This window comes from Scleropages formosus, chromosome 16 (assembly GCF_900964775.1).
Source record: "Scleropages formosus chromosome 16, fSclFor1.1, whole genome shotgun sequence".
NCBI lineage: Eukaryota > Metazoa > Chordata > Actinopteri > Osteoglossiformes > Osteoglossidae > Scleropages > Scleropages formosus.
Window position 1 is genome coordinate 15,281,690 of NC_041821.1, and position 60,948 is coordinate 15,342,637.

General features: G+C 41.2%; 1 protein-coding gene across 3 annotated transcripts; it reads left to right on the forward strand.

Annotated features, from left to right (window-relative positions):
* The first annotated feature begins 29,359 nt into the window (after nt 1–29,359).
* On the forward strand, nt 29,360–54,146 carry LOC108933749 (immunoglobulin-like and fibronectin type III domain-containing protein 1). Of its 3 annotated transcripts, XM_029258927.1 has the most exons (25): nt 29,360–29,475; nt 33,316–33,417; nt 35,335–35,379; nt 37,084–37,203; nt 38,080–38,219; nt 38,643–38,742; nt 38,910–38,948; nt 39,043–39,088; nt 39,255–39,435; nt 40,782–40,895; nt 41,395–41,563; nt 41,751–42,023; nt 42,546–44,234; nt 45,246–45,370; nt 45,573–45,714; nt 46,893–47,186; nt 48,006–48,305; nt 50,364–50,543; nt 51,091–51,219; nt 51,431–51,739; nt 51,859–51,944; nt 52,277–52,469; nt 52,640–52,936; nt 53,579–53,905; nt 54,043–54,146. In XM_029258927.1, the coding sequence occupies exons 2-25, from the start codon at nt 33,372–33,374 to the stop codon at nt 54,045–54,047; spliced, it is 5,349 nt and encodes a 1,782-aa protein (XP_029114760.1). In that variant the 5' UTR covers nt 29,360–29,475; nt 33,316–33,371; the 3' UTR covers nt 54,048–54,146. The 3 variants fall into 3 exon arrangements, with proteins under 3 accessions (XP_029114760.1, XP_029114761.1, XP_029114762.1); XM_029258928.1 differs by lacking the exon at nt 35,335–35,379; XM_029258929.1 differs by lacking the exons at nt 29,360–29,475; nt 33,316–33,417; nt 35,335–35,379; nt 37,084–37,203; nt 38,643–38,742 and having other exon boundaries at nt 38,141–38,219.
* The last annotated feature ends 6,802 nt before the right edge of the window (nt 54,147–60,948 follow it).

Sequence of the window (60,948 nt, forward strand, 5' to 3'; positions counted from 1 at the left end):
ATAGCCCAGGCTCCGGCCTTAACCCGACCTCCAGCCCCAACCCTAGCTCCCAGCTGAAATCCGGCTGCTGCGCAAGCCACAGCGCCGGCCCCGCAATAAGCCGAAACCCTTAGCCGGGCTCCAGCACTTACCATTCTCTAACCCTAACCCTAGCTCCAGCCTTAAACCTATCTCCAGCCATAGCCCAGGCTGCGGCATTAACCCGACCTCCAGCCCCAACCCTAGCTCCCAGCTGAAATCCGGCTGCTGCGCAAGCCACAGCGCCGGCCCCGCAATAAGCCGAAACCCTTAGCCGGGCTCCAGCACTTACCATTCTCTAACCCTAACCCTAGCTCCAGCCTTAACCCTATCTCCAGCCATAGCCCAGGCTGCGGCCTTAACCCGACCTCCAGACTTAACCCTAGCTCCCAGCTGAAATCCGGCTGCTGCGCAAGTCACAGCGCCGGCCCCGCAATAAGCCGAAACCCTTAGCCGGGCTCCAGCACTTACCATTCTCTAACCCTAACCCTAGCTCCAGCCTTAACCCTATCTCCAGCCATAGCCCAGGCTGCGGCCTTAACCCTATCTCCAGACTTAACCCTAGCTCCCAGCTGAAATCCGGCTGCTGCGCAAGCCACAGCGCCGGCCCCGCAATAAGCCGAAACCCTTAGCCGGGCTCCAGCACTTGCCCCGGCCCGAACCCTAACCCTAGCTCCAGCCTTAACCCTATCTCCAGCCATAGCCCAGGCTGCGGCCTTAACCCTATTTCCAGACTGTGGTGTCCGAAAAGGAAGGTACACAGTTCTTTGGAGGTTTCCCTGAAACAAAGCACTGGAACACTTGAAGTGTGCAAACAAAGAGTTTATTAAGAACAGTAGCTCGCGTCACAAACTCACTTCACACCGCGGAACCTCGTCTGCGTTCGCGTGAAAAAGCCCCCGTTATATATAGTGCTCCCAATAACGGTTCCCGCTTCTTTTGGGAACTAACCAATAACAATTTTCCTTTGTCAACTTAAACCCTACAGGCCAGCAGGAACCTTTCTTTTACAACACTCTCGAGGATTCGTTCTTGGTGTAAAACACCACAGCTCCTCCCCTGTAACTTCCAATCTCTTACTACCCTTAAGAGAACAAAATATTTACAATCTTTATCAACCACCAACAGAACAACCAACACACAATTTTGTTTTTTTCTCTCTTTCTGTTGGTTACAGGTTGAAATTTCCATTATAACCGTGGTTCCATTATTACTCTTCACAAATTCAACCTTTGGGGAGCACGCCTGCTACGAACAGGACGAGCTTTCACAAAAACACTTTCAGTGGGGATGGACGGGGATGAGGATGCTGCTGATGAGAGCGGCACTGCTTCAGGTGTTGACTGTGTCTCTGAATCAGTCGCAGCGCTTTCTGATATGACAATTTCACTGCCCCCCTTAACATCCATGTCAATCTCATCATAAACCCAGTTCCTTCCCTTGTCAGGAACATGACCATGTTCAACATTACCCCTGTCACACCTAGATTTACTACTCAGCATGTGATTCACATGTCTCTTTACACAGTTTCCATTCACATCAACCATGTAAGTGACTGGACCCAGCACTTTTGAAATGACACCATGCAACCATTTATCCCCTCCCCTGTAATTTCTTACCAAAACGTGTTGCCCAACAGTAAAGGTCCTGACTCTACAGGGTTCCTCAGTTTTAGCAGGGCTCGCACAATTCAGAGCCTGTGAAAAGTGTGGCCTGATCAGAGACAATCGCGTACGAACTGATCTCTTGAGGAATAACTCTGCTGGTGTCTTGTGAGTAGCACTATGAGGCGTGTTGCGGTAATTATACAAAAAATTAGCAACACAGTGTTGAAGTGTTTTACCCCCAACCGCTCTATTCTTTGCAAGTGCTCTTTTTAAATTCTGCACCAACCGTTCAGCCAACCCATTTGAGGCAGGATGATACGCAGGAGATTTAGTATGTTTGACCCCATTCAGCAGTAAGAATTGTTCAAATTCTCGGGACGTAAACTGGGGTCCATTATCAGTGACTACTTCCTGAGGAAGACCGTAAGCCGCAAATAAATGTCTCAGCACTTCGATCGTCTTTGCTGAAGTAGTTGATTGCATAGGAACAATCTCAGGCCATCTAGCATAAGCATCCATTACTACCAAAAACAACTGCTGGTGATCCTCAGCAAAATCTAAGTGAATTCGCTCCCAGGGTCCCGATGACCATTTCCATGTATGTACAGGAACAGGAGCAGGCATGCTACGCTGTTGCTGACACACGTCACACTGACTAACTACATTTTCAATGTCCATATCAAGCGCAGGCCACCAAAAAATACTTCTAGCCAACGACTTCATCTTTATCATACCCCAATGACTGTCATGAAGTTCTGCCAGTAATCTGTCATGCAATTTTTCAGGTATTATTACACGATACCCCCAAAGAAGACAACCATTTTCCACGGAAAGTTCAAATTTCTTGGAAAAGTATGGCTTTAGTACTTCTTCAGATATATGCTTTGGCCACCCACACATTACATGTTCCTTAACCCTTTTGAGCACAGGGTCAGCCTCTGTTTCTTGTGCTATTTCGTTCGCAGTGACAGGTAATTCTTCGAGATAAGACACCCTATACACTGGATTAGACCTAATAGCATTATCATCGTTCATGGGTAACCTCGACAAGGCATCAGCATTTCCATGCTGTTTTGATCTCTTGTACTGGATTTCATACTTGTATGCAGACAAGATCAAAGACCATCTTTGCATTCTAGCTGCAGCGAGAGTAGGTATCCCTGTTTTTGGACCTAGAATTTTCAGCAGGGGCTTATGATCTGTTACTAAGGTAAACTGTCTTCCAAACAGATAATCATGGAATTTCATTACTCCAAATACCAATCCTAAAGCCTCTTTTTCGATTTGCGAGTAGTTGCGCTCAGTTTTTGTCAGCATCCTTGAAGCAAATGCAATAGGCCTCTCACCACCATCACGCATTCTGTGGGAGAGTACTGCACCCACTCCTACAGGAGATGCATCACACGCTAAGACTAAAGGTAACTCAGCGTTGAAATGAATCAGAACTTGATGGGACATTAAATGTCTTTTTGCATTCTCAAAAGCTGCCTGACATTTCTTTGACCATTCCCAGTTCACATCTTTATGCAACAACTCTGTCATGGGCTGTATGATGGTGGAAAGATTAGGAATGAACTTGCCATAATAATTTAACAACGCTAAGAAAGACCTGAGTTCTGTCACATTTGTGGGAACAGCAGCCCTTTCTATGGCATCAGTCTTTTCTTTCATGGGGTGAATACCCTCCATATCAATGACATGCCCTAAGTAGGATACGCTGCTTTGGAAAAAAGAGCATTTCTCTCGTCTGACTCTGAGATTATATGCTTGCAATCTCTTTAAAACTCCTTCTAAAGCTGTCATGTGCTTTTCCGTATCACTTCCTGTGATCAAGATATCATCAAGATAACATATTACACCATCCATGCCCTGTAGTACTTGATCCATAATTTTCTGAAAAATGGCTGGAGCACTAGCAACCCCATAAGGTAGCCTATTATAGGTATACAGCCCTTTTGGTGTATTTATGGTAAGGTACCTTTTGGAACTTTCCTCTAGTGGTACTTGTTGATAAGCCTGAGACAAATCTAATTTAGTGAATCTCTGACCTCCTGACAACTTAGCAAACAAATCCTGTGTTCGAGGTAAAGGATACTGCTCTACTTCCAACCAAGGGTTAATAGTAACCTTGTAGTCTCCACATATCCTTACACTATTGTCCTTTTTGGGAATACACACAATGGGTGCAGCCCATTCACTGTAACTGACAGGAGAGATGACACCTTCTGCTTCTAGCTTACATAACTCCTGTTCAACGCTATCCCGCAAAGCATAGGGCACAGTGCGTGGCTTGCAAAATTTTGGCATCGCCTCTTTCACTACATGGAGTTTAGCACTGATTCCCTTAAGCATCCCTAAATTTGGTTGAAACACAGACGAATATCTGTCACACAACTGCTCCACGGTCTCACTAGTCATGTTGTTTATGCGTGACCAATCTAGATTCAGGTGACTAATCCAGTCTCTACCCATTAGAGAAGGCCCATTACCTTTTACAACCATCAAGTCTAGCATGTGTGTTTGGTCCTTACTTTTCACCCTCACTGTGATTTTACCCTTAAGCTCTAAGGACTCTTTACTGTATGTTTTCAAAACACAGTTAGCTGGAGCTAGTTTTACCTTGTAAAATCTACGGTGGTACAATTTCTCCGAAATGACAGAAACAGCTGCCCCCGTATCTACCTCCATTTTCACTCGCACATTATTAATTCGGACATAAACACAGTAAGGCTTGTTTACTTTGTGCACATTCGTGTCAATAGCAAACAATTCTGTCCCTTGTATGTCACTTTCTTTGGGACTATCACGGACTCGTGACTCCGTAGTAGTGGTGCGGGCAAGTCCGGCTTCCTGTAGCTGGAGTGCGTGGTAATCTCCTCCTCCGTGTCCGCGCTCGTGTGCGATGCAATCCGATGCACAGAGTTCGTTGCTCCTCGCGGTTAGCGGCGATTTCGGATACGGCGAAACGTGGTCCTGCAACGTGGCGGCATCCAGGTGCTTCGTCCACTTCAACTTGGCTTGCTTGGCCGCGTCATCTTGCCCTTCCGAACGCGTTCGGCAGGCTCGCGCAACATGTCCCCTTTTTCCACACACGTGGCAATTAACATCTTTGAACCTGCAAGCATCGGGCTTGTGCCCCTTACCGTTACATCTGTAGCACAGTTTTACAATGGCATCGACTTTTGCCTTCGTGGAACCCTTCTTTTTCACTAGTCCGTGTGTTTTAAAAGTCTTTTGGGAAAACTGTTGCGAACTCTTTACAGTCACTTCAAACGCCAGCCCCATTTCTATTGCAAGTGCAAGGGGTACGTCTTTAGAATGTGCTGCATTTAACAGACGGTCTCTGAGCTCAGCACTTTTCACGCCACACACGAATCTATCGCGTAAAGCCTCATCTAAAAACTGTCCGAACTTGCACGTCGCTGACAATTTTCTCAAATTCGCAACGTACTCACTTATCGATTCGCCATCCAGTTGATTCCTGGAGTGAAACTTGCACCTCTCCGCGATGAAATTTGTCCGGGGGACATAGTGGTTTTTCAGCAGCGCAATCAGCTCCGTTAAAGTCTTTTGCGCTGGTTTTAAGGGTGTGCATAAGTCCATTAGCAGACTATGAGTCCTCTTCCCCACAATCGTCAGAAATACCGCTTTTGTCTTTTCTTCGGTGTCTCCCAATCCATTTGCCGCAAAATACTGCTCGAGCCTTTCCAAATAAGCATCGAATTGTTCCTCACTTTCGTCGAAGTGGAAATCCTCGGTCTTCCCAAAAGCCATTTTCGACCAGCTCTGTCCGTCGTCACTCTTCTTCCACACTACTAGTATCTCTGTTCCAGGCTTCACCGGAGTTACTCATAACTCTGTTTCTTTATGGTAAAACATCCCATCCTCGTCGCCAAAACTGTGGTGTCCGAAAAGGAAGGTACACAGTTCTTTGGAGGTTTCCCTGAAACAAAGCACTGGAACACTTGAAGTGTGCAAACAAAGAGTTTATTAAGAACAGTAGCTCGCGTCACAAACTCACTTCACACCGCGGAACCTCGTCTGCGTTCGCGTGAAAAAGCCCCCGTTATATATAGTGCTCCCAATAACGGTTCCCGCTTCTTTTAGGAACTAACCAATAACAATTTTCCTTTGTCAACTTAAACCCTACAGGCCAGCAGGAACCTTTCTTTTACAACACTCTCGAGGATTCGTTCTTGGTGTAAAACACCACACAGACTTAACCCTAGCTCCCAGCTGAAATCCGGCTGCTGCGCAAGCCACAGCGCCGGCCCCGCAATAAGCCGAAACCCTTAGCCGGGCTCCAGCACTTACCATTCTCTAACCCTAACCCTAGCTCCAGCCTTAACCCTATCTCCAGCCATAGCCCAGGCTGCGGCCTTAACCCGACCTCCAGACTTAACCCTAGCTCCCAGCTGAAATCCGGCTGCTGCGCAAGCCACAGCGCCGGCCCCGCAATAAGCCGAAACCCTTAGCCGGGCTCCAGCACTTACCATTCTCTAACCCTAACCCTAGCTCCAGCCTTAACCCAATCTCCAGCCATAGCCCAGGCTCTCGCCTTAACCCGACCTCCAGCCCTAATCCTAGCTCCCAGTGCTTCCCTTGTCTTCTGTTTGACGAAAACCCGATGCACCTCCTCTTCACAGATCAACGGTGCAGGAGGGGTGAAGGTGGGGGTTACTGGAGGTGTTTATTGATTCGTGGAGAGAGGGTCTGAATGGGTGTGGGGTGTGAGACAGGGTTTATCAGACCTGCAATAAAACTCATTCAAATCGTCGGCCAGTTGTTGAGTTGACACGGTGCTGGGGGATTGTGTCTTGTAATTTGTGATGTCTTTCATGCCTTTCCACACTGATGCAGGATCGTTGGCTGAAAACTGTTTCTTCAGTTTTTCAGAGTAGTTTCTCTTAGCCACTCTGATGTCCTTTGCCAGTGTGTTTTTGGCCTGTTTATACAAGACTCCGTCCCCGTTCTTGTAGGCGTCTTCTTTGGCCTGATGAAGCTGTCTGAGTTTTGCAGTGAACCACGGTTTGTCATTGTTGTATGTTAAACGAGTCCTGGTAGGGATGCACATATCCTCGCAGAAACTGACATATGATGTTACAGAGTCTGTGAGCTCATCTAGATCGCTAGCAGCAGCCTCAAAGACACTCCAATTGGTGCACTCGAAGCAGGCTTGTAAGTCCTGCTCTGCTTCCCCAGTCCATCTTTTAACAGTCCTTATTACAGGTTTAGCTGATTTCAGTTTCTGCCTGTAGGTCGGTATAAGATGAACCAGGCAGTGATCAGAGAGCCCCAAAGCTGCCCGTGGAACAGAGTGATATGCATCCTTTATTGTGGTGTAGCAGTGGTCCAGTATATTACTGTCTCTGGTGGGACATGTAATATGCTGTCTGTATTTTGGCAGTTCACGGGAGAGGTCTGCTTTATTAAAGTCCACGAGAATGATTATGACAGAGTCCGGGTGTTGTTGCTCTGTGTCTGTGATCTGATCGCCCAGCAGTTGCACTGCAGCGCTGCGTTCACGCACGCTTGCGGTGGAATGTAAACACTTACGAGAATGAACGAGGAAAACTCCCGCGGCGAGTAGAAAGGCTTGCAGTTGATGAAGAGCGCTTCTAGGTCGGGACAGCACATCTTCTTCAACGCTGTTACATCTCTACACTACCTTTCGTTCATGTAGAAGCATGTCCCACCGCCACGTGATTTCCCCGCTGATTCCGCGTCGCGATCCTCTCTCAACAGCTGGAAGCCCGGCAGATGTAGCGCGCTGTCCGGGATGGCTTCATTCAGCCAGGGTTCCGTGAAACACAGAGCAGCAGAGTTTAAAAAGTCCTTGTTTCTTTGGGACAGGAGGAGAAGTTCGTCCATTTTGTTGGGTAAGGAGCGGAGGTTCGCCAGATGGATACTAGGCAGCGCTGTTCTAAAGCCGCGCTTTCGGAGCTTTACTAGCGCGCCGGCTGGCTTTCCACGTTTGCGCGTCTTGGAGCGCTTGAGCAGCGCCGCTGCACCTCCGACAACAATGTCCAGCAAAACGTCAGAATAGTCGAAAACCGGTAAAATGTTGGGTGGTGTGTACTGCCGAATGTTTAGCAGTTCTTCCCTGGTAAAACTGATTGTCGGAGTATAACTAAAGACAGGGCAAACTAACAAAAACAGTAAAACAACTGTGGAGTTCCACACCGAGGCGGCCGTTCGCTGCGCCATCATGCAGTTTCCATGGGTTGTGTATCACACACTGTAAAATGAATCAATACCCAACCTCTTGACTACCTGCATACAGAACACAGTCCTTCTAATAAATGCATCCCATTTATTATCATACAGTAGTAGATATTGTCTGTACATTGGGAAGCAAGTCCATTTCTCGTTCCATCTTGAAGTGGTTTGAGCAGATCTCTAATCTGAAGGGAAGCAACATCCTGGCAGGTCTGGAATTCAAACACCCTACTGAGGATTGAGTTAATGTAGCCGTAACATGTCCACTTTAAGACAATTATCTCTACAATGTGCAGTTGATGCCATGGCTCATCCAGTGCAAGAAAGTTCTAGTCCCCTGGGGACACACTGTCACTGTGTGATTTAAGAAACGTGAATGTGTGGTTGAGTCATGCATAAATTCCTGATTCCTGTCCAGCTACCTTGGGATGGGAGTTCTGTTGCTGGTGTGAAGAGGATCTGAAGCATGGTGCTATGCTTATTTTTGTAACACTAGACACATTTTTTTCCACATACAAAGGAAAGGTCTGCACTAGTCTCGTGAAGCACACGCCACATTAAGCAAACAAGTCTCTTCAAACAATTCTTTAATTTATTGCTGCGCCTATAGCTAATGTCTGGTCTCTAGTGTCCGATGTTCAGTTGTCTCCAGTTACAGTGTAAATACTTTTTGTATTTATGCTTTTACTACACTGTAGAGCCAATAATATAAGGCGGACGACGGGGTCCAAACTTTTATGCCGTGTTATAAGTGAGTTTGCGTTCTGATGGGTTTCCCGTTCTGATGAAGCTTGAAGACAGTTTAACTCCAGTTTACTGCTCAGGGAGAATTAACGCCACTGAAAGCAACTGCCCGCACACATGTGTGAATGAACATAAGTGATATTGAGAAAGTGACTCAATGGATCTTAATAAAAAAATAACTAAATATGTTCTCTGTTCAGGGGGTGCGGTGGCGCAGTGGGTTGGACCGCAGTTCTCCTCTCCGGTGGGTCTGGGGTTCGAGTCCCGCTTGGGGTGCCTTGCGACGGACTGGCGTCCCGTCCTGGGTGTGTCCCCTCCCCCTCCGGCCTTACGCCCTGTGTTACCGGGTAGGCTCCGGTTCCCCGTGACCCCATATGGGACAAGCGGTTCGGAAAATGTGTGTGTGTGTGTTCTCTGTTCAGTTCATATACTGTATGTGTTAACAAGCTGTGTATCACTGAACACAAATCAAATGAACCTCCAGTTTATGCTGCTTTCCCAAAATAAAATAAAGTGCTGCCTTTAGCCTTAAAGATCCCTGTTTTGGATAGTTTAGAGGATTTGCTGTAAAATGTATCATTACATCTCTTGGAGGGAACAAAATAGTTATCTTTTCCAAATATCCTCTTATTGCTTGAGAGTCCGGAGCAAAACATGTTTCTGTCTTTTTGCAGGTCCTCACACTTGTACAAATGCTTAAATGACAAAATAACAACAACATTTTTCTTGTGTCACGGAAATATTGACATAACATTACTGGTGCAAAATTGCTTTGTGTTGTGAAGTGTGTCTTCAAGAAAACTCTAGCTTATGAGTCTACAGGCTCCTGTGACTAAAAACCTTTTGAGAGACAGTGGGTGACTTGAAAGCACTAAATTCAAAAGGTTGATGATCTCAAACTGAAGTGACAGATTGGCATATCATGGAATTGACTTGGAAAAAGTGTCTGTATTTCACAAGTAATATCTAACCTGTGGTTTCAAAACAGACAATAAACTTACAGAGACTCAGATACAAGCATTACTGTTCTACATTCTGGAAAGAAAAATATACGGAATGAAATAAAATGTTCTTTTAGCTTTTTGCCAACTACGTCAAGAAGGGCAACACTCCAGCTCCAGAAAAATAACTGTTTGCGCTCACCTTTATATTGAAAAGGAGAGGCTGATTTAGTGGCATAGAAATAATACACCTTAAAATAAAAATTAGTGCTATTTCACTTGTATAAAATGTCAACAGTCACATCTTATTTAATAAGATTGACTGACCTTGTCACCTAGCAGCAATCTCCTGCATTTTGCACGGATGGAATTCAAGTGGATGGAATTCAGCATTCAAGCACTGAGTAAGGGGAAACATTTTAATTTCCCCCTGACATTAAGATGTTTGCCTCTCAGGCATTTGGTGGTGCAAGGAGTTTTACTGCTTTCCTGCTCTTCAAGTGCTTCCTGCATTTCGGTTAAACACTTCAGTCACAACAGAAAGCCCAAAAGCATCGTTAAACTAATCATGTGGAAATACAAGAGATGAAACTATGTTTACAGTCCATCTTTTTCTGGTAATAACTGCTTTCCGTTTCTCTTAACCCTAATAAAGTTTGAATACAATGCACAAGGGAGTGAAGAATAGGCCGTTGTTGGAAAAATTTTGCTATAAATGAAAAAAGTCAATGTATTGTCTTTGGATAACGTGAGTTTTCCACAGGATTCAGCTGTAATTGATGACTGGTATTTAATTTTAGGTAAACTAAAACCCCCCAACTGTGTTTTGTATTTTTATTTCTTCTATTGAGCAATCCCTTCTTTTTTGCTTTCCACTCATTTCTCATTAGAAAAGATTGCTACATAGTAAATTCAAATGCAATGGAGCAATAAGAAAAAAGGAAAATAACCATTACCACGACACCAAGAAGCTAATGAACACTACTAACCAGCAAAGGACAATATCAGTTCTTGGAGCCACTGGACATTCTGTGCCAACTATATGAACCAAGCAATTCCACAGTGTAGTGAAAGTGGTAAAGTGCAGTACCTCAACGATTACTGTTACCCAGCACTTTACAACTCTCTTCAGTCCTTCTTTCAGTCTTTCTGATGTGTTCAATTGAAACCTTCCCCATTGTTTCCTAGTTCCCAAAAGTCATTGTCTTTCCCTGTGTCCTCATCTTTCCTCGGATCCTTTCCTGATCATGATTCATTGTGACACTTCCATATCTTGACAGATTCCTTGGTTATTGTTATACCTATCCTTAGATGTCACCAGGTTTTATATTCATTTAGTGCCTGTTTTTTCTCTTTGTCCCTGATCCTCACTGTATAGTCCATACGGTGAGTTCCTTCAGATACTTTTCCACCAAGCATCTGACCAGGCACCCCAAGCGGGACTCAAATCCCAGACCCACTAGAGAGCAGGACCCAGTCCAACCCACTGCAGCACCGCACCCCCCAGGTTTAAATTCCACACAATCAATATCGTTATAAATGACTATTAAAAGAAAAAATTAAGATCAAAGTTTTGTCATCACAGTTTGCATGTTCAGTATTGCAGACTAAACAGTTCTTCAGTTTACTCCCTTTTTGTTACATGTTTTTCCTCCAATGTTCTACAGTGTCCTATATAAAGTTTATTTCTTTGACCTTTTCTCTCAAATACTTGATCTGAAATGTTCCTTCAAAGAAAACAGGTAAATGGTAAGATCCACACATCTGGCTTGAACATTATGGTATCATATAGCTAATGTCCTCTGCAGCATGTCTGAGTTAGGTTCATCTAAAGCAATGAACAAGTAACTGTAGAATTTTGGTTAATTAAAAATCTAAATACATCAAAAGGAACATCCCAGGGCATATGTCAACGGAAATCCAAAACTAGAAACTTCTTCCACATTGCAGATTAATTTTTACATACGGAGAAATGCCATTTCTTGTGCACAGAAGTACCGATGACTTGCCTTTCCCTTGGCGGTACTTTTATTCTTGCTTCCCTTTGGCTGACCTCGAGGTTTCTTTGGAGTAGGGGAGCCACTGGCTTCCTACAGAAGAGCACCAGAATTGGAGGAAAAAAAATGATTGTTCTCAAAAAAAGCACCAAAAGCTTTGGTTACTCCTTCACTCTTAAACACATCTGCTATGGTTTTGACCAAATGGAGAATCTGACAATGTGAGGAGCTTAAGTAATAATGGCAAACGCAACTGTAATTCACACACCAACTACAGTATTGCATTCTACTTAAGAATTTTATACTGTATACTGTTTTGCTTCCGGGGGGCGCAGTGGGTTGGGCCTCAGTCCTGCTCTCCGGTGGGTCTGGGGTTCAAGTCCCGCTTGGGGTGCCTTGCGACAGACTGGTGTCCCGTCCTGGGTGTGTCCCCTCCCTCTCCGGCCTTACGCCCTGAGTTGCCGGGTAGGCTCTGGTTCCCCGTGACCCCGTATGGGACACGTGGTTCTGAAAATGTGTGTGTGTGTGTGTGTGTGTGTGTGTGTGTGTGTTTTGCTTCCAAAAATAATTTCATACACACTATTGTATGGCAGAATTGTGATATTTTATGTCAACAGTTAAATGTCCAGCAGTGAAGATATGGTGAAAATGACACAAAACAATATTTTAAATGGTTGCCACCATTAGTTGGTAGCAAAATACAGTCAGATGGAACAGCAACACAGTAAGACTACAGGACTGCCTTCCTTCCACATGCTCCAAACAGCATTTATGTCTTTACAGCTCGTGTTTGATGTCCCTGAATTCGGCTATGAATCAGTCAACAGTCTTCACTGAACAGTAGTTTGTGGAGATACAGAGAACTGGACAAGCAGTTTTTGAAAAGAGATGGAAGGAAGAGTTTTGAGTATTTTTATTTATTATAGCTCTCTGAAGTTTTCATAGAACCAAATCATTTAATGGACATATGTATTATTCTGCTTTTATTGCTTGTGATATGGTATAAAAATTTGAGTTACATTTATTTACATTTATTAATTTAGCAGACACTTTTCTCCAAAGCGATGTACATCTCAGCAAAAATGATTTGTGCATTACATTCAGAGACATGTCTGCAGCCATGTCTCTTTCTCTTAATGTAACGCACAAATACATGTATTTAGCAGACACTTCTCTCCAAAGTGACTTCCAATGAACTCTATGTAGTGTTATCAACCCACACCCCTTATTCAGCAGTGACTTACACTCCTAGATACACACACACATTTTCAGAACCGCCTGTCCCATACGGGGGTCACAGGGAACCGGAGCCTAACCCAGTAACACAGGGCATAAGGCCAGAGGGGGAGGGAACACACCAAGGACAGGACACCAGCTTGCCACAAGGCACCCCAAGCGGGACTTGAACCCCAGACCCACCGGAGAGCAGGACTGCAGTCCAACCCACTGCACCACCACACCCCCACTGCTAGATACACTACTTACAATGGGTCACTCATCCATACATCAGTGGAACACACTCTTTCTGTCACTCACACACTATGGGTGAACCTGTCCAGCATGTCTTTGGACTGTGGGAGGAAATCCAAGCAGACACAGGGAGAACATGCAAACTCCACACAGAGTGAACAGGGATTGAACCTATGTCCTCTCACACCACCCACTCACTGTGAGATAGCAGCACTACTCACTGTGCCACTGTGCCACCCCACAATATTAGGTCTTACAAACAAATGTTATGTAAATCATAAGTTGAGGAGCCAGTGTACATTTTCCAGCTTATTTATTTTAAATTATATTTTATTCTGCTGGACTGGCAAACTGGACTGATAAGTCCTTAAGGAGTGAGTTCCAACTACAGGGGTATCACACTTCTCAGCCTCCCTGGTCAGTCTTATGTAATAGTACTGGAGAGGAGACTCTGCCTGATGGTTCAATCATGGACTCAAGGGGGACAAAATGGATTTAATCTGTTTTCATGTTGATCTGCACAGGATATCAAAACCCAGTAAAGGCACAAAGGGGGATACCTGTGGTGGCATCTCTGATGTTTGCAAATAATGATATCCTTTAGGCCGGGGGGTGCGGTGGTGCAGTGGGTTGGACCAGGCCCTGCTCTCCGGTGGGTCTGGGGTTTGAGTCCCGCTTGGGGTGCCTTGCGACGGACTGGCGTCCCGTCCTGGGGTGTGTCCTCTCCCCCTCTGGCCTTACACCCTGAGTTGCCGGGTGGGCTCTGGTTCCCCGCGACCCTATATGGGGCAAGCGGTTCAGAAAGTGTGTGTGTGTGTGTGTGTGTGATATCCTTTAGGCCTTGTCAAAATGTTACTGTTTATGTGGACTCAAATGGTTCACTGCCATGAAAATCAGCACCTGAAAAAAGCAAGCTTCCCCCAGGTGAGGGGAGCAAATGCCTGTTGTGAATGAGTTCAAGTATATTGGGGTCTTGTTCACAAGTGATGAAAAATGGGAAAGGAGGACTCAGACTGACATAGCGTCAGAATTTAATTAAGCATTATATCAATGTGTACCAGTAAAACAGGGTCTTTGGACAGAATTCAGACCACATCCCCATTCTCACCTGTAGTCATGAGCTTTGGGTAATGACCGAAAAAAAGGCTTTAAATACAAGAGGCAGAAATTAGGCTTCTCCACAGGGTTAGTGGGCTCACTGTAAATGACAAGGTGAGAAGTTTGATCATTCAGAAGAGCCTTGGAGTTGAGCTGAGCTGCTCCAGCAGTTTGTGGAGTCAGTTGAGGTGGTTAGGGCATGTTGTAAGAATATCCCTTGATTGGTTCCCATTGGAGGTACACTGTGCTTGTAATGCGAGGAAGAGATCTTGACACAGTTTGAAGTTCCATTTGAGGAATTATCTCTCTCAGCTGGCCTGGGAACACCTGGAGGTCCCCCATGAAGAACTGGAGACTGCTGATGAGGAAAGAAAGGTCTGGGCCTACCTTTTTGGTTAGCTACCATGAAAATCCTCAAAAGGAACAGTTGCCCGAAAAGACTTAAGACTTAACAGTTACATCACAGATTTTTACAAAATCAAAAATGAAAATTATTTTGGTCACATCTGTATTATTGCCTATCACGATCACACAGAAACAGGAATGGAAGTAAATTCAAAGTGTGATTTTTTTTTTTTATTTATAAGTGGGAGTGCACAAAGTGTAGGTGAACTCGTGGTGCTGTGCATCCGTGAAGTGGATATTTGGGACTTGGAACTGGGAAGACAAAGTGTACATGCTATAATTTGCCAAATAAAGGCAAGAAATGCAAAGAAGAGAGACCGCAAGGAGTCTGCAATTCGAAAAGGAGTCACTAAGCTGGGTCTCACAATCAGACAGGTTCTTTGTTACACTGAATGACATTCCATAATCTAGCAGATTCTCGGTTCAATCTAGCCTTTCCTGGTTCCACAATCCTAAAAACTGGTGTATCTGGATGACTGATTGATCGATCGAATGAACCAAAGTGAGTGACAGCTAATATGCTGGAATCTGTAGGTAGCTTCAAGCAAGGATGTCATGTGGTCAGTTGAGGTATTGTTGCCAGAGATCCTGTCCAAACCTTTATTGAATATGTAGATAAAGTTGAAAGAAACTGAAAAATGATGAAATGGTCTGCAATCAATTTAGAATATTCAGGAGAAAACACCATTTTTAGTCATTTTAAATGGGTTTTAATTTTCTTTTAGTATAAAATTATTAACAAAATTTTATTCTTTTATTATGAAGCTTTTATTGACTGTGACATAGTAGTAAAAGTGACTTTGGATTTCAGACAAATCAAATTAGGAACAAACTTTCAAAATAAACAGTCACTGTGAAATGTCCCTAAGCTGTTAGTACATTGTATGTAAAGTCTACATATCCTGTTCCAAATAAGATGTGACTGAAATTTTCATTTGTGTTGATGGAGGACAAGACCTTTTCATACTGGTCATAAAAGACAACTTGACAAAGAGACCAGGTCTTACCAGTGGCTTTCGAGGTCTGCCCCATCCTCTCTTCTCTGTGCCATCCTTGTCTTTCCGTACCATACCTTGATTGCCCTTAGCACCTGAGTCACTCATTTTCTGTTTATTCTGGGGAGAAGTACACACAACAGCATGGAAAATGAAATTTGAAAAAAATTAAGAGTGGGCTTTGCCATACTTCAGAACAAGATGACTAAAACAAAGTACAACATGAAAAGCAAATATGGACCTTTATTCTACTCCTGGAAGCAGAGTAAAACTATTCACTGTAGTCTTTTCGTTTTTTTTGAACGAATGGGGACTGCGCGGGGAACAGGTGCGGTGAAAAGACAATACTTCTGGTTCATTGTTTGTTCCTCCTTGAAAAGCGAAGACTGGTTGCTATGATACTTGTAGAAATGCTGATATTCTAAGCTCAATCTTTAATAAAGAGATGATTAATAAGAGATATTATTCGTATCCTTCGAACATCTTAGAATCTTAACTTAATGACTGTAAAAGTTACATTGTAACTTATTACAATACATGCCGTTTTGTCCCGTTTTTCCAGATGAGATGGGCATTGTTTTGTTAGATATTTGAAATTTTGATCTTCATGTGTAAAATGGATAATTATGCAATAAATCTCATGCTCAAACTACTCTTTTTCGGTTTCCAGTCCTCTACATTCTCTTAACTTTAAGAAGACATCCCCGGGTGCAGTATGTGTCAAGAGTCTGATGTTATTCTGTTATTCTGCTCTTGCTCCATTATTCTACTGGAGTTCAGTGCTGCAGGAAGCCTGAAATCTACGGAGATTATGAAAAGAAACCATCTCCTGTTGCTAGGGAATCTGGAAACGTTTGTGAATTACATGTTCAAACTATTTTGGTCCACTAGAGGGCAGTATATTACCAATCAGTCAATTATCGAATGTTTGCATATTATCCTTCTTGAACAACACCCAAACAAAAGAAGGAAATAATGAATATAATTCACAAACAGCATATCAGTGCTGTGTCTCTGATGTTTTGTGCTGTGAAAAATAGAAAAACAGTTGCTAATAGCATTTTTTTTCCAGGCCATGACATTGCAGACTGGCTAAACATTTCTGGGAAAGGCTGGTTAGAGCAGTGGTGCTTGATGAAAAGTCATAGATCTCTCCCACTGAGTCAGAAGTTCAGTTCCAAGGGTTTACAAAATATGCTGAGTGTTACTATGTCACTGATGCAGATTGCTACAAAATATTCCTTTCGAATAATCACGTACACTTGCCTTCCACAGTGGCACAGAGTTCTTACAAGAGGACACAGTTAAGCAGCAAAAACGTGAATTTGAACAGAAGTCAGGTGAAATAGAAAAAAAAAAACAGAAAAAAGTAATACTTCACAACTAAGTTGCAGAGAAAACCGAGAAATTTTGCTCCTCAGATTTCTATTTATCACCGAATTTCTGCAGAATCATGTAAACCCTGATGGAGGTGTCTTTCCTGTACATTCTGCCGGTGTAAATGTAGGTACAATAAACTCAGGCATATTAGGCAACTATAATAGCCAAGTGGAGATGGGATACACACGGGATACCCCTGGAGACAACTCGAGAGACTGGCTCAGGACCGGGATGCCTGGAGAGCTCTTGTTGGTGGCCTATGCCCCAGGTGGAGCCAAAGGCGAAAGAAGAAGAATTATGGCCAAGGGCACGCACATACATGTACATTTATTCACTTAGCAGATGCTTTTCTCCAAAGCAACTTACAATGCATACTATATAGTTTTACTAGCCCACACACCTTATTCACTGCAGTCACTTACACTGCTAGATACACTACTTACACTGGGTCACTCATCCATACATCAGCAGAACACACTCTCTCTGTCACTTACAGACTATGTGGGAACCTGAACAGCATGTCTTTGGACTGTGAGAGGAAACCAGAGCACCCAGAGGGAACCCACACAGATATGGGGAAAACATGCAAACTCTACACAGACTGAATGGGGATTGATCCCACATCTTCTCGTGCTACCCAGACCGTGTGAGACAGCAGCACTACTCGCTGTGCCACCCGTACATACATACATACATACATACATACATACATACATATCTACGTATGTACAAGGAGTGTGACATGGTGGATGCCCCTTCGGAGACATTCAATAGTTAAAGTTCAAGATTCAAGAGTTTATTGTCATGTGTACAGTAAACAGTTTGTTACACCATACAGTGAAATTCTTACTCTGTGAATCCTCTCAGCAACCTATGACATAAATTGTAAGGACATAGGGAAAGAAAAACACAAGGAAAGAAAAAACACAAGGCGTAAATCACAAATTTACAAAAATTACTATTAGTGAGAAATCACAAATTTACAAAAATTACTATTAGCGCAAAAATCCAAGAAACAAAGTTATATATGCATATAAAGCATGCAGTGCGCAATGTAAACATGGAAGTCGTACATTTGCAAAGTCCTGCAGAGGTAGATTGGTCTATTCGCAGTTGAGAGGGGTTGTGTATTTGTGTGCGCAAGGTATTCAGAGGTAGTCTGTGGTCTCTGATGATATTGGCATTGTGGATGTGTATGTGTGTGTAGGAGGGATGGGGGGGTAGTTGACACCTCTCAGGTTCAGAGGGTAATCTGCAATAGGTGAATCATAAGTAGACAGATCATCAAAAAATTAAAAGTGGAATAAAATTTGCGATCTTAATTTGATTGCTGTATTGTTAAATTGTTTTATTCATAGAAATTCTACAATTATATCAAAATGCTGTTGATGCATTTGAGCAGCAGTTTCTTACTGGAGTTCACTACTACAATATTGTTTCTTTGTCCTCCCCAGATGGATTTTCAATTTGGTTCAGAAGCGTAACAGCGCCACCTCGTGGAGATTTGCGGAGAAGGCTGAAATAAAACTACAAAGAGGAGGAATCTAAATTGCCACCACACACACACACACACACACACACACACACACACACACACACACACACACACACACACACACATTTTCAGAACCGCTTGTCCCATACGGGGTCGCGGGGAACCGGACACTACCCGGTAACACAGGGCGTAAGGCCGGAGGGGGAGGGGACAGAAGAGCAGGACCCGGTCCAACCCACTGCGCCACCGCGCCCCCTAAATTGCCACCATAAATCCAGTTATGTAACAAATTCAGTTATACAACATGGATACATTTATGAAATACAATTTATAGAATTCACAACGGAAGAAAACAAATAAGACAAAATTTCACACTTTTTGGATGTGACACCAGTGATGTAAGTATGGCCATGGATGCCAAATATCTATAATTTTTTACTGGATTCAGACTTCTTATAAAGTAGGTAAGCTATATTACTATATCCATAATTAAGTATAATTACTCGAAAATCAAAAATTGCTTGGTATACTTAAATCTAAATTATTATTTTAAAATGTTAAGACTATATTTCATCAATTGATGGAAGAATTTCAAGTCAAAATACCAAAATGCCTATGACAAAATAGTGTATCTTCATTTCTACAATTTTTTAAATAGATACACCACTTTTGCATGCATATTTTGCCTAAAGAACACAAAGCAAAGGTTAGATTCTCAGAATTTTACCAAATTAGTCAGAAACTAATTGCATCAGAAACGCAAACGCAGTTTTTTATTAGCTGCTGTATTAAAACAAATGCGCCGCTCATATTTACCAGTATTCATTTAGCAGATGCTTTTCTTCAAAGTGCTTTGTATCTTAAAGAAAATACAATATTTGCATTACATCAACAGAAAGAGACACTTGAACAGATGCATGATTGTAAAGTACAGTTAATTTGTCACTTTCCACTATATGAACCAGTATACATCACATGAGCAGCTGCATAAAGGCTTATGTCTTATTCTACAATTCTAAACAGAATTATTAAACATAAAGATTTACATTGCACAAGTTGCAACATAAAGGCTTTTCCATGGTTCAGCAACTTCAGCTCACAAGGTTATTAAACAAAAATTCAAAAGATCGAAAGACTCTGTAACAATTTAGGAAAAAGACACACTCTTTTTGTGTTTTTTTTTTTGTCTTTATCATGTGAATATAGTGTGTGTTATATGTTTTCATACTGAATTAAAGCATCATCATTCTTCATCATTTTTACTCAAGTTGTAAGCAGTACAGAATTTACAAACATGGTGAACTGGGAAATACCTACTGCTTGTTATTAGATGTTAATAAGGAAAATTATGCTCTGCTGAAAATTGTGCTAAAATTATGTGCTCTGGAGGGCATCACCAGTTTCGGATTTTTAGCAAAATTAAGTTAGTATCGAGCTAATTTCAAAGAACCGGTCAAGTTTGGTAAGAGGGTAAGTGGTGAAAAATGATTTTCTGGGCATCACTTCAGGCTCTGGAAGGAAACTCACAAGCCCGTGGAGAACAAGCAAACTCCAGACAGACAGAGCCACATTCGAACCCACATCTGAAACTGTAGCCCATGAGCAGCGAGGCTCTCAACCACTTTACACAACACTTTAATTTGAACCGTAGTTGTTGCCAGCTGTCTCTGCTCCAAGATTACAACAGTGTTCTGTATTGAACATCAGCGTAACCAAGCGATTAAAAGGAATAATAATCCACTACTAAAGTGTTGCATTTGGAAAAGTCACAGAATTTCAAGTGATTCATTATTAATTTGATAAATTCAGTAAAACGGAATGAACTCGATGGGTTTGTTGATTTTTGGGCATTTTGCTAAACAGAAACTACTCAGATACCCATGTTCAGGAGATGAGACACTTCTGCTTTTTGGTTTCCTGACACCACAGCACCATGCAGAGCACGCGGATTGATTTTTTTTAATCCATGACATCAGAAGAGTTTAAGGGCAACGGTACTGGAGGGCGGCACTCCTTCAGCTCGGGAGGGAAGAACTCGACGCATAACTGCATGCTTCGAGTGGTTGTATAACCGGAGGGGTGAGCTGGATGGGGGCGAGAGAGAATTTGGGGGACTTTCTGCAGAGTTCCCGTCATGGGGCGACAGTGTTAGTCTCGCTACGATGGGCTGCCACTTTACTGTCGCATTGATCCTTCACCTTTTAACAGCAAATTATTCCAGAATTAGCGCTGGATTGAGTGGCATTAATTGGCCACGTGTCACATAAAGGTCACCGAAATGAAAAAGGTCAGTCCAGCCGAGTAGTGCCATGTTTACAGTATCCTGACTGAAGCACCCTGGCATGCGCAGACAACAGGTGGTCACTTTATGGGGATACTATCTAAGCTCTGAGCGTGACACTGAAGGGGGGCGTGAGGGAGAGGCGCGAAGATTAAATATCAGCCCTTGGTGTAACTGACCGAACGGGGGGTGAAAGAAGGATAAGCACATACTGCACAAATAAAAAGGCACGAGGACCTGACCCTACGTGGTGTCCTTGGTCGTCTCCTTTTGGGCCACATCAAGGAAAAATGAGACTGATTTACTGTGGAGTGATGTAAACAGAGATGCTTCCTTGACACAAGCTCCTGCGGTCTCTTCCAGACCACATGATGCGAGAAGAATACCAGGGAGGGCAGCAGCAACCCCTCAAAGCACTAATGTTTCTTCCATCTGGGGAAAAGAAGTCTGGACTAATCTGAAAACAAACCTCTATGGTAATTGAGGAATTAATGACACCAACAGCCTACATATAATCTTTACGATTCTAGGATTTGCACATGTCAACAAATGTGTCCTGTTTGCTGCTATATATTTTGTAAGAAGTGGCCTAAATAAAGTATATTACGAAATAACCATTATTTTCTAATTTTGTTATTTTTTTAAAAATAGATTTCTAAATAAATAAAAATCCAATCCAATCCCCACCTCTGGCTACAGTACCCTTGAACAAGGTACTTACCCTAAATTGCTCCAGTAAAATTACCCAGCTGTATAAATGGGTAAAGACTTGGAAACTGTGGGGAGTGGTGGTGCAGTGGGTTTGGCCGGGTCCTGCTCTCCCGTGGGTCTGGGGTTTGAGTCCTGCTTGGGGTGCCTTGCAATGGACTGGTGTCCCCTCCTGGGTGTGTCCCCTCCCCCTCCAGCCTTATACCCTGTGTTGCCGGGTTAGGCTTCAGGTCACCGCAACCCTGCTTGGGACAAGGGATTTCAGTCAATGTGTGTGACTTGTAATAACTGTAACCTTAACATTGTAAATCACTTTTGAGAAAAGCATCAGCTAAATGTAAAATCCAAATCAGTAAAGTATCTGAGATGTAGAAAAAAGGTCCAACTTAAATTCCAAATGTCATGATGTATGGCTGTGAGTTCTTCCTGTTATTTACTTGAGCAAGAGGAAATTTGTAAATGTACGATATTGTAGCAGTCTGGATATTTGTGGCAAGCAGGGATTGTAACCAATGTATGAAGTACCACAGAAGTAAAGTAACTCGGGACTTTAGGTTTTATGCATAATAAATCATTAAACTCCTGGTTCGACACTGTCCAAGAATGACTCATCTTCACCTTCCTTCATATTCAGCCACATTCAGCCTTTTGTAGAACAGCAAGGTGTCACCCTTGCCATTCGGAGAGATTTTTTGGTTGAATTAATCTAGAAATTAAGTCATTGTTTCGGGATGGAGGGTTTTTTGGAATTATTCTTAATCAGCTTCGGATTGAAAATTTCATGAGGATTCTGAGCTCTACATACTTGTCTGACCTCACGAGCCCTTCTTCGTTCGAATTTTTACTTTTATCTGCACACATGAACAATGGAAATACCCCGGTGGATGGGCAATGTCGCTGTAAACTGTTCATTAATCATATTGGTTTTTACCTCCTAAGGTAATACTAAGGAATACATTCAAAGCACTCTGAACCTGAGTGTTTCATCATCTGACTCTCACGTTGCTACACTATGTAGGCTGCAGAAAAGTTGCTTCATGCCTTTATCTCTAGTCCTCGAAGGCTGTGACATGGGGAGTATTTTGTAAATGTATCCACTTATCAGTTTTTCCAATATCATTTTTCAGAGCTTCATAACTGACCCATGTGCTTTTAGGAATCTGTTCTAGGAGTCTTGTTTTGTGCTTTTATTGGTGTGTTTTTGACATATGCTCATGTGACTGATATAACTAGATACTCTCTGTCGGCCCTTTTGTGTCGCTGTTGTCTGTAAAATGGCAAAAAACATTTTCCGCAGCAGAAGCTGCACAGCAAATTACTGACTGGATGGAAGGGAACACCTGCGCTGGAGGAACGTGTAACTTGAATAGTTTTTAAGTGGAATGTTGCCCAGGGAAGGGGTGGATTGCAAGCCTTGCCTAAGTCAGTCCAAATTTCTGTTCCGACTGACCGTGACCCCAACCCCCCATGTGTTTATTTTCTACAGTTTAAAGCCAGTCTGGTGTTTTTCGTTTTCCACTGCTCTGTTACCAGCTGCTCACTTCATCAACGTTTCATAATCACTCTCTATTGACTGTATTATTTCATATATTTATAGATATATGGGGGGTGCGGTGGCGCAGTGGGTTGGACCGCAGTCCTGCTCTCCGGTAGGTTTGGGGTTCGAGTCCCGCTTGGGGTGCCTTGCGACGGACTGGCGTCCCGTCCTGGGTGTGTCCCCTCCCCCTCCGGCCTTACGCCCTGTGTTACCGGGTAGGCTCTGGTTCCCCATCACCCCGTATGGGACAAGCGGTTCTGAAAATGTGTGTGTGTGTGTGTATAGATACATGTTTTCTTTTTTGATCTCAGAAAATTGTGTTTATACATGTTAGTCAGTCATTTGTCATTTGGTTTCATTTTCTTGTTTACGTGTGATCTGTCAAAGTGCTCAGAGTTTGTCTTCAGGATAGAATGCTCCATATGAATAAATTGTATTCTATTTTCTGAACTACAGAAACATTTAATTTCTTTAATTTTAGAGCCAATATCTGGAGCTGTCCACATAACCAAAAAAGCTCTCTAGTATGACGGTGAGTGTCTACACATGCAAACAACACTCTTTCATATAAAGAAAACTCTGGCCATGTACCTGGAATATTCCACCTTTTAAATAAGTGAGGTTCCCAGTACCAAATGCCAAAACAGCTAAATAAAACCATTTTTAGATGATCTTGAGATTAATAAAAGGGTGAATAAACCTTTATGACAACTGTTAAACCTGTACAAAGTGAACAGCTATGAAATCTTTTGGGATTCTTACACACACATTATCTGAAACTGCTTGTCCCATACGGGGTTGCGGCGAAGCGGAGCCTAACCCGGCAACACAGGGCAAAAGGCTGGAGGGGACGGGACGTACCCAGGAGAGGAAGCCAGTCTATTGCAAGGCACCCGAAGCAGGACTTGAACCCCAGACCCACAGGAAAGCAGGACCCAGGCCAACTCACTGTGCCACTGTGCCGCCACACCCTCTTCTTTTGGGATTCTGCTGTTGAGAATTGTTTGTATGCCTTCTTGATTTTATTCAAATTAGCGAAAATTCCAGGAATAAACAAAGAAACAAAAAAACTCCTTCAGTGCATTTTACATGCGCTACTTATTATAGAAATGTCGTTCTGCTTTGAAGCTGAACATCTAGGGATTGTCAAAGTAAGCAAAGCTGTGTACAACATTTTAATATTTGCAATTCAAGGGCATCTAAAAGGGTACATGCGCTATACAAAAAATGGAATAATCTCACAAGAAATTATACTATTATGACTAAATAAATGAAAGAAAAAATACTGAGTCGTGATGGAGTATTTAGCATTTGGAACATTTTCCAGTTAGAAGCCTGAAAGATTCCCTTTTCTTCTGAACACTACAGTACAGTACAGTACAGTATTTCAGTTATGATTGACAGTCATAGTCAGCAGGTGGCAGCAGTGTGATTCCTGTAACCCTTTCTTGTTAACATTATTTCTTTAGTGTTTATTGAATCTTATTCAGCCTTTCATGAAACACAGACATGAGATTAATTTCTGTGCTACAATGGACTGAACAGAAAGCAACTGCAGTGGTTTAGAAGGTGTTTGTTATATAATAACTTTCAGTAATTCATATACACTGTAGTACAGTGACAAACCACACTTTATTTTTTAATTCACTCACTGCTCGTCAGTTCATGCTATGGAAAAAAAAAAGTTTGTCTAAGAATAAAAAAATAAATAGTTTTGACTGTATTTAACCTGAAAGACACATATTAGTTGGATTGGGGATGCCGAATTGCTCTTATTGTGTGAGTCTGTAAGCATGTGTGTGTTCTAGGGGGGATACCCATGCAGGGTGTACCCTCACTATCCTAGAACCCCCTTTCACAATAGGCTCTGGATGACCACAAACCTGAGTTGGGAAATGGTTAACAGAAGGAGTGAGTTACATGTATTGTGTGAAGATGAAAAGACCTATGACACAACCCCATGGGAGGGGTGAAGGGTGTGGGAGAAAGAAGAGTTGGTGGAGTAGTCCAGAGGTCTGGCTGGTATGGAGAGGGCCTGAAAGTCGAGCAAGAGGTAGCAGTCATCGACTTGATGAAACTGTGAGAGAGAAAGTGGAGGACAGAGTCTGCTAAACAGATGTGTTAAATGAAACAAATGAGGACATGTAAATGACTGAAGAATGAAGGAATTATTTGTAGAAGAGTGCAAGTGAAATGCGGGCACAGATAGACTTAGAAGGCTATGGTCTTGCTATAGGGTAGAGACTTGCTAAGGCTAACTGGTCTATGACAAATCTGTTGTCATGGTTGTTGTACCATTTTCATAATTTAATAAATCCATAGTAAATCCTGCTGTAACCCAAGGCTGTACATAAATATAATAATAAAAAATGAAATTATAGAAATAGCATTTGAATGCATCTGCAGTCTCTAAGATCAGAGGTCAAAAATGGCTAGTCAGGGCTCTCGACAGTTAACTTCTTGAATAGATCAATGCTATTCTGGCTGCAGTGTTTCATGAGTTGGTAGTGTCAACTCTGAGGAAGTATACATTGCTTTCACATTATTTGCAATTTAGAACATTTTTAGATGACCAACAGATCATTCTCAAGAAACAGCAAAAGTTTGCTGCATCTGAGGGTGGTTGAGCTTTTAAAGTAGCACTAGTGTACCCATTATCGGAGTCCATTGATGGTGCATTCCTAGAAGGTAAGGCCAAAAATGGTGAAAATATCCTTTTTTTGTCCCTGTTAAGATGTAAGCCAAAGTCTTGTAATTTTTGAAAGGCTGCTTGTAAGTTGGAATCACTGTTCTGGGCAGTTCTCCAATAGATGGTTATATCATCTAGACACCAGTCAGGTGGGCACTGTGCCACTTTAGAAGGTTCTATCAGCACAGCCCAAACCCATTTGCCCTTCCTCGTTGTTCCATTTATTCACAAAACAGTCTGTTCTAGTATTTCTATTTCCTTAACTGACTGAATTTCAACAGACCGACAAGTACGTGCAAAATGTCACAGATCTTAAATTTCATTTTAACTGCAGGACAGTTTGAGCAGAGTTAGATGAGTAGAAGGACTATAATGAAGACAAGAGCAAACTCTCTTAGGAAAAGAAGCTGATAGAGCAACTTTGGAGGCTGCAGAGTCACTTTTTCAGTTCTATCCTTTGCAGTTTGATTTTGATTCCATGCACTGGATGCAAGACTAATGACTGTGCTTGCTCCATGGTGGACTTGATCTGAGAGGCAAGTGCTTTAATTTTATTCAGTATGAAGTCGGGCTGTAAAGGAAGTCATTTTCAAACTCATGGACAAGAGGAATTTTCAAGAAGCTGATCGCCCAACATTGCTTCCACTACTGTTTCCTGAACCTCACAGTTCGCAATCAATTCTCAGAAAACTGCAAGTAAAATTGCAATCATCTTATTATTGTTGAATCAGTTGTGGCACTCAACTAAAACATTTACAACCAGACTCAATTGTGCTTTTAGAGGCTTAACAGCAGAGGAATAAGTAGTACCTGTGTCAGGCAATGTATAAAAGATTCTTTGACCTTCAGTTCCAAGGTAGTAAAGTAGGACAGCCTGTTTTCTGGGATATGACCACCTTAAAAGGACACTGTAGATGGGAAAGTGAAAACAGGAACGTGGAAAGAAACAGAACAGTCACTGCTGCCATCCTTGCTGCCAATTTTGTTGTGCCTTCAGTCCAAATAGGACACAGAGTGGGACTTTAAGGTCAAAAATGTTATTTTGTTGGCCGATGCTGTTCAATATTAAACTTGAACTTTTTCACTTCTATCCTCCTATGTCACCTAATGCATTGGAGGAACAATATTATCCCATATGTCCAAAGAGCAAGGTCCAATTCAAGGTTATGTAAACCCAGAGTCTATCCCAGGAACACAGGATTCAAGGATCAAAAAGGACTAGTCAAGCGTACACCCCGAACAGCATGCCAGTCCATCATAGGGTAGTCACACACTATTGTCAATTTACCTGAAACCCATGTTCTTTGGGAGTTAACTAGAGTGTCTAGAAGAAACTCACATAAACACAGGGAGCACATTCAAACTCCATGCAGATTGAGCCTCATTCAAATCTATGCCCAAACAACCCAGGCACTATGAGGGATGAGTCTAACTCACTGTGAAACTATGGGAACAACACTGATATGGTTTTGAGTGCTACCTATCAGGTGGATCTTTCCAAGTAATCTTGTGTGGCTCCTGGTCATTCCTTTAGCCTCTCTCAACTGGTGTTCCACAGGACTCGGTACTGGGTCCCCTACTCCTTGCCATTTACATCTCTTCCCTTGGCCTGATCATTGCCTCCCATGGATTCTCCTACCCCTCCCATGCCAATAATACCCAGCTCTTCCTCTTGATCTCCCCTGGTGCTGCAGATGTTTCCCCACACTTTGCCACCTACCTGCTGGACATCTTTACCTGGATATCTGATCACCACCTGCAACTCTCTGCTGTCTGGCCTTCTGACCTCTGCCATCAAATCTCCCCACTTGATACAGAATGCTGCTCCACGAGTTGTGCTTGTCCTACCAGAGGGTTCTCATGTATTCCCCCTCCTTGTCTCTGTGCATTGGCTTCCTATAGCTGCCCACATCAAATTCAAGATGCTGGTTAAAGCCTGCAAAAAACCATCAACAGTTCTGCTCCCCAATATGTACAAGACTCAGTTGCCCTAAGCCCTAAATATGGTGCTACACGCTTCCCCCTTTGGGCTCTTGGTAGTCCCAGGCAGAGGAGATCCAAAATGAAAAGCACAAAGGTTTTCAGTTCTAGCTCTGATGTAGTCAAAATTACATCTCTCTTTTATTTAGTACTACCGAATACATTCAAGGGTCTCAGAACTCATCTCTTTTGGACTTTTCCTCGATCTTCTATGTACTTGATAAACGTGTCTGTTATCTGTTTAATAATTAAAAAAAAAACCGTATACGCAACTACTCATGTAATGCATACTGCTTTATTCAGCGGTTTGTGACAAATTGACTGCACTCAAGAATTACTTGTCTGTTGTTGGTGTAATGTACTTTTTGCGTTGTTCTCCAAGATATACATCGCTTTGGAGAAAAGAGTCTGCTAAATGAATAAATGTAAATTTAGTGTAAGTCACTTTGGGAAAAAGTGTCAGCTAAAATGAATAAATGTAAAAGTGAACATTCAGAGATGTTACCCTCTGTCTGCCAAAGGTCAGCAACTTTGGAATGGGATAACATACCACCAGTACATTTGCTTCTCAGAAACTAAACAGTTAATGATAACCAGCTGCTAGCAATTGAAGCCCCGTCGACCTCTAATTATTAAGGCGGGTGGTTGGAAAAGATGGATAACTTTTTGGGTAATGTTTCAGGCAGTAGGGGGCCTCTTGGGTGTAGGTCAGGGTTGTTGTTATGATAGCCATGTTTTTGTTGTCTTTTCTTGGAATATCTGATTGATTTTGGTTGTTTTGTACTTGTGTTGTTGAAACGAGCTCTGTCCTCATGTTGGTTTGTGGATAAGGCTTATTTTTGTGTTTTAAACCTGTTATTTTGCACTTTAGTCCTGCCCACCTCTGCCTCCCTAGTAATACCAATTTAATACTGCGGTGTGCAGTGCCGTAGGTTTGGATGGGGCAAAGAAGAATGCACAGGCAGCATTCATCGCAAATGTTTTATTTGAACACCAGCGCACAGGGAAATAATGTTCTCGGTCCAAGGACACCGTTTCCTCAAGTCAGCCTACCCAGCCTGCTTAGCACCCCCAGACTATCTCTCAACACATTGGCAAATATGGTCATCCCCTCATTTCCCCCAGAAGTGCCCTCAGTGGTTGTACACTTACATTCCACATTTTTCCCATAATGCAGCTCTTTACAATAAACATTTTCCCGCTTAGACGTGCAGTAATGCGGGTCATTACAATACTTTGTGTTATTCATATTGATTACCATTGCATGAAGAACCATTAAGTCCCTTAGCTATACCACAATATTTGGCCTGACATTTGCAACAAATGGAAAGCATGTAATTCTCGTTTTCTGTCAACAAACCAAGATTTTAACTAGGAGTTAAGCACACCAGTAAATGTGAGGGATTCCTTTATTTCCCATGATATTTTTGCTTTACAACAGAAAACATATACTGGAAATATATTTTTTTCTGTCATCTTCAGATGTAGTAAAAGAGCTGTCTCAGTATTGTTTACCGATAGCACGGAAACAGGGGTAGTTATTTATTCCCACAGGTATTTGTACCCCTTTTTTCTACAAATGCTGTTTACCACTCTCTTTTATTTTTTTCTAGTTTTTCAAAGAAATGAGGAAGGCAGTCTGGCAGGATGTCCAGGGTCCTTAAACACAGTGAAAAACCCCAACAGTCTGGACTTGCAGTGCCCATCCACCCTTCTACACCCATGAGGCCAGCTACAAAAAAGATAAACTCCTTTTTGGCACTCCCTGTCTGAGCACGAGGGAATGATGCAGCACAGTCACACATGTAACTTCAAGGATTTATTACAGAAGAAGTCGAAGAGGTGGCACTCGGATACGAGGGTGGGCGATAGCAGTGATGCAGTGGGGCTGAGCTGAAATCACAGAGGACTGTAAGTAAATTGTTCTTCCACGCTTTCTCTTAAACTCAGTGTTATGCACTGAAAAAAGTGATTGTATTATTCCTTGTTTCGATAACCGGCAGACATTCTGTTCAGTTATGTTTATTTTTGTGCTTTTTTCTTTTTTTTTTCAAATATATTTTTGTTACCCTGCATGTAAAATTTCGGTGCTGCCTTTGATGTTTATCACATGTGCCATCATATCATTTTCATTTCCAGAATAAAATGGCTATGTCAGGACAGCCAATTTTGTAGGACAGTAAAAAGAGCAGGAATGAAAATATTATTACAGTTAGCTTTTGGTTGTAATCAGGCCTCTTGTAAGCTTAGTATTTCAAGTTGCTGAATATGTCTTTGCATAAAATGAGAATATATGTGTGTGAATGGAGTTCTGTTACAAAGGACCAGTATCTGACACAGAGGGTGGACACATACTCACTCTAGATGGGCATCTGCACCCACAGGTAGAGTTTCAGAGCTTGGAACCTGTGCGCTGTATAAAGTAGCATTAAGGGGCAGGGTTCTGCCAAGCTGTAGCTGTATAAATTAGGATCATGTGAATTCTTCTAGAATTTTTACAAGTTTTAAATAATAGGTGAGTTTCTGTTCTCATGGAGGGAGACTAATGTATACATGTGAAAATAATATTGCTCACATTATATAGATGGGAATTTTAAAAGCTGAGAGAAATGCAAAGTATTAAAAACAACAAAAAGTCTGAACTGGCAAAAAATCAAATGAGAAAATACTCTCATAAGCACTGAGCCATAATCACTATGAGTACACATAACACCAGGTCTTGTTTGAACTGTAGCAGGTGCTCATTATTTACATACACTTCATGCAATAATATTTTAAACAATCTAAAATAATCACATCATATACTAACCCTAACCCTAATCCTTGTCATCAGGGTCAAGTATGCTTGAGTTTATATGCTACTGCATATAAACTCCACCCTCACAACCCTCTCGTCCTCTGATGACTCCCTGTCCTTTTGCTTCCAGACCAGCTTGTCCCACCACCACCTCGTGGTTATCGGATACATTCCATGCTAACAGGGCGCGACTCTGTGTCGCTCAAGGAACTGGCAGAAACACAAAAGTCTCACAGGCTGAGCAGGAAAAGGAACTCCTTGCATCCTTTCGCTCCGCTGTCACTCAGCAAAGACCACTTGTTTGAGGAAAGCCTATACAGTCAATGTAGAAAGGATTTAAAACATTTTTTCTTTGGTCTCATGCTAACATATGCTGAGAAGAGCAAACAAATGAAAGAATAAATGAAACACATAGAAAATTATGTAATATTCTTTATGACAGTATATTTTATTCAGTATGGACTATATCCACAACTTTCTATAGTATTTGCTCTGAAAGGTTTTTTTCAGATGATATGGTGATGCAGGTTTGATTGGATGTAAGTTCGATACCCATTCAGCCTATGTGGAAATTGCATTCTCTTCCTGTGTCCAGTCCAGGGGTCCGGTTAGCTCATACAGTCAAAAACATGTGTTTCAGCTGAATTGCTCTCTGTAAATTGCCCATAGTGTGTACATACTGTATGTGAGTGAATATGTGTGTGGTTAGCCTGTAATGGACTGGTGTTAAGTCTGGAGTATACCCTGCCTAGTCTAGCCCTGCGCTCTTTGAGAATAGGCTCCAGATCACCTTGACCCTGCCATAGTACAATAGTAATGTGTTGGGACAAGAAGTAATCAATAGTGAGTGACTGACTGTACTGCATGCATTTACAGTTAACAATATGCAATATATTTTAAATGCACATGTCTGTTTTTATGCTGAAGTATTCAATTTTAATACAACTATAAAAACACTTTAATATGTAAGCATTTAACTGGAAGTGATATGCTGAAAAGAGGAAATGAATAAAAATTTATTCTAAAATTAAACTTTTTTTATTAATTATTTTTTAAAAATAGAGCATAACAGGAAATAAAACTGATTATTATTGATTTTTCAAAATCACCTCGCTGAGTCTGACACATAGTCAAAACATACTGTACCTGCCACGTCAAAGTCTTCAAATATAAACTTGTACGTGTTTGATTTTTCTGTTTATTGAGTTTCGGCACAGAGGGTATCAATTTGATTCCCGTTCACAGAACACTTTGGCCATTCCCTTCAACATACTGCTACCGTGTAGAAATGTTATGAAGCAGGTATCCAATTTCTCCCAGAGACAGGGATGCTTCCTTCTGTGGAGCAGCAGCAATGATCTAAAAAGCAGCTGAAGATTAACAGGTCCAAAAACTATGGTATTAGCTTGGTTTTAACTAACATCAACTTGTCATTTGCAGCCTTGGAATGAATCTTAACATTTCATCATACGCAGTCAAAGTCAGAAAACTTAACCGGAGCTCACGGCAAGCTTTTCACCTATAAACGTGAAGATATTTAGTGAGAATTAAGGACTGGGTTTCCAGCCACCCCCCATCTCAGGATCTCCAGTGTCAGAGGATGGAGGAGTTTCACTTACATCACTTAAGCGAGCTTCAGGCACTGTCGGTGCCAGAGGCGTATACATCTGCAGCGGTCGGTGCTCCGCTCCAACTTAACACCAAGTTTTTAATGATGCAAGCAGTTTTGCGGTTGCTTTTAATATGCATGCCTACTTTGGAACAGATGGTCCACATATTAAAAATTTCTCTTCAAAGTTTCTTTTTATAGATATCTATTTTCTGTACACTGGCAGCCTTGTATAATACATAATAATGTACATAATACGTAATAATACAAATTATACTTAACATATTGTCACTCTTCCCACGGGTTTACATTACATTTTGTGGAGATTTTCCAAATCTCAGTACTCTCTCAATCATCAGTACTGGTGGAGATCACAAACATACACATGTACATGAACATTGAAGTGCATTAGAAGCAGGGCTGAACATATGAGACTGAGAAAACTTTATATACAGTGCAAAATAATGCTCTGTTTGCCAGCTGTACACTGTGATTTTTATTAACTCTCAAATGTACACTTTATCCCCAGGGTGAGTGCATTAACCTGTGTCCCTTTTCAGTCACAAAGATGAAAAAATATTATGAAAAGGATAAATGCTATGATTTTATATGAGTGGTAGAGTTGAATTAATTAACAGTTAACCCTCCGAAGTTTACGCTATCTTGTAAGTCACCGCATCAAACTGGACAGAGTAAAATATTTGTCAAAGTCAAAAAAGGTGTTCATGAATAGGAATTAGAAAAAAGCTTAAAATGGGTCTTTTTCCATTTAGAAATAATTTACATTCATTTAGCAGATGCTTTTCTCCAACGCGACATACATCTCATAGAAAATTAAAATTAAATATGTTTATACTGTATGAAATAATGTAAGAATTAATGAAAATTAAATATGTTCATGTTGTATATACTGTACTGAAAAGAGAATTAAAATAGTTCATACTTTTTCCGGTCATCCACATTTTTCCACTGGTTTTTCCTTAAATGCTGCAATCCTGGAATACCTCTTTGTGTACAAAAATACATAATCAGCCATAAGTTTTTATGGTATTCAGCCTTTAACCTTGCTGGGCTGAAATCAGTTCTATATTCTTAACATCTAATAATTTTCCTGAGTTTCATGACATGTCATATGACAACTCAGTATAAGAATTATACTTTTTTACAGTTTTGTTAATTTTAAGCTGCAGCCGTGGTTTGTGTTGTGATTGAATAAAGACATTACATTTCTTTCCATCTTGCTAAATTCCTCGGGTTTGAAACAGGAACATATTTAATTTGTATTGCTTTTTTGCTGAGGAATTGTTCACCCAGAGCTTAATCTCTTGTTTTGTTCTTTCTTCAGTACCTGACAAACAGCCCTACGTTTTACAGACACAAGGATTCACAAAGATTACCAAGATGATGAAGAAAGCAAAAATGGCAGATCATACTGCCATTGGGCAGGGTAAGCACAATGTAACTTAGCACTCATCCTTATTCTTCTGCAGGATCAGACGCCAAGTATAGTAAATAAATGAGGTACTGAGGTACTGATAGAAAGAAAGATGATAGACACAAATATCAATAACATTAAAAACTTCCACATTATGAACAAATGTTTACGTGTGCATATATGTTTTAGAATTAGTGTGTATTTTTTAGAGCTTTTGAAATATAAATGATAAAATGCTGAAAATGCAACTTAATTCCAAGACAATAAAGCAATGGGAAGTGAAATGCATGAAGAAATCTACACTTCAGTCCGTGTGTGCCACATTTCACTCCGATGGGACAATGTTGTCTTGGACATTCATAACAGCTACACTGCAGTCAATGTGCTGAAGAAAGAAAAACAAGAAAGAAGTCTGAGAAATCAGCTCACTGAGTACGCCAGAAAAAGCCTAAATAAGACAATTATGCAAAAGTAGGAGCATCCTCTTACACAGAAGATGGAAGCAGAGCAATGTGAATTCAATTCAATTCAGTTTTTTTTTATAGAGCGTTCTTCTCATGCAGTGACACAGAGTGCTTTAACACAGGCAAAAGGCAATTAAAACAGATGCAAACAAAGAAGACAGTCAACTGATGGCTACCATAATGAAGAAGTTATAGAGCTATAAGTATACCTACTGGCTACCAGGGAAAGAAACAAAACTCTCAACTGAAGGTTGAGGAAGAAAAAACCTCTGGGGGTCCACAGGCCAGTGGTTGCCCACCCCTCCTGGGCATTCTAGAAAGTAACAATTTGTAAGCCAGTGTTTAACAAGTAATTATAATGTTGGTAAATGACATCTTGGATCCCCAGCTCGTCATGGAACGTCTCGTTCTTCATGGCGGATGGACATCATCCTCTGTCAGCATGGGATTCGTCTGTCACCACTGGCCGGCCTCCTCAGGTCGAGGTAGCGAGGTAGTGTTCAACTAGAAGAAAGAACAGAGTTAGTAATTTGTTACTTGACTTAATTTATTATGCATGTTTATGAAAGTGGTAAAAAACAACCAAGGCAAGTGCAATTACATTACAAACTGAAAGTAAGCTCACCTACAAAAGACATTCAAAAACTATTTTTTTTGGATATCTCACTAGTTGCACCATGAAAAATGAAGCAAATACCATACTGTGTTCTTACACACATAAAGCAAGGGTTTCAATAGGAATTAACATCATGAGTGTATAGACAGGATAAAAATGATCAATTCCTTACAACAAATACTAATAATGAAGCCTCATGATTTTTAAAAGAGACCAAAATAAGATGACAAAGAATAAGAGGAAGAACGGACCTAATATTTGCCATGTGGAGAAGAAGAAAATGACAAGTTCTGTCTTAAAGCAGTGTAACAAATTCGAAAGGAGCATCAAAAACTGCAGTCATCAAAATGTGCCTGAAAAACATTCAGTCAAAAGAGCGAGGAGCAGCAAAAAATGGTTTGCAAAATCTCAAGCAAGGACCCGTGACTAATTCTGAAGAAGAAAAAATGAAGACATGGGATGGACTGAATTGTTCACACAGCAACTTTGCACAGTCAAAAACCAGCAGCGAAGACAGTGATCCTGGGTCAAATTTTTTACTTTTTTTTCCAGTCCAGTCCAGTTCTACATTCAGCTGAAGGTGGATCCCAGTAGAAACCACTGCTGTTGAATTTATACATCTGTGAAATTTTTGGACAGTTTTTTATCTTTTGTTTTTCACTCTACTAATTCATTTTGCTAAACCATTTGTCCTATTTGTTCAGTGTTGTGTGTTCCCAGCCCTTGAAAAGCGCTCTGTTTACATTTACTGTCCTTGTTTGGCACGAAAACATCCTGTGCTCAGCCTACCCAAAGCTTTTGTCAGGGTTAACTTTCTCATGTAATGCTTCCTTTTGTCTGTGTACCAAGTTCTTACACTGCCAGGCACTGATGGACAGCTCGTCAAGAAAAAAGGTATGCAGGGAAACACAACAGCGTTCAGAAAACAATATTTCTCACATTGTATACTTCACCGTTTTTTTCCTTCTTGTATAAAGACAGATCATTTTGTGTTGTAATTGTCATATATCAGTAATTCAAAGGGGAACTGCAGTGATGCTACCATTGACATACCGTTGGCGTGCAATAATGAACTGAAATGCCAGCCTAAGGATTTCTCAGAAAACTTTTTATGAAAAGCAAGTTTATTATTTGAAGCTTCATAAGTCGGGGACCAACTGTATAGACAGAAAATAGATTGAACAGAATCAGTAAGAAAAGAAAAAACTATACACTACAATATATTGTGCTCAGAGATATGCAGTTCCTATATATATGTATATATATGTATATATATATATATGTACACTGACTCAAATGTATATACATCATATACATACAGTGCCTAAGAGTATTCACCTCCCCCAAACTTTAACACTAATCAACAGTGAAAACACACTTAAATAACTTTTGAATATTCTTTAAATCAATTTTGAATTAATTTCAGATATGAAACAAAATAATGGAGTGCATAAGTATTGATTCCTTCAAGTAGATATTTTAGTACCAGAGCCTTTGGCAGCAATTACAGCCTTGAGTCTATTTAGAGAACTTTTGACCAGCTTTGCACATTTTGACCAATTTTATTTACGAAAGTTCTGTCAAGTTGAATGGGGATCATGAGTGACCTGCAGTGCTCTTCATTATTTCATGTCTTATATTCCTCTAAGTATATCTTTTTGTAATTAATTATAAACTTATTTGTAGAAATGTGTTTCTGACATAAGCATTTTTCTATTTATTATTGTCAAAACGCCTTATTAAATCCATTAATCCATTCAGTGCTGTAAAACAACACGGAAAAGAGGTGTATACTTTTTGTAGGTAGTTTATATATGTATATTACATATAAATTTGGTATATATATTAAAACACTATATTGTTTTTAGACAGATACAGTGCTGCTTGAAAGCATGTGAACCCCATGTGTTCCTTAGCTTTACCACAAAATGGTTATTTAATGAAAAGCAGTCCTTCACATCTGACACAATAGGGGATTGACTACCAATTCCATCTGTTGCTTTAGAGGAAATCGTGTGTAGTAGGAGAAAAACTGAAGCAGTACAGGTGCAAAATAAGTGAACTCCAGGCTGCATTGGTTAAACCAAGTACATAAGTAGAATCAAGGTGTGTAAATAATAATCATTTATTTATTTTATAATAGGGGGGTGCGGTGGCGCAGTGGGTTGGACCACAGTCCTGCTGTCCGGTGGGTCTGGGGTTCGAGTCCCGCTTGGGGTACCTTGCGACGGACTGGCGTCCCGTCCTGGGTGTGTCCCCTCCCCCTCCGGCCTTACGCCCTGTGTTGCCGGGTAGGCTCCGGTTCCCCGTGACCCCATATGGGACAAGCGGCTCTGAAGATGTGTGTGTGTTTTATAATAAATAAGTTTTACATTTTACATTTAGATTTTAAAAGTTATTTTCACATTTCATGCGATAATAATGACTATGCCCATAAGTCAAGCAGCACTGTAGATAAATAAATACATAGATATTATGCATAAAATTTACAAGCAAGTGTAAAAGATCTACATTTTATTTGTGCATGAGTAATTACTTGGAACAAATCCAGTATTTTAATGCCTTGCACCCACTTGTGTTTAAATGCTGACTTGTCAGGATTCAAAAGAAGATCTAAAGTTCCAGGGGTCATGATCACTCAGTATATAGAACATCTTCCAGAAGGAAAAAACACACCTGACTTTACCCGTAAACCCATTCCTTTGACCATACAGGAAGGTAAGGCTGAAACAGATGTTATGAATATATTGTTTATTTATTGTGTTTTCTTAGTTTTAAATTACATTGGTTTATGTTGTTATGATTTGAAAAGTAGCTCTGATTTGTTGTTATTGTTTTAGAGATATGTTAAATGTAGAGCTTGGTTTGTTTCATAGTACTATATACTATACACAATTATTATATATTAAATGATACCAAAAGATACCTTTTTCTCTACATCTAGTAATGATATTTAATGATATAGCACTGTGCACATTAAGTATTATATTTACCATTACATCCATTTACATTTAAGTATCATATAGAGGAACATGTGTAGTAAGTAGAAGGAGGAGAACTGGCTCAACTATATTTACACCTCTGTGAAGTGATTTACATGCTTTTGCAGAACATGTCACAGTTGCCATCAACCATAAAATGTTAAGAAACTAAATCCTCACATGTGACTCCAGATCATATTTCTTACTAGGCTGTTGTCTTATAGCTTAATTCAAAACAACTGATGTAAAGAGTCAATACTAGGCTTGAAAGTAAAAACAGGGACATGTAAGAACCTTCATGGACAGAATGAATATTTAAATAATTATTCAGTGTCAATAAATATACTGGTTTTGTATTTACATATTTTAACAGCCTGGCAAAGACTTGACCTTTGGAAATCAGTCATTAAACACTTACATTTTCATTACATTCAAATTACAATTAAATCAGTTAATATTATAACAAACAAGATTTTATTTATATTATAATGAATAATAAATGTTATGTTTTAAAACTGTCAGTCAGTGATGTATAAAGAAATAGTAATGTGTTCATAGCTTGAGTCTTTTTTCAGTAAAGACCCATTGTCTTTTGCTATCTATATCAAAATAGGTAAATTAGCTATATTTAAAGCAATTGTAACTGGGGATCCAGAACCAAAAGTCACATGGAGCAGAGCCAAGGGTGAGATGAATGATCCACAAAAATACCAAAATAAATACAACCCAACAACTGGTGAACATACACTGGAGGTAAGTCTTGTCCCAAGAAATACAAGAAGCAATATAATTTTACTTTTTTTTTGTCAAAATTGCTGACCATTACTGATTTGGACATTTTCTGAAATGAAACTCTTTATGTCTTCGGTGGGCTCACCACCTGCCGGAGAAACCGTAAGGGGCCGGTGCATTGTGATGGATGGATGGATGGATGGATGGAAGATGGATGGAAACTCTTTATGCTGATTTTTTTCATATATCTGTATATAAGTAAGACAAAAAAGAGAATATGATCATCTGCAATTTAAAGCTGTGAAATGAAAATTAAAAGTTGTCATAGTTTTTCTGAAAATGACATATCATACTATACTAATGTGACATATTTGCAAGCAGTTGAAAGCCCGGTCTGGCTGTTTCGGTTAACATTTTATGAAAAAACTATAACTGTCTCTAAAGATCCCACAAGTAAGTGGAGAAGAAGCAGACACTTACAAATGCTATGCTACAAATGAGTTTGGGAAGGCAGTTTGCACCGTTGTCCTTAATGTTATTGAAGGTAAGAACATTTTTGAGGAGTTTACACATCCTAGTATCTAAACCACTGCACTTTTTGGACAGTAAAGAAGGCACACTTCTCTTTTAAAATATATCTAACCAAAGAAGTGTCTATGATTGTATTGGGAATTCATATTATTCATTTAGTAACTTTTTCACTCATTTCAGTTGGGTTCAAGAAGAAGAAAGCAATGCAAGAGGCAGCAGGTTGGAATTAAAATTCTGCTGAAAGAAAAACAGAATAACTGATGTATTTTGCAGGTATTGTGTGTATTTCTGAATAATTGTTTCCTTGATGTAGTTCCAACTGAGGACCCAGCAGAGTTCAGAAAATTGCTCAGAAAAAGGTATGGCAACAGAGATATGTGTATATAGTACGCTTGGTGCATCCATTGAAAGTGAGAATCAACCTCTCCCAACCCCTAGGGTAATTTCTGTTTAGAGTAAAAGCAACATGCTTTGTTCTTGCTCACTGTTAAACTTGCTTACAAGTTCGTGATCCCTACCCACTAGTGCTGGTTTAAGAGAAGTGAAAAAGCAAGGAGAAATTGATGAGAAGGTCTGGGAAATCCTTCTAAGCGCAGATAAGAAAGACTATGAACGCATCTGTATGGAGTACGGCATTACAGACTTTCGTGGGATGCTAAAGAAACTTGGTGAAATGAAAAGAGAGAGAGAGGAAGAGCAAGCGCGGGTAAGGAAAAAAATAATTAAGTTGCTCTGACAGGTCACTCTATATACAGCTTTTTAAGTTTTTTAGCCTTAATCCGATTAGTCTTGGTGCAGTATCAGCAAATTAATCAAGCATTCAGAAAAATGTGATCCATATTAATTTTCCCGGGGGGGGCGGTGGTGCACTGGGTTGGACCAGGTCCTGCTCTCTGGTGGGTCTGGGGTTCAAGTCCTGCTTGGGGTGCCTTGTGATGGACTGGCATCCCATCCTGGGTGTGTCCCCTCCCCCTCCAGCCCCTCGCCCTGTGTTGCCAGGCTCGGCTCCAGCTCCCCACAACCCCACATGGGACAAGCGGTTTCAGATGGTGTGTGCGTGTGTGTGTGTGTGTGTGTGTTTGTGTGTGTGTGTGTGTGTGTGTGTGTGTGTGTGTGTGTGTGTGTGTGTGTGTGTGTGTGGGTTTCTGACAAAAACTGTTTTTACCTTTTTTGGTGCACCCTGAAAGAGAATAAAATGTATCAAACTGACAGAGCTTTTTCTACTGTATTTTATTTATTGTTTTAAAACTACATTTGTCAACCTATTGTAAACTTGCCTATAGAGCCTCCTTAGCTTTCAGACCCATTCGAAGCATCCAATGACTAAGCTGTCAGTCAGTTTAAATCTAAGCCAGAAATGTCTTTAAGAGGTCATATGACAAACAGCAATCAGCAGAAATGTTGAAAAGTTGTCTGAGTCAGATTTTGCTCAAACCTTCTACTAATCTCTTAGTCTCACTGCCAGTGCTGCTCCACCTTTACTATTATCCCAGCCCTGCCAAATTTACATTATAGATATGCAATAATCCAGACACAGACATCACTGGATGGTGTCTTCAGTCAGAGGGTAAAATGCGTACTTTAATTTATATCAATAGTAAGTAATTATATCAACAGTGAGCAATTAATTTGGGATTAACATGTATGCACTTTATAAGGTAATACAATTATAGAACAAAATGTAACCTTACACACTGACTGAAACCGCTTGTCCTGAGCGGGGTTGCGGTGAGCCGGAGCCTAACCCGGCAACACAGGGTGCAAGGCTGGAGGTGGAGGGGAAACACCCAGGACGGAGTACCAGTCCGCCGTAAGGCCCTCCAACTGAGACTTGAACCCCACACCCACCAGAGAGCAGGCACAGGCCAAATCTGCTGCACCACTGCACCCCTCAAAATTTAACCTTTTGCTTAAAAAAATGTTTCCTACACCTTTGTCTAAATAAGTACAGTATGTGAATATTTTCTTTCTATGTTCATTACTGTCATTTATCATTGCTTTTCTTCTCATTGTTCTTCATTTAAGTTCCCTACCTATCTGTCTGTTTTACAGTTTATTAAACAACTGAGTAACCTTAAACATATTGAGGTTAAAGCAGAAGATCTTGCTCAGTTTGAACTGGACTTAGAGTTAAATGACCCCAACAGCAGGATATTCCTGTACAAGGTACAGTGTTATTTGTAAAATATCCCGATGAGGTCCTATAGTTCCATGAAGAAGTATTTTCCCCTTTCTGACTGTAGCACACTCTTGATTCCTTGGAACAAGACAAGGCAAAGATGGCCCAAAAATTAATAGTCTTATTGTAGTTTCAGCTATACAATGCACTAGCCCATGTTAGTAACTAAAAAAACTTTATTCTGAATGTTTTAATTAATATACTGTTTATGGTGTGTTGGTAATGTTTGATCACACCACCCTGAGAATGCCTGATCTTGTTGGATAAATTAAGCAGGTTTGGACCTGGTTAGTACTTGGATGGGGCACTTCTTGGGAATACCAGGTACTTTCATCTTAGTTTATTAACCAGCTATATAAATAGATAAAAATGTAGGTAACTTAACATTGTAAGTGACTCTGGAGAAAAGCATCAGCTAAATAAATATAAATATAAATATAAATATGATATTTATTAATGTGCTGTGATGATTTCTTCACCTGGCAGGATGGTGTAATGATTCCTTACAGCAGAGAAGGGAATACGGAAATGAAGCATAGTCTGAGGCAAGTTGGAAAGAAGTATATCTTCAGCATTAAGAATCTTCACTCAGAGGATGCTGGACTTTACCAAGTGGATGTGGAAGGCGTTAATATTTTCTCCACTGACTTTAAAAGTATGCTTTTTACTTTTTCAGGCACATATTCTTAGCAATACTATATATTTTACACACAATATATGTTAAAGGCAAGATATCACATACTGACCTAGAATGGAATGATACATATTCCTATATAATAAGGTACCGCTGGCCTTTCTCTGTGTAACAACCTTTGATGATATGTCTTCTCTCTAATGTTCAGTTCCTCCAGTAGAATTTCTTGTGAAAATTGAAGAGGTAAAAGCCACAGAAAGAGAGGATGCCCTCTTCGAATGTGTCATATCCCAACCCTTGCCACATATATACTGGATTGGAAAGAACATCCCTTTGGAAGCTGGCGAGAAGTATGACATCACTGTGTCAGAGAACATGTTGATCCATAGATTACTTGTGAAAGATTGCATGCCTGTTGACCAGGGCATCTATGCAGCTGTGGCTGGCATCACTTCCTGCAATGCCTGGCTTATTGTTGAAGGTGAGATGTTAATTGTTTGCCCCATTACCCATATTAAATCCCAGGTAAATCAATAAAAAAGCTGAAAGGACTCAGTGGTGAGAGCCACTGCCTTCCACTCAAATGACCCAAGTTTAAATACCAATAGTGCAGTTGTACCCTTGAGCAAGGAACTTACTGCTGAATTCTTCTGATAAAATTTACCATCTTCTACAAAAGGGCAAGTAACTGTAATAAGCTTAGTGTAGAAACCTTACTTTGTAAATTGTTTTGAAGAATTAATAGTACAAAGAGCCATAATGGCAAGTTAAAAATCTGGTTGCATCACATTATTTCTCGCAGTACAAAAAGTGATTCTGTTAAAGCTTTTGCATATTTACTAATTGAGGTTCGCCTACAATACAAGCTAATTCTTTTATATGAAAATACTTTTTCCCAGGCAGTGTAGCTAATACAGCCTGCAGAGTCATGAAAATATAAGAGCTTCAAAATGTTAATTTACTGTTGTTTGTTTATGCTGCTTTCTGTATTTTACTGGTTCAGCTGACAAAGATCCCAGTTCACATGGTAAGAAGACAGCCAGAAAAGGTACCGTGGCTGGTGGTAGTGGAAAGAACCTGGAGAAAATCGCTCAAGAACAGCAGGAAAAACTGAAGCAAGAGATGATGGATTTGTTGGATGCTGAAAAAAAGGCCCAAGCTGAAAGACAGGGAGCTGGCAGAGCAGGGGGCGTGGCTGGAGTTGCTGGTGGGGCAGGAGCCTTGGGTGGAGCATCTGGTGGAATGGGAGTCATAGCTGGAATTGCTGGTGAGGCAGGAGCCTTGGGTGGAGCATCTGATGGAATGGGGTTCATGGTTGGATTTGCTGATGGGGCAGGCACCTTGGGTAGAGGAGCTGGTGGAGTGGGGGGCCTGATTGGAGTTGCTGGTGGTGCAGAGGCCCAGGGTGGAGGAGCTGGTGGATTGCTGGGTATTAGTGGAGTTGCTGGTGGGACAGGGGCCCTGGGTGCAGGAGCTGATGGAAAGGGAGGAATTGGTGGAGCTGCTGGTGGGGCAGGGGCTCTGGGTGGAGGAGCTGATGGAAAGGGAGGAATTAGTGGAGTTGCTGGTGGTGCAGGGGCCCTGGCTGGAGGAACTGATGGAAAGTGGGGAATTGGTGGAGTTGCTGGTGGTGCAGGGGCCCTGGCTGGAGGAGCTGATGGAAAGGGGGGAATTGGTGGAGTTGCTGGTGGAGCAGGGGCTCTGGGTGGAGGAGCTGATGGAAAGGGGGGCATTAGTGGAGTTGCTGGTGGTGCAGGGGCCCTGGCTGGAGGAGCTGATGGAAAGGGGGGAATTGGTGGAGTTGCTGGTGGTGCAGGGGCCCTGGCTGGAGGAGCTGATGGAAAGGGGGGAATTGGTGGAGTTGCTGGTGGTGCAGGGGCTCTGGGTGGAGGAGCTGATGGAAAGGGGGGAATTATTGGAGTTGCTGGTGGGGCAGGGGCTCTGGGTGGAGGTGCTGGTGGAGTTGGGGGAATGGCTGGAGTTCCTGGTGGTTCAGGGACCTTCAGTGGAGGAGCCAGTGGGGCAGGATTTATGGAGAGTGGAGCTGGTATGACAGGGGATGTGAGTGGAAGACTTTTTGGGGAAGGAAGCTTAGGTGGAGATGCTGGTGGGGCAAAGGTCATGACTGAAGGATTTGGTGGGGCAGGAAAGTTGGGTATTGGACCTGGTGTGACAGGGGGTGGGGCTGGGGGCATGGCAGGGGCAAGTGATGCACTTGGGGGATCTGGTGGCACAAGGGGAGCCAGAGAGATTGGGGAAGCTGGTGAGACTGGAGCCATGGGTGGTGGAACTGCCAGTGGTGCTGGTGCCAGCAGGGTAACGATGGGGGCTGGGGGTATGGTTGTAGGAGCTCGGGGTACTGTTGGGGAAACTGGAGCAACAGGGGGTGCGGGAGAAGTAGGAGGTGCAGGTGGGAGTAAAGAGGGTGTGGGGGGCACAGATGGGACTGGAGGTACAGGTGGTGGAGAAGGGGCAGGTGGGGGAGAAGGGGCAGGAGAGCCTGGTGGAAGTACTAGACCAGGTGGAGCGGGAGGAGCAGGTGGATCTGCTGGGGGAGATGGAAATGGTCCAGGAAAGCCTGGAGGAAATGGAGCTGGAGAAGAAGGCGCTGGAGGAAATGAGAGTGCAAAAGGCGATGCAAAGAAGGGGAAGCGCGGCAAAAAAGGGCCACTGGAACCAGCCGCAGTCACAGGTAACATGTTACTCATTAGCTATAAAAGAAGAGATTCGTGGATCGGGAGGACAAGTGATTATTAAGGGAACATGGACCTTAGCGTTTTTGAACAGTATCAATCAAGGGGACATCATCGGCATGTTTATTTATTCATTTAGCATGTAGGAAGTGAAACGGGGGAACTGGGAGGTGTGTGTTTTGGGAGAGAAGAAACACCTGTACAGCGCACTTTAACAAATGAGTATCCATGCAAATTGACAAGGAAGTGGATCCACACCAGATCTTTACTGGTGGAGGATGATTCAGCCTCAGCAAGGATCTCTGTACCCTCCATTACAAATGTCTGATATCGTATATAGACAGCGACGCCCACGTGGGATACAGGCGGTTCACAAACCAAGTAACGTATTACAGTCCACATCCTCATGTCCCAAGCAGACCACTGGGGACCTCGAAAGAGGAACCATCTTCAGAATACAGTGTGGGATCAGTGAATATCACCACATGGGACAAATATTAACCAAACACTGAACCGGGGTATACGAACATCAAATGGAAATGAGGAGACACAATCCGCTGTCACTAATTTCAGTGCCCGAAGGTGAACTATGGGGCTCCATTTGCTGTTTTCAAGCATACAATAGGTAAGGCACAGAGCCCCAGAGAGCCGACAGATTCAGCTCTTTCAGAAACTAGAAAAGCACAATGGAAAAGGGTGAAGGTCAGTGGGCAGTGGCAATCCCATCAACCACTTATGACCTATGGCTGTCACTCGATAGCCGGTATGAACACACTCCTCCCATCCCTTTTCACTTTAACGTACCGACAATGTTACTTGAAATAACCCCAAGATGCCACAATCAACATACTCCTAGGAGTAAAACGCTACTACAACTGCAAAGTTGAAACATCTTCCAGATGCATGCCAAACTGTACAGTAAACGAAAAGAAAAAGGATTTCTGTATTTGTGAGAGTTTCCTTGGCAAAATAATATTAATAGTAATAATGCTACCTATGGTACTCTGCAGAGGCTGGAGTTCACTTTACCTGTGGGTTACAAGATATCAGAGGTGTAATTGGTGAATCTACTGAAATGCTCTGTAAAGTGAGCAAAGAGGACTGTAAAGGCGTCTGGTACAAAGATGGAAAAGAGGTAAGTCCTTGCATGACAATACAAGAGTGCATTAGCTTTTTACCAGTCTGTGGCTTTCAAATGGTTTTTAAGGTTTTCTTCCCCATACCAGAATTTTTTATATGCATATGTAAGGTATATTTACATTAGAGGAATTTTGCTCTCTGCTCTTAGGGGGACAGATTGATATTATGTTTCCCCTTTCTTGTATTTTCCTGGTCAGCTATCATCCTCAGCAGGGTTGACAATTTCTAAAGAGGGGACTGTCCACAAGTTAAGAATTCAAAAGGTCACAGAAGAGTCTGCAGGAAAATACCGCTTTGAGGCAGATGGGCGTAAAACAGAAGCAGTGATTGTTGTCGAAGGTTTGAAATGTCTTTAAGGTTTCCTTCTGTAACCTTGGCATTCTAAAAATCTTTTGACCTGTAAAATGTAAACATTTACGTTTAAAGAATAATTTTGCCAAACCAGTGGAAATGCATGCCTTTTATACAAATATTAAAATGTGTCTCTTCTGTATATGCAAAAGGTATCCATGAATCATCTGTACAAATCAGTAATACAGCAAAAAGAAATTAATAAAAACGTCACACTACCTGCATTTCATGTTATGTAATGTTAAAACTTAACAAAGATCTTAGCGTAGCAGTTCACAGCCTGAAACCTGGCAGAACCTTGTGTATTTTGGCTTTGTCACAACGCAGCTTGTGTTTAGAGTAGAGTTCTCTTGAATAAATTGTTCATTGAGCAGATGGATAAAAAAATGTGCACACACACACACACACACACACACACAGAAACTGCTTGTCCCAACCCGGGTCGTGGCGAACCGAAGCCTAACCCTGCAACACAGGGTCTAAGGCTGGAGGGAGAGAGGATACACCCAGGATGGCACCCCAGACCCACCAGAGAGCAGGACCCAGCCAAACCCGCTGCACCACCGTGACCCCTGGTGAAAAATGTAATGTGATTTTAATAGGCAGTCTATTTCATAAATTTTCAGTTCAGGGTTGTGGTGCTCCAGAGCAGTCCTGGGAAGCATAGGGTGGAGCACATCCTGGCTGAACCACCAGGCTATCACAGAGCAATCACTCATTGAAAGGCAAAGAACATTTTAACAATTTATCAATCCAAATACACATCTGAACTGTGATAGAATCAGGAGCACCTGGTAGAAAGTCACGGCATGCAAACTCAGAAATAGCAGAATTTGAAGCGAAACCTTTGGAACTGTGAGGTTCCGGTTAATTGCTCGGTTATTGGATTCCCTTTTTATAATGTGTTTGAAAAAACTGGACTGTACCATTTTGTACATATAAAGAATTAATTCACACAATTAACAGTAAAGAGAAACAAATGGAGACGAATTTTTGAAGACGTTAAATACTTAAAGGTTTTTTAAAGAAATAAGCACATCCAAGGGTCTGCCCAGACAAGGTTTGTGTACTGCTGCGTTAATGCATGATAGGTATTGCTATTACCTATTTGTACAAAAACTTTTGCTTTGTTCAGTTCTTTACCTCAAGCTAATACTGTTTCTTAGACCCACCCAGGTTCGATTCCAAGGAACTGGCTACATTTTGTCTTCCTGTAACTGTGAAAAGTGGTCAAAACGCATCCTTCAAAGTAACATTTGTGGGTCGTGAACCAATGAAAATTCAGTGGTACAAAGATGATGAGGAGCTTAGCAATGATGTAAATGTTAAGCTGGAGAAGTCCCCTGGGCACAGCCGACTGCTACTTAGCAAATTGCAACGTAAAGACTCTGGAGAAATTAAGGTGAAGATCAAAAATGAGTTTAGTACCACGGAGGCCTACAGCAAAGTTATTGTCCTTGGTAAGAAAAATCAGAAGAATAAAAACTTCTCAAGCTCAAAGAACAGGGAAAACACACACACACACACACACACACACACAGAACCATTTGTCCCATACGGGGTTGCGGGGGAACTGGAGCCTACCCGGCGACACAGGGCGTAAGGCCGGAGGGGGAGGGGACACACCCAGGACGGGACACCAGTCCATCACAAGGCACCCCAAGCAGGACTCGAACCCTAGACCCACCGGAGAGCAGGACTGTGGTCCAACCCACTGCGCCACTGCGCCACTGCACCCCCACATAGGGAAAACAATGCATAAATATTGTGCAGTAGAGAAAAATGGAATATGTTTTATTATACATGAAATCCTGCAGCAGTGCACAGGACATTTAAATTGTGCTATTGTATTGTCCTAAAATGTTCTATTTTTGGCCAACATGAAAACTGTTGCAGTGTGGGGGTGGGCTTGAGGGTTGATGCACAATAAGCATGATATGGCTGACTTTCCATTCCATCCAGAATCTTTCATGTAAAGTTTTACAGAAAATGGAGTTATACACAGAAGTAAAGTGGCTTCTATAAAGAAGCTTCCATTAATGGTGCAAATACCATTTCCCATTCTTAGCCCAACCACAAATGGAGAATACAACTGTTCAGTTTGCATATTTACCTATGTCAAAGTGCTCGGTATACCATGGCTATTATCATACGTTATTTGCTAGTTTTTTTGGGGTATAAGAACCTTTTCTATCTATCATTGTCCTTTATGTGTCTCATCTGATTTATATGAATATCCTTAAAAACAGAGGAAGTATAAAACCTGCTGTGTTTTACAGACAAGCCCACTCCTCCACAAGGACCATTGGAGATACTTGAAAGCTCTGCACACTGCATTGAGATCAAATGGAGAGTCCCAAAGGATGATGGGGGTGCCCCAGTGACAAATTATAACCTGGAACGTCAGCAGGTGGGACGCAACACCTGGAAGAAGATCGGTAATGTCCCAGGCAACCCCCCAGTGTACAGGGACACCGATGTGGACCACGGCAAAAGATACTGTTATCGCATTAGAGCTATAACTTCACAGGGCATCAGTGAGATAATGGAGACAGAGGATGTACAGGCAGGTACCAAAGGTAAGTTAATTTCCGTCTCAAACCGAGAATTACTAAACAACAGAAAGCTAAAATCTTGAAAACAGTCATGTTCAAGTTCAAGTTGCTTTTATTGTCATTCTTCTATATAGCTTGTATGCAGTGGAAAGAAATATTGTTTCTCCAGGGACCATGGTGCAACACAGAACAGGAGTACAGGACAAAAAATACACAGGACAGAACAAAAAAAGGGGCTGTACTGAAGGCAGTTTGTAGTGTATGGAGCCATGCTGGGTTAGCTGTTTGACTGTGCCAGGTGGGCATTGGGAGGCAGCAGGGTGTTGAGTAATCTGACTGCCTCAGGGAAGAAACTGTTGGGGAGTCTGCTGGTGGCGGCACGGATGCTCCTGTACCTTCTGCCAGATGGCAAGAGGGTGAAGAGTCCATGAGAGGGGTGAGAGTGGTTGTCCACAATACTGGTGGCTTTGCGGATGCAGCAGTTGTAATATGAAGTGTCAGTGGTGGGTAGAGAGATTCCAATGTCACATCCAACATGCAAGTTTATGTGAAACAGGTACACCTGTACGTTCACACATACAGCCTGCGTCACTCAATCACTTGGCTTGGGCAGAGTATATAAAGCATGCGTAATGGGGGTTTCACGTGATTTCAGATTTAACTAGTGACATTTTAGTACATGTACAAAGGCAATTTGATTTCATATGACAACAGCTGAGGTGATTCTGATTAGCCCTAAATAAAATCAGTTGATTCTGTGGAATTTCTCTGAAGATTTCTCGCATAGTGTAAAGAAAAGTGCTGTTCACAAGGAACTGACAAAAGAGAGCTTATTTTTGAAAGGTAACGGTATAACTACCAAAAATAATTAAGGTATATTATATATAATGGAACATTGTTGAGACCATAAATATCCCTCCAAAACTAGTGACCTGGCATGGAGAAAGCTCAGCAGAGAGAGTACCTCAAAGCCAATGAAAATCTTAAAGGAGCTGCAGAATTTTATGGTTGTAATTACTTACTCCCTGTATGCTATATCAGTTTACATATTCTTCACAATTCTGAGCTGTGGAGTAGGTGTGATGATACAATCTGTTTTTCATAAAAATGGGCATTTACTCTAATAGAAATTTTGCAAGAAGACAGATTCAACCTCCTAAGATTATGTGAGAAAATGTCTCATAGTCCAGTGAGACAAAGGTAGATATTTCGGCCTTAATTACAAAAGATACGTTTGGAACAAAACCAGTAGAATTTATTTCCCAAAAAACTCATTACCTAATGTCAAGCTTGGTGATGACAGAGTCATGTTATGGGGCTGATTTTTTCAGTGCGATCAGGGACAGTGGTCTGGGCAGAGGATGAAATTAATCGCTTTATGTGTCAAGACATTCTAGGCCAACTCTACTACTCTCTTCCCGAAAGGAGAAGTTCAAGAAGAATTATGCATTTCAAAATGACAGCAATGTGCCAACTCATCCAAGGAATGGAATAAAAAGTGAACATCAATATCCGCTTTCATAAAAAATTTATACAATGTGCACACTTACCCAGCAAAGGCATAGAATCAAAAAAAACTTATTTTCCTTTATTGTCCATTTATTTTCCATGTATCTATGACTGGTTACAAGATCTCATTAAATATAAAAGCATGTCTGATACGAGGGGGTGCAGTGGCGCAGTGGGTTGGACCGCAGTCCTGCTCTCCGGTGGGTCTAGGGTTCAAGTCCCGCTTGGGGTGCCTTGTGGCGGACTGGCGTCCCGTCCTGGGTGTGTCCCCTTCCCCCTCTGGCCTTACGTCCTCTGTTGCTGGGTTAGGCTCCGTGACCCCGTAAGGGACAAGCGGTTCTGAAAGTGTGTGTGCATGTCTGATACATTTGATTTAATTTCAGTGTTTAGGTGAGCAACAGCTGAAATTTCAGTAAGGGTTTAGGATTTTGATATCTACTGTATAACTAGAATATACTACAACTTTGTAAGTATAATAATACTAATATTAATACCAATAAACTAATTTTTTCCTTGCTTTCTTCTGCTTTTATGTAAGGAAAATGTTCCTATTTTATTTACCTTTAACCCTAGCATATCCTGGTCCTCCTGCCACACCTAAAGTAGTGAGTGCTTTCAAGGACTGCATCAACCTCTCTTGGGCTGCCCCAACCACAACTGGAGGGACAAACGTTTTAGGCTACAATGTGGAAAAACGCAAGAAAGGCAGCAATCTGTGGAGTCAAGTTAACCCAGAGGGAGAGCTAATTCAAGGTCAGATTCCCATTGGGTTCTCACTCATATGGTGGACCAGGAATGCACAACTCTAGCCCTCCAGTCCATAAGTTTGTGTGTTTCAGAGAATACATGTAAATTATTGCCTACCTGACATGAAAAACTACACAGTGAAAAAGTAAAGAGCTTCAATAAAGGAATGTACAGTTGAGGCTGAGTAAAATCAAGCAAAAACAACTCTAGAGAACTCTTGAGAGCTGTGTACCCTTGGGCTTTAGCTAACTTTACCAAACAATGGTGTCTTTTTATTAATATACTACCCCTTGTATTTACTGTCAAGTGAAGCTGAGAAATACCACGTTGTTAGCACAACACTGTAGACCAGAGTGAGACAGTGTTACGAAAATGTTTGTTCTTTTAATAAATGTATTTAGGTCACATATTGCATAAATTACTGTGTTAGTAGTTTATATTTAGTGAAATGGTTTTAAAAGCAGGAGCATGTAATTAAATGCTTCATTTGATCATTTATATGGCTGTATATTTTACTTTCTAATGCTGTCTAATTCACGTATTTGTTCCACAGCAAGAAAGTATGCAGCGAGAGACGTAGTTGCAGGGGTGCAGTATGAATTTCGTGTATCTGCAGTCAATGTTTCTGGGGCTGGTGAACCTAGTACCCCAACTGATTTTGTGTCTGCAAGAGACCCCAAGAGTAAGTTGTGAAGTGAAATAAATGTGATTTTAGGACAAATACTAGCATGAATGAACAAATGTAAAACTTATCACATAATATCCAAAAGTTTTAATGAAATTATGATATAGATGATATGATACAGGGAAAAAATGATTGATTTAGTTAATTTTTGCAAATGACAAAACGTTCTAAAAATTTTTACAAAACTCTTTCATCCCTCCCGTTTCAGAACCTCCTGGTAAAGTAGTTGACCTGAAGGTGACAGACTCCTCTTACAAAACCTTGACTCTTTCTTGGAATAAACCTGTTGAAGAGAAGGGCATGAATGATGAGGCTAAAGGGTACTTTATAGAGATCAGACTGGCAGAGAACCCAGAGTGGCACCGCTGCAACACCAATCCTATCACTATGACCACCTACACAGTGAAGGGCCTGAGGTCTATGGCAATGTACTGGGTTAGGGTGATTCCTATGAATGAAGGGGGAGAGGGGGAACCAAGAGAGCTGAATAACTACATCCTAGCAATGCCCCCACCTGGTAAGTCATGTGGCAGTTCATTCTTTACTTGCTTATTTTAATTGAAATTTAACATTACTGTCAACATTTTATTAAAACTAATTAAGTTGGCTAGATCTAAAGGAACATGTATCTTTCAGTGAGGCCACGATTCACAGACATCAAGCTCAAGAATTTCTGTGTGGTGAGAGCTGGGAATTCTACTCGGATCAACATCAACTTTGAGGTTGGATAAAAAGACTGGTTTCTCATTAAGCACAGGAACGTTAAGAATGTCTTTAAATCTAAATGGAATATAGCTCTGGTTAGATGAATAATATCAATTGATGAATCTCACTTTAATAAAATCAATAGAAGTCTGCTGGTACAAGTCAGAGATAGACAAGTAAATTATCTCAAAATATATGTATTACAAATGGGTAAACTACAAACTATCATTCAAGTTTTTGTACATTCTAAAAGCTTCTGGAATACAAGTTTGATCATGAAAAATAACACAGTGCCAATTTCCATTTTTGGTATACAACAATTAATCGTAATGATTCCTCTATGTGACAGGCCTCACCTTGGCCGGAAGTAACGTGGCTGAAGGATGGTCTGCCAGTGCCTAAACACATAACAATAACCAATTATGAGGGAACCTCCCAGCTCCTGATTCCTTCTGCAGAGCATGCTGACAGTGGAATATACAGCATCATAGTCAAGAATTTGGTTGGTCAGGAAACCCTCAGTGTTGAGATCAGAGTGGCAGGTAAATTTCTCTAGAAGCATTACTTTTTGCTAGTTCACTAAAAGTAAAAAAGTAACCCTGCCATGAAGTTATGAAGTTATGAATTTAACAGTGCTTATGGTATAGAATTGCTTAACGATATAATAAGTACAGACAGAAAGAGTACAACTGTATATCTGTCTTGACTTCAGATGAACCCAAGCCCCCTGGTCCAGTTGAGCTGGAGGAAAATGTTCCTTACACAGTGACACTGTCATGGGCGCCCTCTCCAGACGAGAAACGTGACGATCGTCTGCACTACATGGTTTCCAAACGCGACTCCGACAAGATGACCTGGAACACTGTGGGTGACCACATCTTCAATAACAGGTTCACTGTCTGCAACATCTTGCCTGGGCGCAAATATAAGTTCCGTGTGTATGCCAAGAATGACATGGGGATGTCTGACCCCGCTGAATCGCCTCCCTGGGAAATCAGCGCCAAAAAAGGTCTGTGGTAATTTCTGAATTTTAGTTTTGCATGAAATTGTCCAATAATAGACTCCAGGTTCTTCAGGCCCAATGTCTGAGGGCTGGTTTTGTGCACATAAACTGGGTGTACACTGAACAAAGGCACTGCAGCAAGTTCAGTAAACGCAATAACGTCTCATAGATGAAACCTATAGCCCTTTCTTAATGAGCATAAATGGTTGATTATTAGCAGCATGAAAAGGCCACTGGTGACAGAGTTTCTGAACAATCCAAGTGAATATATGATGTATCTATAATGGCAGTTCAGTTTTGATATCTAATATTTCCATTAAATGATAATCATACGTTTTCATAAAACACATGGGCTTTCAAAATATTTGATTAGGTTAAGTTTTGAAGTGCTAAAACAATTTAAATAAATTACAAAAGACTTAATAAGGACTTAACTTAGGAATAAAGAACATAGAAATGCAATAAATACAAAGTAGTTATATTTAATGCTATGTTCACTATTCCTTTACTTTGATTTAAAAAATATATGTACTAGCCTTAAACCTAACTATAATAGCATGAGTATTAAAAAATACATTACATGTGTCAGTTTTAGGGTTTTCTATATATTTGACTCAATGAACTGGAGCTGAAACTTTTTTATTCTAGAAAAATTCATTCTGAATCTGCCCGAGTCCAAAGAATGCAACCTGCAGAGTCCACCAAAGTTTCTGGTCCCGCTGAAATTGCACAGTGCTCCTGAAGGCTATGAATGCTTCATGACCTGTGCTGTGAGGGGTGACCCGGCTCCTCATGTCACCTGGTATCACAACAACATCAGTCTTAACACCAACGCCAACTACTACATCACCAACACTTGTGGTGTGTGCTCCATGCTCATCCTAAGGGTTTGCCCCAACGACATGGGCGAGTACAAGGTCATCGCAGAAAATCCTCTGGGCAGGGCCGAAAGTTCCACCATGCTTAATGTCAGAGGTATTCGATTTTTTTTAGATATTAGGTTTCTGTCAGATAATTTAAAATAAAACTATGTACTGTGCATACCTTTGTTTTTGATGACTTGTTCCAATGCGTGGTTTTAACCATCATATCTTCTCTTCTCTGTTTTTCAGAATAAAGCAGTAGTAACTTCAAGGCAACAAAATTGGTTGGATTTTGTTTTTAATGTTATGTTTTAGGGGGTGCGGTGGTGCGGTGGTGCGGTGGGTTGGACCACAGTCCTGCTCTCTGGTGGGTCTGGGGATTGAGTCCCGCTTGGGGTGCCTTGTAACAGACTGGCGTCCCGTCCTGGGTGTGTCCCCTCCCCCTCCGGCCTTACGCCCTGTGTTGCCGGGTAGGCTCTGGTTCCCTGCAACCCCGTATGGGACAAGCGGTTCTGAAAGTGTGTGTGTGTGTGTGTGTTAGTGTTAGTGTTATGTTTTAGAATTCCTCTGTTTCAGTTTTGTTTAGAAATTGTTCTTCTATGGGGGGGTGTGGTGGGGCAGCGGACTTGGCCGGGTCCTGCTCTCTGGTGGGTCTGGAGTTCGATCCCTGCATGAGGTGTTTTGCAAAGGACTGGCATCCTGCCCTGGGTGTGTCCCCTCCCCTTCCAGCCTTACGCCCTGTGTTGCCGGGTTGGGTTCCGGCTTGCTGCAACCCCTGCTTGGGACAAGTGGCTTCAGCAAATGTCTGTCTTCAAAAAGCGTCACTCACTACTCGCCATTGATAACCGCTTATATTGAGGTACGGTCGTAGTGGTCCAGAGTCTAATCTGGAAACATAAGGGCACTAGGCGAAGCACCACACTTCTCAGATGGAATGCCAGTCCATTGCAGCGTACCCTCACACACATTACAATACACATATTAATTCATTCATCAACAGCTTTTCTCCAAATTGATATACAATGCCTCGTAATGAACTGCTTAGAACTGCTGCTTTTTCAATGAAAGGACTCAGATTCAAATCCCACCTTCTGCTGTACTACCTTTGAGCAAGATGTTTACCCTAAATTGCTCAAGTAACTATTACCCAGCTGTATAAATGGGTAAATAATTGTAAAAAATAACCAGTGATTGTAAGTTGCTTAGGGGGCGTGGTGGTGCAGTGGGTTGGACCGGGTCCTGCTCTCTGGTGGGTATGGGGTTCGAGTCCCACTTGGGGTGCCTTGCAACCGACTGGCGTCCCGTCCTGGGTGTGTCCCCTCCCCTTCCAGCCTTATTCCCTGTGTTGCCAGGTAGGCTCTGGTTCCCCGCGACCCCGTATGGGACAATCGGTTCAGAAAGTGTGTGTGTGTGTGTAAGTTGCTTTGGAGAAAAGCACCAGTTAAGTAAAAAAGTAAATTAAACTGTTACAGTTGTCCAAGGTGATACACAAAGTTAAACAGTGTAAACTCTGCAGTCATTCACCTATTTATACAGCAGAGCAACATATCGTATTTACACAGTGTGAGCAATGAGTCACCCATTCACTTGAAATCCAAGTCTTTGGACCGTGGGAGGAAACAAGAGCCCCTGGAGAAAAACCCACATGAGCATGGTGAGAAAATAAAAAGTCCACAAAGACTGACCAGGGATCGAATCTGTGGAATTGTTTTTTGACTGTTGTGTCTCTTTGTGCTGAATATAGTATTTTTTTGTGGAAACCAGGCCTTTGGTTCAGTGAGCAAGTGATAACACTGTACCAACCAGACAGATAAAAAGTCAAAGTCTTGAATTCATGAGCTTGTTATGTTTTGTGTGAAACTGAATATGAAAACTGGAGCAAATAAGAAGCTATTCCAAAATATATACATAAAGCTCTCATGATTTTTGCAGTGGTGTTGAGATTCCAAAATATGTTGAATGATTGTATTTTTGAGCATGAAAAAAGCATGTGGTTCTCCAAATTGTCTGTGCTATGTCTCTACAAATTTCTGTCAATATTTATTTTGCAAAATTACAGTTATAATTTCCGCAACCCTAAACTGAGCAAGGAGTTACCGACAATGAATGAATAAAGGAACTAATGTGTGTGAATTAATGAATGACATTATAATGATTAAAAACATGAAGTGGTGTTTTATGCTTTCATCTACAACTCATGATCACATTTTGTATAGATAATAGAAGGGTTGTTTAGTGTTGTTGTATTCTGATGCATCTTGCACTTACAAGAAAGAACCAGTGCAGATCGTTTATTTGGTCATAATACACAGTGCCATTAAAATTTTTTGTTTCCCTAATTCACCTAAAGTGTATGTCTCTGGGCAGAAACCACAGCCCATGGACAAAACCCACACAGACTTCAGAAAAACAAGCACAAAGCTGGATTTCCACAACTTTCCAGACAGTCCTTGATTTGAACTCATGTCTGAACTATATCTTACAAGGTATAAGGCACCAGGGCTGCCTTCCACCCCTGTGCCATCTACATATACTTTTATTCATTCACCAGATACTTTCCTCTAAAACTACGTTCAGTTCATATTTCATGAGCTCACCTCCTCCTTCACCAAAACATGACTGCTGGATGAAATTGATTACATTGGTTCTTTTCAGAATAGGTTAACCAAATCACACAAAGTAAAAGGTGTTTCAGAAAAATCAGCTGTGTCCTCACATACTGTAGTACACCATTGTATTTACAAATAAAACACAACAAAAACCAAACTAAAAATGTTTAATATAACACCATGTTTAAGGAGCATAACTTTCTACACCTTAAACTAAATATAGTGTGTTAGTGACAGAGAGAGTGTGTTCCACTGATGTATGGTTGAGTGAGCCAGTGTAAGTAGTGTATCTAGCAGTGTAAGTCACTGCGGTGAATAAGGTGTGTGGGCTGATAACACTACATAGAGTTCATTGGAAGTTGCTTTGGAGGAAAGTGTCTGCTAAATAAATAAAAGTAAATGTAAATGTATTCCATTCATCCCTCCTCATCTGAAAAAAGTATTCTAACATTTATCTTCTTGTATGTGTAACATAAAATCCATGTCACCAAAAAAACAAACAACCAATAATTAAATACATTTGAAAATATCTAACTATTAGATAGATAGATAGATAGATAGATATACTTTATTGATCCCACAAGGGAAATTATTATTATTAATTAATTTTTATTATTTTTTAATTTTTTATTATTATTATTATTATTATTATTATTATTATTATTATGGAGGTGCGGTGGCGCAGTGGGTTGGACCACAGTCCTGCTGTCCGGTGGGTCTGGGGTTCGAGTCCCTCTTGGGGTACCTAGCGGCGGACTGGCGTCCCGTCCTGGGTGTGTCCCCTTCCCCCTCCGGCCTTACGCCCTGTGTTGCCGGGTAGGCTCCGGTTCCCCGCGACCCCGTATGGGACAAGCGGTTCTGAAAATGTGTGTGTGTGTATTATTATTATTATTATTAATAATATAATTATTACATTTTATCATATCGTAGATGGTCAGTTAAGGACCAGTTGTTTGGTTAATGGGTGTTCTTAATGCACATATCAGAGGTCTTAGTTTGCAATGCATCTAATTCATTTAGCTGATGCCTCTCAGAGTGGTAGAACAAGTAACCACTAGTGAACAGCAGCCTGTAAGCCATCAGGTTGATGGAGCAGGTATATTGTACATTAGTGGCACAGGGAGCTTCAGATTTGACAGAAAGGCTACAGCAGTTGCAGAGGTTAAATCCTGGATGTGGGAGGAGTCCTGTCGGATTATTGGAACGTGACTTTGGGAAATCCTAAAAAAGGTTCTCTTTTTCTTGACACGGGAAAGCAGAACGTTGCTTAGCATATTTTCTGAAATGGTGAGTCTGTACTGACCTCAGCTGAGGATATTATTGTGGACTGACTGGAGGTTTTGTTCTTCTGGATTAAACTGCGTATGGGACATTGGTTCTTAAATGTGAAATGAGGAAGACTATTATAGCATTCCAACAAATTCACTTTTAAAAAAAGAACTAAACACTATAAGTTCATCAATTTTCCCAACATAAATATATAAACTTTTTTTTTAAAATAGAGAGTAGAGCATACAGTTAGAGCATAGAGAGAATAGAGAGAGTGGAACATACATTCACATTTAACCTCCACAAGATGTGGTCACACCCTGACGATGCTTCCAGCAAGAGAAGCGAAACGTCGGAACCAATGTCCCATACGCAGATTAATCCAGAAGAACAAAACCTCCAGTCAGTTAACTCTAACTGCGGAAGCCTATGGTTTTTGATATTACTGTGGGTTAAAAGGAACATTTTGAGGAACTTTTAAACCCAGTCACCAGGCTGTCAGCTTCTGAGGGATTCGGGGCCATCTCTCAGTCTGAAGATACTGCAACAGTGAGACAAATCTGGAGTGGTAGTGCCGCAGGGGTGGCTGCAATTTGCTTAGAAAGGCTAGAAGCATCAGATGCTCTTAGGGGCTTTGGCATAAGATAAACTCTCTTCAATATTGCATGGAGGGATGACACAATACCTAAGGACTATAGTGATGCTGGTTCCAGTGTTTAAAAAGGGGAAGAGGAAGATATGCTTTACCTATTGAGGGATCATGATTCCAAGCCTTCCTGAGCAAGTCTATGCCTGAGGAGAGGGGGCTATGGAGGATTGTTGAGACACAGATTCAGGAGCAGTGGTAAGGATTTTGTTCTGGCTGAGGAGCCTTCATTCTGGTAAGGATATTGAAATGATTGTGGGAATTTGCAAATCCTATTTAAAATTCATTTTGAATTCATATTAAATTATGGGTATAACAAGAATAGCAAGGAAACATGTTTTTTCTCCAAAAAACAGTATTTTTGTCATAACGGGAAATAGCTTGCATCAGTACAATTTTTATGTTAAATACTGTATGCTGTACTCTATTTAAAAAAAAGTTTATATATTTCTATATTTACGTTGGGAAAATTGAAGAACATATAATGTTTAGTTCTTATTTCAAAAGCGAATTTGTTGGAATGCTATAATATTCTTCCTTGAGATGATTGTTAGAGGAAAGTGGGAGGTGTCAGAATCAGCCTTCCACCACATAAACACCAGTTACCTTCTAAGGGCCAAAAGTGGGAGGGAGAACCCCTCTGTTATAGTTGAACTGGAACTGAAACTTTTTTTTATCCTAGAAAAATTCATTCTGAATCTGCCCGAGTCCAAAGAATGCAACCTGCAGAGTCCACCAAAGTTTCTGGTCCCGCTGAAATTGCACAGTGCTCCTGAAGGCTATGAATGCTTCATGACCTGTGCTGTGAGGGGTGACCCGGCTCCTCATGTCACCTGGTATCACAACAACATCAGTCTTAACACCAACGCCAACTACTACATCACCAACACTTGTGGTGTGTGCTCCATGCTCATCCTAAGGGTTTGCCCCAACGACATGGGCGAGTACAAGGTCATCGCAGAAAATCCTCTGGGCAGGGCCGAAAGTTCCACCATGCTTAATGTCAGAGGTAGTCGATTTTTTTTAGATATTAGATTTCTGCCAGATAATTTAAAATAAAACTATGTACTGTGCATACCTTTGTTTTTGATGACTTGTTCCAATGCGTGGTTTTAGCCATTATTTCTTCTCTTCTCTGTTTTTCAGAGTAAATCAGTAGTAACTTCAAGTAGTAACTTCCTTGAGATGATTGTTAGTGGAAAGTGGGAGGTGTCAGAATCAGCCTCCCACCACATAAACACCAGTTACCTTCTAAGGGCCAAAAGGGGGAGGGAGGACCCCTCTGTTATAGTTAGTGTGTTTCATCACAAGGAGTAACTCAGCAGAAGCATGATCCCCAGCTTTTTAATCCCCTGGTAACTGTGGGAGGTCACACCAGTGTGAGAGCAGCTAAAGACGGGCTAATCTCAAAGGACTTAACGGTTGTGACCATGTAAGTAATTATTCTATCTTTTACACCAAAGTCCCTGCAGGACCAGCAGATACCTTGTTCATGCCTGATTAATGGTGTAAAATATTATTAAACTATTGCTACATATATAGAAAAATATTGCCTGTAGTTATGATAAATCCACAATCCAGAGAGTATTGCTATTCTTAGAATGGACTGAGATGACTGGAACGGGACACAGTTCTACTGTCCTTATGCTTTATGGAGTTGTTAGTGAGGGCCCAGGAATCTTTGCAACAGGTGTCAATTACAAACAGTAATTAGCATAGCACATAATATTCATATTTAAGTAGAAAATCAAGAGGCAAGCAAAGACTATTGACAGCTGTGTCAAAATGACATTTGTGAGATTAATGCTGCATTCCTAGAGTACGTATCAACAAAATTTTAGTATGTAAATGTGTAAGTATGTAACACTTTATTGTGTTATTTGGGTGTAATATTCAAATGTTAAATGACGCTAGAACTGGAGAAATAACTGAAAAAACTTTGTCTTTAAACATACTGATATTTCCTTCTCTTGTGACTTAAGAACTATTTCATTCAATTTGCCAGCATCTGCATAACATGTGCAGTCGTGACAACTAAAATGATATTTTGGTGCTATGATAATATTGACCATATTCACGAATGTCTTCAAATGTGGGAATACAATTGTAGGTGAGCAAGGATGCGTCTGTATCACAACTGTATCAATCAACAGAGCACATGCTGATTTCACGTTGTAAAGAAAATTTACAGCAATCTCTTATTTATTAGTTTTTTGCTTGTTTGTTTGAATGAAGCTTTAACAAAAAGGTGCTCATGATTTCAAAACTTCTAAAAGCATTCCAGTAACTTTATGAGATATGTGACCTATTCAAATGTGCAACCAGATGAGCGCAATGTCCTAACCCACAAATTGCTAGTGAGGGTTACTCTAAACCATAGACTCTAATAAATGAATTTACTATCAGTTTTGGATTACTTCAGATGTACTATATATATCTTTATAAGGCAGAGTGTTTCGCTGGTCAAAAATATACTGCAGAGACTGATGTACATAGGAAAGGTATGGGTTCTGAAACAGGGCTGTTAAAGTAAACTTTAATTGTATTTTTATTGTCTCCTATCAACATAGTGATAATGTTTATATAAAAGCAAGATGGTGGAGATAGGGAATTTTAAATTGAAAAGCCCTA

Coding starts and splice junctions, on each gene's coding strand:
- LOC108933749 (XM_029258927.1), top strand. CDS start 33,372: ATGATGAAGAAAGCAAAAATGGCAGATCATACTGCCATTGGGCAGG. Junction 33,418..35,334: donor TCATACTGCCATTGGGCAGG/GTAAGCACAATG, acceptor CTGTGTACCAAG/TTCTTACACTGCCAGGCACT. Junction 41,564..41,750: donor TTTCTCCACTGACTTTAAAA/GTATGCTTTTTA, acceptor TCTAATGTTCAG/TTCCTCCAGTAGAATTTCTT.